Genomic DNA, 70,728 nt, shown 5'->3' on the forward strand with positions numbered 1-70,728 from the left:
GATTACGGGGTATAGTACAACATTAAACAAGATGAAGTTACGGTTTCAGATCTAATATAGTGCAGTGGCTTCGTGGTAGTATAGTGCACCTTCTAATCATTTTTTGTTCCATTAAATAGTGGATCAAATCAAGGCCACCCAACCAGATACCTGAACCGGTTGTACAGACGCCAAACAAAAACTTACTTCGATTAGACAATATTATAAAAAATGTCCCAGTCAAACAAAGCACTAATTAAATAATGTCACTACCAAGAGTAGGAAGTACTCCTGCTTATGATTAAACAAAGCACAGTCCAATTTAGGATGAGAGGCACTGAAATGAAAGCCCACCTGTCCGGCGAGCGCCTCGAGCTCGTAGCCGAACTTCTTGACGGCCTCCGCGTATGCGCCGGTGATGTTGAGGTTGCCGACGGCGTTGGTGAGCGCGCGGCCCTGCAGGTACTCCATGGACAGGTAGTAGGTCTGCTTGGGATCCGTCTTGTGGAAATGCAGGTACGTGTCGTTCCATCTCTGCGCGCGCACAAAAGAAGACGGATCAAGTTCAGGCAAGGCAGGACGGGAGAGGAGCAGGTGATCTTGGGTGTTCCGTTGGGGTCGCGGAAGGCGCACCTGGAGGAGGTGGTCGCGGACGCTCTCGGCGGTGGCGAAGTAGGCCGGCTCGGGGCCGAAGGTGAGCGGCGAGAAGTGGGGGCTGTACTGCGCGTGGAAGGAGATGTTGCCGGCGATGGCGGCGGGGTCCTCCGCCGCGGGGCTGGCCGCCGGCTTGACCTTGTCCGCCGCGCTCATGGCGGTGTGGTGGGGAATTCGCTGTGTGGGGGAGGTGGTGATAAGGCTTCGGAGTTCGCGCACCGAATGAGGACGGTAAGAACTTTGGGAACCGTGGGCGCCTTTTGTAATGGATGGGAGGGGCTCACCGTTCACGGAGATGACGGCGAGGGATCCGAGAAATTGGGCGAGACGAACGATTTTTGGAAAAACTCGGAGAAGCTTTTATTTTAAGTGGTTGAGGACCAAAAGCAGGAGAAAATGAAGGCACGTCCGTTATTTTCTGAGCTCCCCTCTGATAGTTTCTTCTGCTCCTTGTTTTATGAAATTGTTTTTTTGCCGAATGATCTTTTTTTACAACTCATACCTAAAGATACATAAGTTGTCTACAATGATTATGAAATAAAGTCAAGATAAAAAAATTGAGATTAATTTTTTTCTAAAATATAGTTTTACATTTTTCTAACAGAAACCATAGAAAAATGGCAAAGATGCTAACCCAAATACCTATATTTGCTACAGTACAATTTTGCAAAATACGGCTAGTTTCTTTTGTTCCTTGTTTTACGAATTTTCCTTTTCTCTCTTTTTTCAATGAAAGATAAATGCACCAGCCACTTTGACCTAGGTGAACGGATGCAGGGTTACATGTAGCTTCTTTTAAATTTTTTTTGGAAAATGCCATTTCAAAGTTAAAAAAAAATAAAAAAAATCCAAGATGTATTCTACCAACATGCAAAATATCAGATCGAAACTCCTTAGATTTCAGGACGTACAAAAAATTACAAAAGTATGGATCTGAAGTAGCGACGAGTGAAAATTTGGGACATTCAAAATCCTAGAGAATATCATTTTTGTGTGTGCAAGGTGTTTTGGCTTGAGATTTAACACGTCGATAGAATAAAACATTATGAACATCTAGAATATTTGTCAGAATTTTTTGAAACTTTAATTTTTTTTTGATTTTTCCAATAAAAGCTAAGTACATTTGAAGTTTCGACTAGGTGAACAGAAAAAACTGAAGTCCACACTATGCGGCGGTACGTGCATGATGTGGAGCTGGTATACCGGGCCGGAGAACGGAGCCGGGAGAGAGAGGAAGCAGGGCCTGGGGAGTACACGTGTCACGTGGGCCTTGTCTGCCACCGTCACTGGGTGCTACCCTGGTAAATCGGGAAAGATGAATCGGTCCAGCCATTTCCAGATTGGGCAGGAGTGCCACTGGCTCTTTCTTGTCAGCTTTCCTGTTAAAGTATGATATCCTGTGCTATCCTCCACCGTGCCGAACTCAGGCGGCTGTCTCCTGTAGCAATGCCGCCAGATCTGATGAGCAGCGGCCGTTTGGCACATCATGTTCTCGTCGTCTGAATGAGACGATGCACCAAGTAATTCTGTGGACGTGGCTTTGGTAGATCCGAAGCAAAGATCCCGTGAAATATCCCGTGAACTTTTTGGGAGAGAGATCGATCGAGACCGAGAGAGCGCGACGTCACTGGCCTTCGCTCGTTTCGTTAAACTCGTGCGGGAGGAGGTGGGGAAGACGATAAGGACCTGAAATGCGTGCCGTGCGAGGTGTCAGCGTCTCGTTTTGTAGCGAGGTACGTGCTGGTCGTTCACTGAGCTGTCACGGACACGGGAGGCGGTACGAGTTTGGTGACGCACGCACGACAAAAGTGGCTTAGAGCATCTCCAACTGGCCGACCCAAACGGACGCGCTGGGCAGTTCGTTTTAGGCCATTTGCGTGGCCGGCTGGATACGCGGACAGCGCCCCGCGTCCGCGTGTCTGTTTGGGTCGCACTCGGCGCCCAACGCGGTGATCCAAAGAGACGCCACGTGGTTCGTCTTCGTTGCGCGGCGCTGCTCCATGGCAGGCCTCGACGGGACAGCCATGGTGGGCGGTGGAACGCGCGGGAAAGATCCCGCGCGCACCAAGGTTCCCGCGCGCGCGAAAACGCCATTGGCGCGCGCTCGTGCCCAAGTTTCCCGCCAGGCCGCCGGCTATAAAAGACGGCGGCGGTCTCACACAGACCGCATCACCTTCCTCTCCCACTCCACCTTCTCCGGCGGCCACTCCACCTTCTCCGGCGCCATGCCGCGCACCCTGCAGGCCACGTGGGCCAAGCTCTCCCTCGCCGCCCGGGCCAGGTTCCCGCGGACGGAGGAGGAGGAGAGCGTGGACTCGCGGTGGGTCACCGACGACGAGGCGCTCCGCGTCGCTGCCGAGGCGGCGGCAAAGAAGGCAGGCGACGCCGAGATGGTGGAGGCGGCCGCGGACGGGCGGCACGAGACCGCGGACGGGCGGTACGAGGCCGCGGAGGAGGGCGGCCGCCGCGGAGGAGCCCGTCGACGAGGAGGACCTCGCGTTGGCGAATATCAACGCCGCCATCGAGGAGCGTCTCGCCGATCTCACGCGCGTGATGAAGGAGCACGAGGCCACAGCGGGCGGCGGCCGCCGATTAGGCGACCTCCTCGGCCGGAAGAACGAGGCGATCGCTATGCGAGCAGCCCGTCACCTCATCCGGATGCCCTCGCCCGAGCGGCGCGCCCCGGGAGGATGCCGAGCTCGGCGGAGCGCGGCCGGCAAGAGCGCATGCGCCGGCGGCAGGAGAACCACGAGGCCCGTGCCCCCGCCCGCGTCCGCTGGGAGGCGCGCACCGCGTGGAACGCGCCGCCTGCAGAGCTTGAGGTATGCGGAAGCGGATGGTTCCGCCGCAGAGGCGGAGCGCGGCGCGCCCGAGGTGCGCGGACGGAAAGGAGGAGGATGAAGGCCTCCGCCGAAGCCGCCGCCGCCGCCCGCGCCACCCAGTGGTAGGCGGAGTGGAATCCTCACGCGTACAGGCCGCCCGCGTCGAGTGAAATCCACGGCCCCGACGGCGAGCCGGCGAGGAGTCGCCGGCGAGGCCGCCGGCCCCGTACGTAGTAGGATAGAAGTAGTAGTTAAAAAAAATTGTAATGGGTTCTTTTTAATGAAAACAAATGTTCATGTGTATGACACGCGGGCCAGGGGCGGACGCGAGCGACCAGCCTTTCGCGTCCGCGGCCATGCAAACTCGGCCCAGATTTGGGCCGGGTTTGCGTCGTTCCGGACGCCGCGGCCATCCGTTTTAGGGATGGGTTCGCGCGCTGGGCCGGATTTTTGTCCGGCTGGACCCATCCGGACGCGCGGGCGCGGGATGGGTCGCCCGTTGGAGATGCCGTTAGGATCACTAGATGACCCGTTGCGCTATCGCGCAAGTGGCAGAATCAGTACATGAGAAAACTGCAACTCCAAACTCAACTATATCCCCGTCCTTTAGCTCCGTTTTGAGGCAACACATGTTCTCCATTGACCGAAAGAAATTCTTTTGAGGCACAGAAGTTCTCCATTGGTTATAACTATAAGCATTTGTATCGTGCGAGTGATTAAGAGAATCAAATATGATCATCAATGTAGGCCCACAGTTTCTAAATACCCAGTTTAACACACATGAAGTCATGAAACAACCACATAATCAAATATCATTGCATGTCTTTGTGAACATAGCAAAATGGATAAAAGGAGTATGAGCCTATAATGTCACAAAAGTCAAATGCCTAAAATGAAGTTCTTAAAGAATTGAACCATAATACAAACATGTATGTCTGCTGTACATCAAACAATTTTGCTATCATTGGTGCTTCTACTGGAAAAACGATTCGTTCAACTTTGTTAACTACCTTCTAACACTATCTCTCGCTAGTCACTGCTAGTGGTGGTCTGATGGTCGATGCTATGAAGAAATTTCTCTCCTGAAAAAGGAATGACAAATAAACATTAGTAGCTGGACATGAAGTGATTGAGAATTGGACAATAAATTCCAAATATATAAACAGCTGCTCCATTTTTATACTATGTTATTTTCCGTCTTTGTAGCTAGTACTAAAGTATATAATTGAATTTATTCCTACTTATAGTTAGCTAAGTTTAAGAGTTTATTGTAAATGTACCTGCCACACGGCTTTTCTTCGACATTCATGACATATTATTACCGGCAGTCAGCAAGTTCATCGGCCAAGCCTTAGCAATAGAAGACGAGAAGATATTATAAACGCAAAAGGTAGAACATATGCACAAAAAGAGAGGAGCACAACGAAATAACAGCTGTAACAGAAAAATAAGACCAGTATATACATTGAATTTATCAAATTATTTGTGCAAGCAAGCAGAAGGTCTACCATCAGATTACTCATAACACAGTACTTCAGATTACACCACGAAGAAGTGTTGAAATCAGATTACTCATAACACACTACTTCAGGTTTATGCGTAGCTGAAGTGGACACACGAATGCAATGCATAAAATTAACACCTTCACACTTCAGTTTAAAGGACATATCAACAGAGGAAAAATAGAACCAAGCATTATTGGTTGTCAACGTCTTTGTATTGAGAATACAGCGAATATAGAAAATTGGCGTTTTCCTCTATGTTAGTGTAAGTCCAAAACTTGCGTTTCGAGACAAACTCAAATTGCCATTTTGTTATTTAGGTTTATGTAGTTTTCAATTGTACCTGTACTATAACCAACTTCATTCTTTGAGACTTACATTGTGCAATATTAAAACACTCAAATTCAGATATTGTTGGCTCTTGCAATGTCAAATTTCTCATCAGAATGGAGGACACTACCTATTGACTATTGTGAAGTTTAATATCAACGGACCAATACATATTTCAGAATGCAGAAAGAACAATTAGCTAGAGCAAATTCCCTTTAAATCTGCAGGGAAAATCATTCCCTCAACGGAGCCAAATCCAATTGGCTAAAAGAATATATGATGGAAGGGTGAGAAAGAGAAATTAAGACTCGCCTCATAGAGAAAGGGAGCAGCATCGTCAGACATAACCAGGGAGAAGCCATAAAAGCAGCAAAAATCCTTGTAGAGAATACCCATTCACTCTGTTTATTTGTTCAAATTGGGAAATCAATCCTAAAGTTACAGATTTGGTTATTTTTAGAATAGACACATTTCTTCAGTTATATACATAAGAAAAATCACTATACCAATCCCATATAGATAATCTAATCACAATACTTGAAAGCTGACAATAAAACTCCTAGAAGATAATCTGAATTCTGTTTCACAAAATGCAGTATACTTAACCAACACAGAAATAACTTGTGCGCACTCTACAGATGAGAAAAAGTCAAAACAGAATTAATTTATATCACATGTTGCAATGACACAATATTCACTTAAGAGCAATTAGAATGCTTGTCGAGTTCAAGAATTTTTTATGGAACTCACCAATAACAAACTAAGATATACATATGCCTTTACCAAAAGTCATTCACCATGGCTCTCTTCTAGCTTCCTCGTATTAATTTTCTCTCCATCCCCAAATATGGAGACTGTGTTCACAAGTTCTTCTTTTCTTCTTCAGACCTGCACACATAAAAAACATCAATTAGCAATTAAAAGTCAGAATGCTGGATGGTGGGGTTGTCAAGCACACTTCTTAAAAAGACATGATCAAAGAATATAACATCTTACAACACCTTGCAAAATTCATTCACAAACCTACAAACCAGTACGAGCAGTTGAACCGAATTCGACCATGTAGGGAAAAGAAGATACAGACTGAAAATTCGACCATACCAAAGCTTAAAAAAATGGCTGTGAATCATCATCAACATCATCAGTTTTAATGAGCTGATAAAGAACTCTAAATATTTGTCTAGATTTGCATGCACCTACACGCTAAAACGCGTCTAAATATGCATTGCATATTAAATTAACCAAAATTTGTCCACCCACCAGTATGACAAGAAAAAATAGAGAACCATCCAAGTTCTAGATATATTAGCCATCAGTGTTAACGGTCAAGTATTTCAAGAGAAGATTCCAACTTGCTTTCTAGTGGCAAAGAAGAAAGCATGAGCTTAGGAAACAAAAGGAACAATGAGAGACAATTACTTTTTGGCAGGGCAGAATGACCTGCAACAATTAATTGAACCTACAAAATGATTTGGTAAAAGCTCTACTTTTTTTCACGAAGTAAAAGCTCTATATTGAATAACCAAAACCAAGGACACCCATCGTTCAGACATATAGCAGACACCACAGACTATACACCAAATAGTTCTTGTGGAGCTGAAATTGCACCAGTCATGCCAAAAAAAAGCAAGGTTTATTGTTGTACCAAGAGCAACTGCACCTCATACATCCTAGCAGATGTGAATGTGTTGCTTTCAATTGGCCAAAACACCTAGCAGTATACATATAGGGAAGAAGACCACAACCTTTTGTTTTTGTAGCGACATGTTAAGCATAGTTTTAGTAAAGAAAACAGAGAATTGAATCAGCTAAATATGTGAAAATCCTGATAAATCATTTGCAAACTGCACTGTAAAGAGCTTAAGAGCAGACTAAGAAAAGCTGCTCTAGATTTCAGATTGGGGTGGGATTAGGATTCTTGTGTCTTCTTATGGACGGTAATTGGAAAAGGAAGGTGGGAAGTGGAAATCCCGGCATGGGGGCATAGTTCAGAGTGTAGACACGCGAGAAGGCAACTTGGAGCATGGACCGAGCTGACCACAAGTAAATTCACAGAAGTTAGAACAAAAACATAACCGCAACTGAGCTGCACGGCCGCATCTGCCGCTGAACTGATGAGGACGGCGACCGACCTATCTCCCGAAGCCTGATGAGGACGGCGACCGACCTATCTCCCGAAGCCTGCTTCGTCGGCCGCTAGAGCGCCTCTGCTCTATCCGCTCCTTTTGTGTGCTTCTCTCCCTCCATCGCGCCATTTTCGCCTTCACCCCCATGACGCCAAACATACGGAAAGCCATGTAGGAGAACAAGGTGGAGGGGGAGAGAGGAAGATGTTCCCTGCAGTAGGCGCCATCCAGGAAGAAGCACCAATGTAAAATACCGTAGTTTTAGGGTGGTAAATGGCACATAGGGTAGGATGTACCCAAATTGGCATCGACAAAAGGGAAAAATCTACCAATGTAAGAACTTAAAAACTGAATGTCACGTTAGTTATATATATCATTAGATGGACAAAATATTAGTGAAAAACGATACTGTACGCAGAACAATTAGACTTGAATTAAAACCAACAATAGATGAGAGTATAAACTACTAAGTCTATCCACAACATTGCTTTAACATTACTTACCAACTTAACTTACTCTGTTGGCTGATGGGTAACAAATAGAGTAATAAACTACTATGAGGCTAGGGGGAAATTCTCACACCACCGGAACATGTGCGCCACTTCATAGGCAATATGAACAATAGCTTGGATCGCTCGCCTACAGTACTGAAATATGCTGCACGGTTACTATAGGAGCAGCTCCCTCAAAATACCTAAAAGTATCAATAATGGCACATGTCAGCTTGCCTGGTACTGTTTCAGGAGGAAAAGGCATAAGCTAGAAATATATGTACAAAAAAAATTTAAAAATCCCATTTATATACAAAAAGAAGCTAAAACCCCACAATATTGTATTAGTAATATTTCCAATATTTTTGCATCCTGTGGAGCATGACTGTACCACCCCTATAAAATGTTGTACAAACATAAAGATAAATGTAGACATGATAAAAAAAGAAAAGTGGGGGAACTTACATGCACACTGGATAAATGAGAGCACGAGAAGAGGCAGTCCTAGCTTCAGGATAATACTACTCGTGGTAAAAATAAAAAGGCCAACCTCAATTTTACTTTCAAGCACCAAACACTATTACAAAGATAGATAATGAATTAGTAAATTATCCGGAATTAGCACTCATTGTTTACAAATCTGAACCAAATTTGAATTGAAGAAATTAACAAATAAGAGAACAGATTCACCAACACAAGATAGTTAAATTATTCTATTTATGAATATTGCGATTAGTAGAATACAATACAGAGAAATTCTAAGTGACAACCGAACCAAGACAATCTTTCGAACACTCAGTGACAGAGAAACATTCAAATGACCTCTGAATAGTAACCATAGATTTTAATTTATTAGCATTACCATGCGAAAACTAATATAAACTGGGAGTATTTGACATCCTTGAACAACCACACATGCAGCACCTATGAATGGTGGAGCAGATTTAGTGCAATCATGACTCAAGCAGTAGACTGTTTGGCCATAATGCAATTTTTAAGTATAACCAATCTCTACACTAACCATGTAAAGCTATGTGTAAATTAAGGTTCACACAATTAGCAGTGATATATATCCAGTTTTTATTAAGAGGGTTTCATGCCCGTGGATAAAGATTATTTCCCGGCTCTGAATTGAGATGAAAACAGGAGGAATGCAACTGCTGGAGTGGTCTATACTGCATCACGCCGGACATTATTCAACTATCAGCAGCCACTGCACGTGAATTCCAGGTGGCGTACACAAACCGCCCATGGGGAAAAATCGTACAGGAGACTCCAGCGATACTAAAAACTGATTTTGACGCAACCAAGGTCGCATCTGATGGCTGCTCTTTCTTGTTTCCCGTCCTCTCAGACATCGGAGGTCAAGGCTGGCAAGACTCTTATTTTTTCCGGCCTCTTAAAACAACAGTACAAAGGAATCAACAACTTGAAAGTAGAAACACTCACTGAGCCGCATCTACTGATCTACATGAACCACCTTCATCTGCCGAGCTTGAAATACCTCACCCATAATCACCTAATTTTTTCTCAGAACATAATGATGGAGAAAGACAATCACTTTGTGGAGACCTCCTAGTTACTTTCTGATGATATTTTGTGGTTGATACAATTTTTGATTGACAAATACTGCTTCATATATAACCTATCAACAGCAAAAAGGCAAAAACTTAACAAAAAACAGGATCATCAAATATTTAGTATAAGAACATGAACTGTAAAACAAACGTTCATGTACATTTAAGAGCTGGTAAGACATGGTTTACAATTGTAATCATCCAAGTATCTACCAAAAGTCCAAAACAAAACAAGTATTAGTTATTAACGAATATAACTGTGCATGCAATTGAGACCACACAAGTTAAGCTATGTGACAAGATTAATAGACTATGCAACGACATCTTTCATCTCCTTGAATCATCACATATATGAACTAATAAAGCGGCTACTGAAAAAACTGAGGAACATATTCTAAAGTATAGATTGTTACCTAATAGCACATTCATTAGCTGCTACAACTGCAGGTAGTGAAATTTCTAATAAAGAACTCAATGATCTGATAACTCTCACTTTGGGCTGCTTCAGATAACATTTAAGTGATGATATCATTAGGATCTCTGTTCCAATTATCCTAAACATGCTGCTCCTTGAATCTTCCTCTTCTCAACTTGCACCGGGAAGAGAAGCAACAACCATTGGAGGCGTACATTTGACCTGCTTGAAGCCTCCATTAGAGGCATTGTTGTTGTCGTCATCTAACCTACAGACCATATGGAATTATATCCATGACAAACACACATCAGATCCATGTATTAAACTTGAATCCAGATACACACATCTAGCAGTAGCCCACAATGGCAACAACACACAACACACATCTAGCAGAACACAGATCCATGTCCTTCATCTTGCAGAAGCACACACACGTCAGGAAGTAGCCCACAACGGCAACAACACAAGCACACTACCATATACAATCGACAAGAGGCAGAGAGAGGAAGCAGGAGCTCACTTGTGTGACGGAGATGAGAACGCGCTGAGAATGAGGGGCACAGGCGACATGCATGTCCCCATGGCTAGTGGACGAGCTGCACGGGCGCAGCGAGCTCCCGCGGCTTGTCTCCCTTCTTTGCACCGCCAACCACCGCGGGGAGATGAAAGGAAGCCACCAGGGGGAATCCACTGGCGCCGCCGGCGCCCTACTCCGGGAACCGCTCCTGCAGCACCTCCTCTCGACCGCCATGGCGGCTGTCCCGTCCGGCGCCGTTTGCTCGCCACTGAACTGCGCCGGCGAGCTCTCGGGAAAACGACGAGCAACGGTGGCGGCTCCGGCAGGAGGATTGGCGGGGAGGTCGAGCTCGTCGATGCGCGGGCGACCAGCGATCGGGACGGGCGGGAAATGGAGGGGGCGCCGGATCTGAGCGCCCTGTCGGCGCTGACGCTTCAGGTGGACCTCCTGCAGCTGCCGCCGGAGATCCCGGCCCCGGGCGCCCCCGCGCTGCGCGGCATCCTCGATCGCCTCTTCACCCACTGGCTCTCGCTCCCCGACACCGTCGGTGGCGAGGTCAAACAAGGCTTGCAGGCTCCGACCCATCATCGGTTCCTCTTCGCCGCTCTCCACCTCCTCCTCTTCCTCCGATTCGCCCCCCTCGAGCGGATCTCCAAGATCTGAGGGAAGAGGAGGGGGATAACCTCTAGGGTGCGCACTGCCAGCCCCCGCCGCCACTCTGCGCGCCGCCAGCCACCGCCGACGCGTCGCCTCCGCTCGGACGTCTTCCGCGCCTGCCCGCGGTCCTCCAGTTGAGCGGCGGTGTGTTGCTTCCGAGTAGGGGAGAGGAAACGAGAGGAGGCGGCGGATTGGGGGAGAATGAGAGGAGGCGGGGCAGGGGATTGGGGTAGGAGAGGAGGCTCTCGATAGGCTAGGGTTTTCACCGTGGGGCACACTGACAAACGACGGGAGAAAGGCGACCTGAGCGAGTGACTTCGTTGCCTCTGCTCGCTGACCCCATGCCCGCAAGGCCCCATCTGTCATGGAACTACTTAGACAAATAAAGAGTGAAAGAACAATTACCGCATCCGACGGTTGTGGTGAAAAGTGGGTTTGGAAATTTACTATTGCAACGTGATTGGATGAACCAGATTCATTTGCCCCTTTCAGATGGCCTGGTTGAGAGGGTAGTCTTGGAGCTTTTATAGGAGGAATGTGCGTTCCGTTCATTCACCCCGCCATCACCAAAATGAATGGATATGCGTCTCTCATGGAGTGTCTAGTTCTTCTGTTCATCGAGAGAGATGGTACAAAGATTTCTCGTCTAGTTTTTTTTTCTCTCAAAATTACGCATGTATGGTCCAATTACTACGTGCCTCCGTGGCCGTTGCCACTGCTGCCGCCGGCCACGTTGGCGCCCATCTCGCCGACAGTGGAGGGCAGAAGAGGCGTGCAACTGCTGTGCACCGGTGCAGAGATGCACGACAAAGGGTGGGCGCATGGTGGTTTGTGGAGGTGAAGAATGTTAGAAGTAGTATTGGTATCAAACTTATATTATACGTATTGTATTTTGTATCCAACTGTGCACCGCATTGTGCAATATAAATAGAACGGACAAGGGACTCAAGATTCATCCGAGTAGACCCAAGTCGTTTGACATGGTATCAGGAGTCTAGACTTCCCTTACCTCTACTTGATCGCAACACCCAAACCCTAAACCATCCCCGCCGCCACCCAAATATCCGGCCGCTGTTCCTTCATCGCCACCATGTCTTCCTCCTCGACGGCCGGCCCTGGGATCTTTTTCGGCGAGCCTCCGCCTGAAAAACTTACCCGAGACAACTACACCCTCTGGCGCGTGCAGGTTCTTCGTGCCATCCGGGGCGCACAACTCGTCGATCTGCTGGAAGGGATCGACGATGGCCCGCCCAAAACCATCACCGTCGAACCGACGGACAAAGAAAAAGAGGTGAAGGAGATTCCCAACCCCGACTACGGGCCATGGCTTGCACGGGACCAGATCCTGCTCAGCTACCTCCTCAAGTCTCTCTCCCGTGAGGTCCTCACTCACGTTCATCGGATCGAGCACTCCGCCGGCATATGGCGTGCGGTGGAGGAGATGTTCGCCGCCCAGCATCAATCCAAGATCATGAATCTTTAGGTTGCTCTTAACAACACCAAGAAGCTCAGTATGACAACTCCGGCGTTCCTTGCGAAGATGCAGTCAATTGCTGACGACCTTCTGCTGCTGGCCGTCCCGTCTCTGATGACGAGATGGTTTCATACATCCTGGCCGGCCTTGGCTCTGGCTATAACTCCCTGGTGGCTGCGATCGGCTTGATCTGCAGCAAGCTGACGCTCATCGAGCTGTTCTCCCACCTGCTCGCATATGATGAGCGTAATGCCATGCTAGAAAACCAACCCAATGACACGTTTGAGACTTCTGCCAATGTTGGGTCGCGTCTATATCGCCCCCGCTCCTACGGTGGCTCTCGCGGTGGCCGGCGCGATGACATATGAGATGAGCGCCGAGATGATAGGCGTGATGAACGGTGAGACGATCGCCGAGATGAGCATCCTCGCCAAGGACGTGGAGGTGGCCGTGCTCCAAACTCCGGAGGAGGGCGCGGTCGTGGTCGCGGGCATCGCCGAACCACACCCTGGGTTGACACAACATGTCAAATCTGTAACAAAGAGGATCATGCCGCTAAGAACTGCTGGTGGCGGTTCACTGATGATGGTGATGATGACTCCTATGGCGACAAAGAGGTGAACGCTGCATACGGAGTTGACACAAATTGGTACTCCGACACTGGAGCCACTCATCACATTATCGGCGAGCTCCACAATCTGACCATGCGTGACACATATCGAGGCAATGACAGGGTCAACACAACCAGTGGACAAGGTATGAGTATTTCCCATGTTGGTAATTCAATAATTCGTAGTCCCGCTCAGAATTTCCATCTTCGAAATATACTTCATGTTCCACATGCATCCAAAAACCCGTTCTCTGTTCATCGCTTCACCCTAGATAATCGTGTCTTTATTGAATTTCACCCGTTCTATTTTTTCATTAAGGATCAGGTCACGCAGAAAATACTCCATAGGGTACGATGCGTTGGTGGTCTCTATCCCCTTATTTCCTCAATGATGTCATTTACACACCAGTCGAAGCATGCTTTTCTCGCCGCCAAGCCTTCACAAGCAAAGTGGCACAGTCGTCTTGGTCATCCGTCTTTAGCTATTGTTAGTCAAATACTTAGAAAGAATAAACTTCCTTTTGTTAGAGATATGAGCATAGAGTCAGTGTGTGATTCATGTCAACAAGCTAAGAGACATCAGCTTCCATATCCTTCTTCCACTAGTGTTTCCACAGCTCCCCTGCAGTTAGTATTTTCTAATGTATGGGGTCCTGCGTCTGCCTCTGTTGGTCGACATGAGTACTATGTAAGCTTTATTGATGATTATAGTAAATTTACATGGATATACTTGCTTAAAAAGAAATCTGATGTTTTCTCAGCCTTTGTCAATTTCCAAAAACTTGTTGAACGCAAGCTTGATCGAAAAATCCTTACCGTTCAGTCAGATTGGAGAGGAAAGTATGTCAAATTAAACTCCTTCTTCCAAACACAAGGCATTGCTCATCATGTTTCATGTCCCCATGCTCACCAACAAAATGGTTCGGCAGAATGAAAATATCGCCACATTGTTGAAGTAGGACTTGCTCTACTAGCTCATGGGTTCCCGCCATTGTTTTCGTGATTGAATAGCCGCTTTTCTTATTACTTATTCCTTGAGAGTGTTGTTGAATTGCCAGGTGCCAATTAAGCATGGACGGGGGCTAAGTCAAGGAGCCCCCTTTCCACTTCCGTTTGTCCTTGCTATAGATCCCTTAAAGCAAATCCTCGAATTGGCAACTAAACACGAGCTACTCCACAAGATTAGAGGGTGCGGAACGGTGATGAGAACATCCCTTTATGAGGACAATGCGACTATTTTTGTTCACCCAACTGAAGAAGACGTTCAAAACCTATCCTCAATTCTTACTATGTTTGGTGAAGTTACCGGCTTGCAACAAATTTTCAAAAGAGCATGGTGGTTCCCATTACATGTCATGACATTGATATTAACAAGGTTTTCAATGGTTTGCCGGTGATACATGGAACCTTCCCCATCAAATATTTAGGCCTTCTGCTTTCGGTGTGGAAACTAAAAAGGGTGGACTTTCAACCGCTTGAAGATAAATTTGTTGGGAAGCTTGTCACTTGGGATGGAAAAAACATTTGCGTGGCCGGGGCTTGTGTAGTCCGTCCTGAAAAGCAATCTTTTATCTCACTCCCATCACCATCCCCCCGGGTTGGTTTGCAAGCATGAAGAAAATCGAGTGTGCTTTCTTGTGGGAGGGCACACGAGGAATCACTGGCAAAAAATGCAAGATCAATTGGGAGGTGGTATATGGGCCTAAACAAAGGCTTATGGATCCTTCATCTTTAAAATTTGCTTGTGCTCTCAGTCTTTGGTGGCCATGGTTTGAATGACGCGGCGCCGAGAAGCTTTGGGTGGGGATGGGTAACCCTTGTGATGCGGTGGACATGGAGATCTTGATACATCCTGCCCTACGGACAATGCTCCATCAAGACCACCAAGTCCCCCAACTAGACCATTGACACGAGCCCGTGCCAAGGCCATACAACTCGAGATGAATTCACTCCTATTCACATATGCTCTTAACACACCTTTGGATGGAATGCTACTCAAAGCGTGGGTATGATTGTGTGGGAAAAATCATGACCCCCCGAGAGGTTTACCTGACTCTAGAAATTTCTCGAGGTCCACATAAGTATAAAAGACAAATATCACCTGAATTTGAAATTCAAATATTTTGGTTTGTTGGGATGTTATGTTCTATTTGGAATCTAAATTTCAAAATCAAGGATTTCAAATGTTGTTGAATTGTGTACTGTGACATCCTGGCCTAGGGCCTAATAGGATTGACAGAATACTCATACCAATAAGTTGCAACTTCTTTTCCGGAAGCTCATCTCCAAAGAACTCCGAGGTTAAGCGTGCTTGGCCCGGAGCGATTTGAGGATGGGTGATCAACCGGGAAGTACTTCCCGGGTGCGCACGAGTGAGGACAAACTGCGCAGGAAAGACATGTATTGGTATGTGGGGCTAGTCTAGAGATCCTAAAGAGCTGTCAGGGGTGACATGCCTGGTCGGGTGGTGGCCGGGGTATTACATTTGGTATCAAGGCCGATCTTCACGGTTACACGGGCGTGTGCGGGTCAGGGGTCGGGCATGTGGCGCATGGCTGGTGTGGCCCGTCGTGGCATATGGCATGGCACATGTGCCGGCACTGGACGCATAGACGTGTGCCAAGAGGGGACGTTCCTGGCTTGGGGCTAATCGGTGAGGGCGTCGATCTTCTAAGGGGGATGAGTGTGACATCTTGGCCTAGGGCCTAATAGAATTGATAGAATGCTCATACCAACAAGTTGCAACTTCTTTTCAGGAAGCTCATCTCCAAAGAACTCCGAGGTTGAGCATGTTTGGCTCGGAGCGATTTGATGATGGGTGACCGAACGGGAAGTACTTCTCGGGTGCGCACGAGTGAAGACAAACTGCGCAGGAAAGACATGTGTTGGTCTGTGAGGCTAGTTTAGAGATCCTAAAGAGCTGCCAGGGGTGACATGCCTGGTCGGGTAGTGGCCGGGGTGTTACATGTACATATTGAGTTCTCACATGCACAACAAAGAAGATAATGGAAGAGAATGAAATACACGTGGTAAAAGCAATGCATCATAGCAACACGTAAAAGATTCAAAATTTGTTTTCTTGGAAATTTGCAAGAATTGCTCTCATCCCTTTTTTTTCTGTTTTAAATCCTCCAAATCAAAGACACCCTAACTTGGACAATACTTCCATGATCAGTACCATCACGGTTGTCAAAATCACTTAATCACACGTCGAGCGGTAATGCGGAGTACTCCGTACAAGTAATGCAAGCATCCTGCATCTGGACCTCTCCAACTACTTCAAACTCCCGACTGACCGAACTGCTGACGACCCGTACGTGGCGGCACCGGTGGAGCCATGGCGCCGCAACTTTCCCGCGCCAGCGGCTCGCTGCTGCTCGTGCTGGAAGTCGCGCCTGACAGACCAGAGCACCTCGGCGCATCGCCGCATGGCCGGCCGCGCCGCACGGTCCGGAGCCGTGCACTCGGCCGCCAGCGCCATCACCCTCTCCACGGCCGCCAGCGCCATCACCCTCTCCACGGCCGCGACCGCCGCGCTGGTCCTGCGCATCCGGGAGTCCATCGCCACCACCACCTCGCCCTCCCTGCTCTTCCGCAGCGCCTGCGCCCACACGGTAATTCCGTCGAACACCTTACTTGCAATACATACTTTTCAACGCCGAAACTGCTGGTTATGGGTGGAGATTTACCCATTCGGTCGTGAGGCGCTGTTGGCGTCCGCGGTTGCGCTCTATCGGGCGTCGGCCGGTGATGAGTTCGACGAGGAGGACGCCGAAGGAGTAGACGTCGCTGCGGTCGGTGAGGTGGTTCGTGTGCAGGTACGCAGGGTCCACGTATCCTGCCGTGCCCTTCACCATTGTCGAGACGTGGGTGGCTTCAGCGTCGTCCGGGGCTAGGCGCGAAAAGCCGAAGTCGGACACCTTTGCTCTCAGCTGGCCAGTTAGCAGAATGTTGGATGATTTGATGTCACGGTGGATGATTGGGTGGTCTGCATGCCCATCATAGATAAACGTTTGTCAGACTCTTTAGGTGTTCAATATTTTAAAATATTTACGTCATGTTGAAAACTTTCTGATAAAAGGTGATTTCTATAGACATTCGGTTTTTCCCATGTATGTGTTTGATACCTCACACAAGTATTAATCAAAATATATGCATGCTATGTGCGAAGTAAATCTATAAGTTTGTTCCTAATAAAGCATATATTCCCCTTTGAAGATCCAACAGACATTTTAAAATAGCAAAACACGCTTTTGAAAAGGAGATGGAATTTGAAAATAGTACGCTCTGCGGGATAGCAAATGCAAAGATTCAGATTGAGTGGTTTCGGTCTTATCGTAGAGAAATAGAGCACAGTACCTGTGTATCCATGTAAGTAGGCAACAGCATGAACTATGTCGATGGCAATGTTGAGACGTTGAGAAAATTCCAATGGTTCCCCTCGTGATCCTGGACAGTGACAAAGGTTTTGATCTAATTTTTTTTATATATCTAACAGAAAGTATTGACAGATAAATAGCATTACATCCTACAAGACACATGTTGAGCCCAAAGAAGACCGAGTAGAGCAAGTATAATTACGAAAAAACAGTACTAACCTGTACTTAGCGAGTTGTATACCGAAAATATTTACTAAAATATGTTTGATTTCATCGAGTTCCACAGCCTGAGTGGGTTTTCTATTTGTACATATTTTAACAATATTGATTTCAAGCAAATTTGACCTACCATCCAAGTGTTCACGGAGTGTTCCATTGCTGACATACTCAAGTAGGATTAAGCGTTCTTCCTCGTGCTCCAGGTGCCCGAGAAACTTCACCAAGGTTAAATGTTCGACCTTCGATAGTGTCTGGATTTCACTTCTGAATTCTGCAGATAGGTGCCTGTCATACATATTCTACCAATTCCAGATGTTACGTGAAAGGATTTCATTCATTTGGTTGCTAGAAGTAACTCTTAATAAGATCCATGCTCTTCAGTGTGTTAAGAAATTCACCCACAAACCTTCTTAGCTCGCTTTATAGCTATGATGGATCCATCCCTGAGCTTCCCCTTGTACACAGTGCCAAAATTTCCTTGCCCAATTTTGTTTTGTTCACTGAAGTTTGAAGTAGCCAGGCAGATTTCCTGAAATGAGAACTGGTCTGGCCATGACTTGTGCTGGCTAGTGCTTGTGCTGCTTACTGATGAAATTCTTGAGACTGCTAGAAACCATTGGAAACCTTGATTAAGCACACTTGGCTTTGCTTGATCAATGGAACAGCTAATCATAGAAATACATGGATGCGTACTGATGAATTAGAAGTTGTATGTCTTGAATACCAGAATAATTATTAACAAAACTATGTGGATGGAAATATTAATTGAACTGCAATGCTATCTTGACGCACTCAGAATTAACATATGCTTATGTCTTCCCAGGATTGATGGAAACAGGACAGAGAAGGTGGCAATTTGGAATTATCTAAAAGCTGTTAACATGCTGGTTTCGTGAAAGATGAAACACCATGCCATATTACTCCTTGTTGTTCCGGAGTATATGGTACTTAACCCAGAAGTTATGGCCTTGATCAGGATTGACTTCTTATTGTTGTTTTATGCTACAGTTTTGCATTTTTACATGGATCAAATTTTGATGGCCTTCCGCATCTTATTTGGCCAAGTGTCAAGTTAAACATACATGCCTTCTTTTCTGATGCAATTACAATTTGATGTTGTAGGATCACATGTACATGATAGATAAACAGAGGAAGAAAACTGAACTTACTGGAACTAGTGGACACATCATGAGCATCCTCTGAAGGTTTAACATGACCCTCCCTAATTTTTGATCGGTGAGGAGCAAAGCAGTTTGCGCATGCCCCTGCAATTATCGTAGCAGCTGCTTCCCAGAATGAACTTGTTCCTCTGGCCTTCTTGTCAGCCATATTGGAACGAGCTGTATAGGTGGGTGTCCTGGAGATGCCAGGTTTTATCTGAAACTCAAGATTGGACGCAGAGAGATCTCCATGGCGTGCTCCCTGCATAGCACAGTCAAATGGAGTTAGAAGATGGCGTTGAAAACTTGCTCCCACATAACAAGGTAGCACGTCCGTCTGGTTCTTTTTCATTATAACTTTTGTGGACCTAACGCAATAGACTGATTCAAGCTTGACCCGGCCTGTACCTCTCAATAACTATGAAAGGAATGCTTATTTGGGTTTTATAAGGTCAAGCCAGTGAAGTCAGGAGTATACGCATGCACGAAAACTACAGCTCACAGACCAGTAATTTAATGTGGGTGAAGGATTCAGTGTGTTGGTAACTGAACCATATGGGAAGCGCCTTGAGAACCTGAAACACGAAGCTGCTCCTCTTTTGTAGTTTGAGTCATCAGTGCTATCTGTATTCATCCATAAGGCTTCCTTTTTCTAACAGATTCCTGAACCGTTTGTGTACAATGTTTTTCATATTGCAGTGGAACCGTTGGTGGCCCCTTTTCTCTAATAAACTGAACCAGGTTCGTCCTGTGTCACTGAAGCACCAAGCGTTCTATTCTCTTCTGCTATAGCGTTTTTAGTTGATCATCTGAACATTTCAGACGCTGGATAGTTGTTGCTTTTATATTCAGGAAACTTTGACAACCTAAGGCAGTGTTTGGTATTAACGGGCTGAAGGCGGGCGTTGTACAACACAAGTGAAGTTAACATCCGGATTTTATAAGCATCAATCTGAAATCTATATATTTGTCTGACCTCTCCATTTGCAGAGACCAAATGGGCACACAATATATTAGGAGTATCTGAGGGAACTGGATCCAAATGAGAACTTAAAAACTGCTCGCAGTATAGTAATATCGGTGATCGAGAACTTTAAAACTGCAGCTACTTGTCCTGGCTACGCGTTGTCAAACGCTCCGTCTCGTAAACTCTCAACGGCTCCCTGGTCTCGACGTATGCGAACGTCCGGTGGATGTAGCCCTCGACGTTGCATACCGCCGGTTCCTTGCTCTGCAACACATTGAACGACCTCCTCTCGCCTAGCTCATGCCCGTACAAGACTGACTCCTTGCGCCACGGCTTCCACTTCTCCCTGGTAACCGCCGTCAGGACGTACTTGCCGTGGGCGAACTGCGGGCTCACGAGCCGCTGCGATCCGCCCAGCCGAAGGATGTACCGGCGTCTCCATCTCCCTTCCTGGAGAACCCATACCACCGTCCTGCCATCCCTGTCGAGGGCGACGCCGAGCCTCCCGCGCACCACCGTCAGCGTCACGCCCGGTTTCGCCTTCACCGGAAGCGGCGTCGCGTAGAGGCGCTCGTCCCCGAGGTCGAACGACACGGCGGCCTTCCCGTCGATCCCGCCCATCCCGAGCCAGTAGGTCGTGCCGTCCACGCTCACGACGCTGCCGCTCCCCAGGCAGCCGATCGCGCGGACGGCGGCCGGCAACGGCACGCTCCGCCACGACGCCTCCCCCAGCGTGAACACCTGCACCTCGTCGATCGAGTCCGAGGTTGCTGCAGGTTCCAGGTAGCCCGGGACGTGCACGATCTTGTACCGCCCCGTCAACGGGTGGTACCCGAAGCTGTACGCCTCGTGCCAGCTTTCCCGTCTGGACGAGCGGTGGCGCGGCAGCGGCGGGACGACCAGCCCCTCGCCGGTCACTGGGTTGACCAGAGTGACGGCGCCGCCGGGCTTCGCGTCGTCGCACAGGCAGATGAGGCCGTTGCATGTGCCGACCACGTGCACGCCGCCGCTACCAGCCCACCTATTTTTCAGGCGCCATCCCGACAGTTCGTCCACGACGTACCCGGACGCCGTCAGCCTGGTCTTCACAGAGATGAGAGTCCTCACGGCGCGGCTCCGCATCTCCGACGTGCGCTCGTCGACGGCGCCGCGCCAGTGTCGGCAGACAAGCCGTGCCCGCCGCCGACAGCTCGGTGGGAGCCGCAGCAGGATATCCACCAGGACGTCCGTGGCGAAGTCATGCGTCTTTTCACCTGACATTGTAGCCGTCAGCTCTGCACCTCCTTGCTTTTGTTTCGGTTTTGATCGCAACATGTTTGGATTTGGATCGTCTGTTTCGTTGTTTCTTTTTCTTTTAGGGATGGTTACTACTACTACTACTCGGTAGTTCGCGTCTGGTAGCGATCTGTTTCCTACTAACGTGGGATTCAGCATTAACTATCGATTTGTTTTCTGGTATAACTAACACAAATTAAGTGATTCGGTTTTAGCTACTTCGATTTGATTTTTCTATGATATTTCCGGATGTTAATCTTGGATTTTATTATGAAGCAGATCTTGTTTCTTGTTATTTGGGTTTCCTTTAATATACACTAATGCAATGCAACGACATTATGCTTCCATAGTTCCATGGTGGGTGCATTCTATGATTTGGTAGAAATATTTGTTTTGTGAAAAAAAAAAGTTTCTGAACGACCATAGGATCGCTTCCGTCGACCATAAGACTTTCCTTTTCTACCAGAGTTCTCAAACCTGTTGTGAACAATGTTGTTTCATTTTCTTTGACAACTTAAACTCACTTTATACATTTGAAATAGAGGTTACATCATCCATCAAAAGTGGAATGAAAAAAATTGGGAGTTACTGAGCCAAAGTTGCTACATCCACCCCCTAGCTAACCTAGCTAACACGTAAGCTACACAGCTCGCGTTCATTGTAAAAAATGTTTAAAAATAAGTTTTGGAAATTCAATAGCTAGATAGTAGTAATCTTTTAATCGCTGCCACAATGCTAAGAGAGTTGCCTCTCTCCCTCACGATATTAGTCGCTTCAAGGTTGTCCGACTCGAGTATGATCTGATTGCATCCAATGGATTGTGCAAGGATCATCTTTGCTTCATCCCGTGCGCCTTCGCTGACATTGCGTCATGGACATGCTCAAGTTTAGAATTCCCGTTGCTACAAAATTATTATAATTGTCACGGATTACCCGCTCGTGTTGTGGCTCGTAGAAGATCACCATCATATGAAGTATCCACAATGATTTTAACATAGTCCTTCAACGGCTTCACCCATACGCCCATCTTCACTTTAGCTTTTGGAGAATGGTAGCCATTGAATCAAAGCACATGGCATCGATTGATCTTGTTGCCGAGCAACATTACCATTCACTCAGCTCGCCACAACAACAAGCTCGGGTACCTGAACACATCCCCACTCCAGTGTGATTTGTTGTGCCTAAATAATTTATTCCAGACCCAAAAGATTGCAGACCATCCTTGCTATAGGACATACAAATAACATATGATTCACATCTTCAGTCTCCAATTGACATAAAGAGCACTATGCACTAACCTTCACATGTCGGTTTGCTAGTACCACCCTCCAAGTCTCTTGAATAATTCTCCATATGTAGATCATAACTTTACTTCAAAATCTGAGTTTCCAAATCCTTCCCCACACGGGGTAATCATTCTTCCTTCGTTGATCTCCATGATTGACCTTATTCCCAAATTTATTTCCCCATTCCACAAAATAAGCAGACCTACTGAAAAGTACTTGTCTTTGTTAATTTCCAGGAAGCAAAATCATCCATACCATGATTGGGCAATGGCATTTTCATAACTCTTCTTGCATCTATTGTCCAAAAAGTTTGATAGACCAATTGCCCATCCCAAGAATTCTTTTGGGGGTTAATAAGCTCACTAACTCTTGTCAACACGTTATGTCCCTTGGTGTTAATACTCATATGCATGGCTACTTGGGATCCACTCACCTTCCCCAAAATACTGATAGATGTACTTTGTCTCACTCTCCATATTGGCCCTTCTTAAGAGTCTACATGATTTTCCATATACTTTGCCACGTAAATTAGCTGCCACTTTTAATCTTCGAATTTAGAAGATCTCTTGATGGAAAGTACTTAGCTCGAAGAACTGTACCACATAATGAATTCGGCTCTGCTATCAATCTCAAGCCTCTTTTGCTAGCAAGGCTAAGTTGAAACAATGGATATCCTGAAAATTCATTTCTCCTTGCTTTTTTTGCCACACAAGTTTTCCACCAAACTAATCAATGCATCATTTTCTGATTAGCACCATCTCCGCAACAATACTTTGACATCGTTGATATGGTTCCTCTACAAATTTTATGAGAAATCTTAAATACCAACATCACATATGATGTTATAGTGTGTGCTATTGCTTTGAGGCCATGTACTATGTGTGTTCGGTTCATAGAAAATTGCTTTGAGTAACACCTCATTACCTCCCAAATTGCTCCACCTATGTATTTGGACCGAAGAAGAGAAGATCCTCGATTTAGCAACATTCACCAATTGTCCGGACACAAGACATTACTCATCTAGAATATGCATCACAACCAGCGTTTGCCCCATCAGCTTGCATGAGTATGAGTGTGTCGTTCGCAAATGATAAGTTAGAGATTTTCGGGGCGTCACAACAAACTTTGACGGTGACAAGCTCCTCTTGCGTCTCCGCTTTAGCTAACAATCCAGATACCCTAGTACACACAAAATAAAGAGATATGGTGATAAAGGATCCCTTGACAGAGTCTCCTAGATGGTGTAATGATCTTGGTTTCTTCCAAATTAATTGATTCGATCTTACTCGGTACCGAACCATACACATGCCACTATTAGTTTTGACCCACTACTGGTCAAATCCCATCTTTAGCATGATCTTCTCCACAAAAAAAACCCCACTCCATGCGGCTTTGTGCATGTCGAGTTTAATTGAACAGAAAGTTTCATTAATGCAATGGATTAGGACACCAACGACGAAGGGTTCTACTCTCTTCTGTTGTCGAGTTTGATCATCTGAACAGTTCAAACCCTAGACTCTGCTTTTATATTCAGGAAAGCTTGACATACTAAGCACTCATTGGTATTAACGGGCTGAAAGCGGCACTTTACAACACCAGTGAAGTTAACATCCGAATTTTATATATTTCACAGGAGTACATCAATCTGAAATCACAATACATGTCTAACCTTTCAGTTTGCAGAGAACAAAGATGCACACAATTTGAGCAATATATCTGAGGCATCTAAATTGTGCTTACCCAAAACAAAATGACAGTTTCAATCACCCAACATCTTTCACACCACTACCAACGAACGAGAACTTAAAAAACTGGAGCTAGTCTTTTCAGAATAATAATAAAAATTCAGCTACTCGTCTTGGGATATGCATTGTGAAATGCTATTCACAGCCGGCTCGCGTAAACGCTTAACGGCTCCATGGTCGGCACATAGGCGAACGCCCGGTCGATGGATCCCTGGACGCCGCGTACCGCCGGTTCCCTGCTCCGCGACACATTGCACAGCAGCAACGACCTCTTCTCGGTCAGCCTATGCCCGTAGATGTCTGAGCCCTGGCGCCACCGCTCCGTCACCTCCTTCTCCGTCAGGACGTACTTGCCGTGGGCGAAGCGCGGGCTCGTGAGCCGTTGCCGTCCGTCCAGCTGAACCTCGTACCGCCGGCTCCATCGCCTTCCCTCGAGCACCCACACGTCCGTCTTGCCGTTCCTGTCGAGGGCGACGCCGAGCCTCCCGTGCACCACCGTCAGCGCGACGCCAGGTTTCGTGGTCACCGGAAGGGGCGAGGCGTGGAGGCACTCGTCCCCGAGGTCCAGCGACACCACCTTCCCGGCGTCCCCGTCATTCGCCAGCCAGTAGGTCGTGCCGTCTACGCTGACGACGCCGCCGCTCCCCAGGCTGCCGATTGCGCGGCCGGCAGCGGCAAGTTCCGCCACGACGCCTCCCCCAGCGTGAACACCTGCACCGCGATCGGCTCCGACGCCAGATCCACGTGCACGATCTTGTACCGCCCCGTGATCGGGTGGTAACCAAAGCTGTACGCCTCATGCCAGCGGCGCACCGACGGCGCGGGCTGCCCCTGTCCGGATCCGGACGAGTAGTGATAGCGCGCCGGCAGCGGCGGGACGACCAGCTGCTCTTCGGTGATCGGGTTGAGCAGGGAGACGCGGCCGCCGAGCTTCCCGTCGTTGCAGAAGCAGATGAGGCCGTTGCATGTGCCCACCACGTGCACATCCTCGTCACTCGTCCACAGCTTTATGCCGCGCCATCCCGAGCTGTCATCGTCGACGACGTACCCGGACGCCGTGGTCTTCCCCGTCCCCGTGTTCTCCACGGCCGAGACGAGCGTCGCGACGTGGCGGAGCTGCATCTCCGTAGTGCGGCTGTCCACGGCGCCACGCCAGTGCCGGCAGACCAGCCGGGCCCGCCGACGGGAGCTCGGCGGGAGCCGCATGAGGATATCCACCAGGACGTCCGTGCCGAAGTCATAGCTCTTGTTACCAGCCATCGGCGCCGTCATCGCCTCATCTGCTGCCCCTTTATATCGCCGGACGTACGTGTCTATTTGGATTTGGATCGTCTGTTGGTTTGTTTCCATTTTATTAGCCCTTGTACATGGAATTATTTTCCAGTAGTTAAACACCGAAGATCACGGAATGGCACAACAATCTGCCCCGAAATATCTGCCTAGACCTAGAAAAATCAGTTGGGTTTGAGGAATTGGGGTTAGGCGTTAGTGTTTCGGTAACAGAACCAACATGCGATCAGCACATGCACGCGCGTCCGTGATTCACCCTGGCATGTACAACGGCAGCGCCATCACCGTGGGGCCGTACCAGCCCTATCACCGTTTGCGTCCGCCGGTCAGAAAAATATGTCTGGTACCACCTCCAGCGGGGCGACGTAAAGTAACCGGGTCGTCCGCAGCAACGCAAACCTGGTTTAAATATGTGCCTCGGATGCGTCTCTGCGGGCGCAAAGTGTCCGCTCGCGTCCGTTGGCGGACGTTTCGTTCGGCCCGCCTGGCAGCGACCCTGCGTCGATGCGTTTTCTCAGGCGCGCCAACGGCTGGCGTCGAGGCGTCTCTTCGGCAGTTTGCGCCACGTTAATGACGATGCCTCGCCTGCCGAGCGGCCGCCGCCCACCTACGCCAACGCAGTAATTGCCACGCGTCCCGCGGGCGTCGCCCGCCTACGGCATATATAAAGAGGGCGCGCTCATCTTCCTCATCCACTCCTCCACACAAACCCTAGCTGCCACAAACTCCACCGTAGCGCCGCCTAGCTCTTCCTGCGACGCAGCCAGACCCGCGAGGAAGTCCATGGCGGGTCCTGGTGGCCGGCGAGGCGGTCGAGGCCGCGGGCCTGGGCGCTCCTGCCTCGGCCCTGGGGGCGCACGGTCGCCATCGTCTGCGCTCTCCTTGTCTTCGCAGGAGGACCGCTGCTTCGAGTTCCTCCTCCGTATCGACGACGACCCACTCGGCATCAAGTGGCTCCCGGACAAGTTCGTCGAGTTCGTCGATGGCGTCGAGCCGGCGCACTTGCAGCTACTGGAGGCCAGTTGTAACTTCTGCTGGTGGACTATCGAGGTCTTGTTCGACGGGCAGGGCAAGATGTACCTGCACACGGGGTGGGACAAGTTCGCCCGCGACCTCGCGCTCGAGCCCGGCTGCCAGCTCACCTTCCTCTACGAGGGGGGCGACGAGATGATCGTCAAGGTGTTCGACGACACAGCCTGCCGCAGGCACTACCACACCGGCGAATCTAGCTCGAACACCGATAGTTAAAACTTAGAGTGTTGTTTCTTTGCAGCGAATATGGCTACGGGCCAGTTGAAGCCAGTAGTGAAGGTTTATGGTTGTTCTTCATCGAAAGAACCAACAGGGGTACCGTCACCAGCTGGATTTTTCAGTTTGGGTGATTGGGAGTGCCTAAGAGTGTTTTTCTTGGCAGCAAACATACGGAATCAACACTACTGGCTTCTTTTTTACAATGTTTTTATTTGTGTCAACCATGATTCAAACTATGTATTAGTTTGTGTAAACCATATTCCCAATTATGTATTAGTTTATGTAAAACAATGTTCCAATATGTAATGTTTAGACATATGTTTAAATGGAGAAGAGGAAAAAAAACAAGTAGAAAAAAATGCGTCGCCCCGCTCGAACCACCCAGCAAACTATGACTTCCCCACAGACGTCGGTGGAGATCCTTCAGCCTCTTCCCACGAGCTCCCGTCGACGTGTCCGGCTCGTCTGTCAGTTGTGGCACGGCGCGATCGACAACCGCATGCCTGAGATGCAGCCCCGCGCCGTCAAGACGCTCGTCGCTGTCAAGAACAGGATCATGGAGACGACCACGGCGTTCGCGTACGTCATCGACGGCCTACCTGCATGATGGCGCGTCAGAGAGGTGTGGACTGGTAACGGTGACATGCGCGTGATCGCCTCATGCAACGGGCTCATCTGCGTGTGCGACAACAGGAAGCCCGGCGGCGCCATCACTCTGACCAACCCGGTCACCGGCGAGACGCTGGCTGTCCCGCCGCTGCCTCGCTACTCCTCGTCCAGGCAGGGGCATCCCGCGCCATTGGTGAGCTGGCACGAGGCGTACAGCTTCGGCTACCACCCGGTGACGGGGCGGTACAAGATCGTGTACGTCCCGTGCTACCTGGACCCAGTCTCGGATCCAGTCGCTGGGCGGCTCGACGTGGTGCACGTGTTCACGGTGGGGGAGGCTTCGTGGCGGAACGTGCCGCTGACAGGCGCCGTCCGCAAGATTGGCAGCCTGGGGAGCGGTGGCCTCGTCAGCGTCGACGGCACGACCTACTGGCTCGCCCAGTGGGCGGTCGTACGTGTCGTTTGACCTCGGATACGAGCGCCTCTACGCCTGGCCGCTTCCGGTGACCGCGAAACTGGGCGTCACGCTGATGGTGGTGCGCGGGAAGCTTGGCGTCGCCATCGGCAGGAACGGGAACACGCACGTATGGGTTCTCGAGAGAAGAAGATGACCGGTACGACGTGCAGCTGCACGGGCGGGAGCGGCTGGCACTAGCCGGCTTCGGTGACGATTCTGCTGTGGCGGACGATTCTGCCTGCAGGACTTGGAATCGGCGTTTCACAATGATATCCAAGACCAGGAGTAGCCGCAGTTTCAAGTTCTCAGTCACTGATATTAGTGGTGTGAAACATGTTATTGGATGATTGAAACAGTCGTTTCTTATTGCAAGACCAATCCAGTTCCCTCAAATATTGCTTCAATTATGTGCCTCTTTGGTCTCTTCAAACTGAAAAAGTTTGTGAACCCCGCCACAACTTGCCAAATCCAAGTGTGACTGGAAGTATAGGTGTCAAGAAGTGTGATAAAACTTAGCAAAAAATTACTCCATGTCAGTCGGTCATGTAGATAATCAAGTGTGGCAGTACTGAAGTATAACCAAAAAAAAATGAAACACATATTCCGTCCGTTCATAAAAGGATGTCAGAGATTTTTCTAAATTTGGAATTTTGGATATATCTATACACTAAGGACTCCTTTGATAATCCTATATTTTTCCTATTCCTATGATTTTTATATCACGTGAATCAAAGGAGAGTGTCTAAACTCTAGATACATCTAAATTTAGACAAGTTTGTAACATCCTTTTATACATAGAGATAGTACTAAATTGCCAAACTTTGGTTTGGCAAAGTGTGGCTGGAATTAAACATTTGTGTTCCTAAATGCCATATGCATTGTGCCTAGATGTACCATTACTGAGGCAACTCTCGTCAATAGAAAGTTCCCTACGGTGACTTCGTCAATGTTAAGATCTAATCCACCGGTCAATCTTCCGTTGATGCAATGTATGTGAACGCCTGCGCTACTCTGTTTCAAAATAAAACCTAAGGTACAATCCACAGTTCTGTTGTAGAGCATTTCTCCAACATACACTATTTGCGTAGACCAATGAGGCAGCAATATTCAAGGGAACTGGATGTGCTTAAAATATATGAAACTGAACTTTTCGATCACTCAGCATCTCTCGCATCTCAATTAACAGTGATAGTGTAAAAGCTGCAACGACTATACTTCCCCTTGCATCGGTGGACAGACATTATGAAACGCCCGATTCCAGCAAAAGCTAACAAACATCGTGAAACCAAGAGAGTATGATTCTAGAAAGCCATTCATACCGAATTTATTCTGGTCTTTACACCCTCAGCACGTTCCATATGTCTGCAAGTTCCTGTTCTCACTTTTCCACTAATCATAACAGTAAACGGAATTACATCAACTACTCGTAGCAATTTTAAACAATGGCAACTCTTGCCTTTACAAGATATGCCAGATCAAGCCTTCAACTATACCGGGAATCATTATAGGTTCTCTACCACTACCATTGCCAGTTCGCCACCCCTAGTACGGCTCCTACACAGATACTTATTCTCTGATACTGCTTCAGGTATCCTTGACTCGTGACATTCATATCTCGGACTTGCCCAGCAGAAAACTTCAAATGATCTCAGTAGCTAAATTCATTATCCATATCAGATACTCTTCTTCCACAATAAACCAACTCACCACATACTTCCAATATGTTGAAGCACACAATATTGCAGTGACGAGCCATAACTGCACTGTTCATCTATAGGATCATGGAACTTTCCAGTACTGTCCAAGATGATGATGGCATGGTAATCTGCAGTGAATCATCAAATCATGATGTTATCTTCTAGGATATGTAATGTATATTTCCTCTTTGGCACTAGCCAGTGCCATCAAAATCAACACGCTCGCCAGTAGCAAAGATATCCCAAAACAGTGCACTGCTGAAGTATAAAAGTGATGTTAATATTATAAAGCCACGAAAAGAGCCCATCCGATCAACAAAGAATCCTGCTCCAATAGTTCCTAAAATGGCAGCAAATGTTCCAGCCGTATTTGACATTCCTGTTAGCACACAATCATAGATTAGATAAAGTAATTCCTATGAATAAATTCTATAACAAAACCACAGGAAACATATCTAGTACCATGTAGCACTCCAGCATATTGTGGTGCGATCTCCTGGTAAGAGTTTAACAATGAATTCTGTTAGAGAAGAAAGAGAACACCAAATTGGGGGAAAAGTGGCTACATTGCACATTGAACTTTTGTATAGAAGTTTAAACACCTGAAGATTTACTAGGAATCCTGAGTGACCAAAGGACTTCAAACCGACAGCGACTGTTAGCCAAGCTGAAGCAATGGCTGGACTCTTTGCTGCATTTAAGCCAAGAAGGGCAATACCAGGACCCACAAAGCCAATTGTCTGCAAGAAGCAATACCAAAGAGTCAAAGTTTGGATTCTAGTCCCAGCAGCACATATCTACACTTCAGATGATAATTTTGATTTAGAAGAGTTAACAATGATTAAATAAATGACAGATGGTGACACAAAACTTGGCATATTTTCATGGAATTGTACCATGGCTTTCCGAGAATTATGTTATGGATATTCAAAAAGGTATGGCTTTATTTTAATCAAGCCGAATAACAAAATGGTAGGTTAGTGAAGTTACTGTTCATGACAGGTAAACTATGTTAATAGTTGAGTTGAAAAGATCCATGCCTTACATTCGAAACATGCAATGGTTACCAGATTTTAAAGTCTGTTGATTTATCTTGTGAAACCAATTGCCGGTAACTAAAGCACGGTATATCACAAATTATGTTAAATTTGGTAAGAATGTGGAGGTGCACTCAAAATAGAAAAACTAAAAATACACTGATTACTTTCTACTTATATTATTAAACCTGAAAATTTTCAGCAACGCACCTGCATAATCTTCCGAGTTAAAGTAATGCTTGTGCCATTTCGGATAAGTCTGTCTGATACAACACCAGCCACATAGCCTAAAACTGCCATCATAACCCAGGGAATCGCACTAAACCACGCAGCTTCTCTCAGATTGACATGAAATATCTGATCACCGTAAGGCAATATTACATAACACACATGGAGAGTTAATTCTTTATTCAAGAACATGAAGCAGAATCAAGACTTACTGTTTTGAAATACACTGGCATCCATGAAAGGATGACGAAATAGCCCTGAAAAAACAGCACAGCCCTCAAGGATTATTCCTAAACAGTATTCTTCACATGGCACAACAACCATGAATTAGCAAGAGTTATGTTTATAGGAATTACCCAGCTATGCATAGCGTTTGCAGAAATCAAAGCCCAGGTCGGCCATTTAGAAAGTAGTTTGCTGAAGGGAGGGACCTTTCTTAGTTTTTCACCTTGAACTTTAGGTTTCACCAATTTCTGACCCTTGGTTATATACTCTAGTTCATACGCTGATATTTGAGGATGTTCAGCAGGAGTTCCTGATATAGCAGATATCCAGACCAGCACCCACAGAAATCCAAACAAGCCAAAAATGACAAATGGTCCAAATATTCCAGCTCGTGACATGATAATAGGAGAAAGAAGTAAGCCAATGGTATTTCCAAGCTGAAAACCAGCCATGGCAATCCCGACCGCACTAGATCGTTCAGTGCGAGGAAACCACCTATAAGAAAAGGCCCAATGTGAACATTTGCATAAATCTTGACGGGCATGGCAGCACAAAAAAATACTAATACAAGTATGTTCTAGTAAAAGCGCGGAGACTAATCAGGTGAAGAAAAGGAACAGAAATCCAAAGAAATACCTTAACACCATATTGTTCATACATGGCAGTGCCACTCCTTCTGCAACACCGAGCAGAACTCTGGTTGAGATGAACAACCAAAGTGAGCGACCAGCTGCCCAAGGGGAAAGGAACGTAGCAAAGGACCATAAGGCCACACCATACGCCATGACTCGCCTCCCGCCGTAGTAGTCAACAAGCGCTCCACCAATTATAGGTGATATCAGATATCCCCATAGGAAGGATGACTGTGTGGAGTGTAAAAAACACAGCAGCGTCACCATATCATTCAAGGAAGATGCACAGAGTCAGTAGAAAGCTAGAACAGTATAGGCAGTGGGGACTCCATATTTTGGTTAAGGTGAACAGACATCCGGACATCTGTGCTCAGTCAGATGTAATCCGAGTAGTTGGTATATATTACTTTGTCGACTGAGAATTAGCAAAACTGATTGCTTATACTACAGCTCCCAAATGAGGAAACTATGCATGACGTACAGTATGGATGAAGAAAAAACACCTGAATCAACGATTTAGTGGGAAATGTACTGCTAATTCTTATACCAGCGTTTCATCACCAGCAATGCCACCACATTTCCATTCAAGTATTAAACAGTACTGGCAATTGAGCACTGGACCACCACATTGCTAATCGTCGCAGTTGAGCATTGTATCACCAAACACAATTGCAAGTCGAGGAGCAGTAGTGTAGTGCAGTGCAGCCAAGCGACAGTAAGCATAAGCAAGAAGAGCTGGGCACCTGCACGACGCCGGCAAAGGACGGGGTCCAGCCGTAGGCCTGGGAGAGCGGGACGATGGCGACGGACATGACGACGCGGTCGGCGTTGCAGAGCGCGAGGGCCAGCCCCAGCATCGCTGCCACCTTCACCCTCTCAGAGGTCATGAACTCGGCCGCCACGGCCTGGGCCTCGCCGCCACCGGCCGCGGAGGCTGCAGGAGACGCAGAAGCGGGGCGGGTCCTGGCCAGAGGCCGGAGCGGCTGGAGAGGAGCAGAGCACAGGAGGCGGCGCGGCTGCCATGGAGGCGGAGGCGGTGGTTGGGCGCGGGTGGGGCGACGGCGGGCGGAGAGGAAGGGAGGCAGAAGCGAGCGGGTCAAGGGGAGCAGTTGGCCGGGAGGGGCCATGGTTTTGTGTTCTCCTCCGTCTGAGTGTGAGTGCGGTGAAGGGACGCCGGCCGGAGCCGGAGTGGATGAATTAGGTAGAGTGGATTGGTGCAGTGACGTGTAAGATCTGCAGGCCCTCTTTGCTCACGTTTTTTTAGTGGGCCCTATGTGTTCACGTGGTCAGGCATTCACATCGGTCTGGCCCAACATGACAATACGAGTCCACATTTGTCCGGGCCGGAACGAGTGACACGAAAATGGACTAATCTGACCGTTTTCTTCAACTTCATGAAAACAAAAAATAACCCGTTTTGAAAGAAAAAAAATCACAAGCTGGCCCTTTTAGCATAAAGCTCTCATGAGGCCATGGTTCTTGGATAGGGCGCTATGGTGCTGCATGGAATTCTGGGGGAGGACGTCGTGGTTTGAATGAATCCTGATCTAATATCATGGCATCCTACAATGTAACCATGGAACCACGCAAAACAGTTAGATTTTGTGTTACAGTTTCAGAAAAGGGTTTACGACCCTATGTACTAATGCTTTGCCACCCCCCCCCCCCCCCCCCCCAACTCTTCCATGTGCTAAAGGTTTTTGCGCCCCTAGGGCCTAGGGGTAATGTAAGTATATCCTCTTAAAGAACTTCATTGTTTGAATAAAAGGGAATAATGCTATAAAATATGAAGTTTTTACGGGAATATGTAACACTCAGTTGGTCATAGTAGATGAAAGGCTAAGTCTAATCCACACTATATGGTTGTATGATGAATTAAAGTTCATTAATCTTAATGAATGAATGTGCATGATGGATGTTGCGTTAAAATTAATTAAATTCGTAGATAAGGCGAAATCAACGGGCTGAAAAACTAATGATGTGTATAGTACTATAGTTTGCATAAAGATATGCCATTCATGTTGCCACATAAACTTGTTTACAAATATCTTGAACACTTACATATAGAATAACACTATGATCTTAGCCGGTTACAAAGGTGCATCCATTAGAATCTTCCTCAAGATTTCGGTGTGTCTTGTAGTCAAAGATGATGATGTGTGTGTGCTTGCACCGTCCGATTCATTGGACAGGGTCGCCACTCACGAAGTGGATGACCTTTCGCCTCAACGGGTAGATCGAAGACCCGTGATATCGTTACATTGTAACATAGGTCTAGTTTTCGTGATTCCCTACAGATTAAGCTTAAAGTGAACACATGTCATAATCAACTTGAGAGCTAAAACATTCCAAAAATATAAATACAAATATTATTGATGATAGCATCAGTTTCCTTCGACAGATTTACTTGCATACATGCGCACTAGAACTCCCTTCGATTTTATTTACTTCATGTTCTAGGTTTAGTGAAAGTCAAACCAATAATATAGGAACTAATATCAACACTCATAATGCCAAAAGCATATAATATGAAAACATATTTTATGCCTATTAGAATACATATGCTTTATATTGTTGATATTAATATTTTCTTAAATATTTGGTCAAATTTTAGATAAATTTTACCTTTTCTAACCTAGAATGTGAAGCAAATAAAATCAGAGTGAGTGCCCTACCTCCTCCAGTTTTACTCCATCCATTTTTATTTATCCATCGTTTTGGCTTTAGTCAAAGTCAAAGTTTCTAAAATTTGATCAAAGATATAGAAAAAAATATCAACATCTATATTTCATATTTACATAATACAAAAAAATACATTTCAAGATGATTCTAATGGCACTAATTTGTATTTTAGATAATATTTTTCTATATTTATAGTCAAACTTTGTAAAGTTTGATTTTGACTAAACCTAAGACGCAGGGTAATTATGAACGGAGGGAGTAATAGCATTTTTTTTACGTAGATGTTACTATTTATTATATTTATATCTGGTCAAACTTTGTGGAGTTTGATTTTGATTAGTAAACCAGACCATGGTAGTAACTAAACCGGAGAGTACTTATGTTACCTGGAGAGTAGTACTTCCTCTGTTCGGATTAAATCGGCGTGGATGTTGTATATGGAGCAACTTATATACATAGTTAATCGTGTCGATTAAAAGCGTACGGAAAGAGTAGTAATGATTATACTACGGAGTAGTACTATTGATTATTTGTTTAGGTAGCAATAGTACTAGTGTGTTCAAGTTCTAGTACTCCAGTATCGAATTATCGATAAACATATCTTGCAAAAAAAAAAAGGATAAACGCAATGACGTCTACCAACAACGGAATTGGTGTGGTTCCGTGCAAAGAAACAGAAGTCGACTCGTGCTCGGTCACATCCCAGTCCCAGCCTATAAAAGCTGGGCAAACGGGTAGGAGCGCCGAAACGATCGCAAAAGCACCGCAAAACTCAAAACACAAGCGCAGATCCAATCCAATCGTCGAAAGTCGAGCGGAGGACGATGTCGTCGTCGCCGCCGCCGGAATCAGGGCTCGAGGAGGAGGCGGGGGCCTCGCCGGGATCTGGACACGGGAATGCGGCGGAGGAGGCCATCCTTAAGCCGGTGAAGCCCGAGGCGGGGGCAGAGGACGGCGTGCACATCCACATCAAGGTCACGAGCCAGACCGCCCCAGAAGTCTTCTTCCGCGCCAAGCGCGACATGAAGATGCAGCGCATCATCGACATGTACTGCGGCAAGTACTCACTCAACCCGAAAGCCGTCGTGTTCATGAACGAGGAAAGATTCATCAGGGGCGCTCAGACGGTGGAGGAGGCCGGGCTGGAGGATGGCTCCACGATCGACGTCAACATGGCACAGCTGGGCGGCTCCGGCCGTGCTTCGGTTTAGCTGTGGGGGTATCCGTGCATCGCATGAGCAAAGTTTAGTTTTCTGTGTTACGGATGAGGATTATCTTTCTTGCAAAAATATTTTACTTGTGGGGAGTTTGACATCCCATTGACTGTATCTGATTTTCTTCTAGACAATGATTATCATCTATCGAACTACTGTAGTACTTTGTGGGACGCCTGGCATTGGTAATTGCACTAGTATGTAGATCACTTGGTCTTAGGAATAGGTATGCTTCGGTAATCAGTAATCGTTTGGTAGATGATTCTTCGAACAATTGTAGTCTGTCCATGTAACAGTGGGAATTTCAATCATTTGGCAGATCTTTGATCAATCCATTAATTTTTCGAACACCGATATGTCTATTGTGTGTGGTATGAATGGTAATTTTTATCCATCTATCCTTTTCTACGGTTTTTATCCATCTATCCTTGACTTAATAACAGGAAACTCCTTACATGGGCCTTCCGTCTCGATTGGATCCGGCTGTTCTGGGTCTATTGGCCCAATAAGTTTAGGAATTAACTTCGGAATCCATCAATTTCCATTAAAGAACTGGCCACGCTCATAATAAGAAAGCAAAATCAATTTCCAGATCCAACAGGGGCTGCTGTACGTGCTGCTTCGTCTCATCAAGATTCAATGATGCGTTGCTAGCTCTGCGATAATCGGTGTCGGTACACTACAAGTTGGGAGTATTATTGGTTGCCAGCCTGCCTGCTCTCTTAATTAAGCAGCACCCAGGGTTTTCCCCTAGTGTAATATCTAGGGTTTCTTTTCCTCCGACGGTGACCCCGTCGAGAGTCTGCAATTCTCTGCCATCACGCATGGCATCGTCGAAGGATCCCGCCGGGGAGACGGGTGGTTCTAGGACTGCAGATCCACACGCTGCTCCCGGGAAGGAAACTCCGTCTGAGGCCCCGTCGGGTTCTCGAAGCTCTGTGGAGGATCTGCTAGGGCGGCTCAATCTGGAGGAAGAAGAAGACGCAGGGTTCGTCTGGGAGGATGAAGTGAACGAGCCGGATGAAAAGGCGAAGTGGCTGGCCATTGCGAAGGTTCACACGAACCGTGGCTTCAGCCCTAGCGCGTTGTTTGCAGATATGCGATCGGCGTGGAATTCTGCTTAGGATGTGACGTGGAGGAAGATTGAAGACAATTTGTTTACGATCCAATTTACGTGTCTTGGTGATTGGAATAAAGCGATGAATCAAGGCCCTTGGGTATTCCGAAACCAGGCGGTGATGATAGAAGAATACGACGGATTCTCAAACCCTAGATCGATGATCTTGAACAAAATTACGGTTTGGGCCAGGTATTAAAACTGCCAGATATGTTGCTGAAGGAACCTATTATCCGTGGTATATGTAAAAACATGGGAGAGATCAAGGAAATCCAAATTAAATTGCCAGTTGGATATGTGGGTGAATTTGTAAGGATTCAGGTGAGAATTGATGTGAACAAGAAGCTTACTAGATTTGTATCGATGACCAAAGATAAGCATAAGGAGTGGTATCAAGTTAAGTATGAAAAATTGCCGACCTTTTGCCACAACTGCGGCCACCTTGGACATTGGCATGAGGAGTATGGTAATGGAGTCCACGATGAATCGAAGTTTGCATGGGGTGACTTTATACTAGCTGTGGGAGGCGGAGGCCTGGGTAGAGGAAGAGGAGGTGGTCGTAGCTTTCCAGGGCGTGCTCCGTCCATGGGGAATGGAAGAGGAAGGATGGGAGAACAGAATGAAGCGTGGGAGAAGCAAGATGATTCTGGAAAATCTACCTTGGTAGAGACCAATTTGGGAGAGGGTTTAAACCCCAGGAAACGACTGAATTTTGATGTATATGTCACTAATGAAGGGACATTGATGTTAGCTGGTCCGGGGAACAAGGTGTCAGACATAATTGGGAAATTTGATAATGGACCTACTATGGATGTGCAAAATGTGGAAAATACCCCAGGCAAGGTATAGCCGCCAAAGAGGACAGGGAAGGGAGATGGTTCAAGTGAAAGTGGAGATCTATTAAACCCATTATCGGCGGCCTCCGGAATGGAGGTTGTCCGGGAGCAATGAAATTGTTAAGTTGGAATTGTCGTGGCCTCAAAAAGGCTGCGGCAATTAGGGACCTGCTCGACGTTATTAGTAGACGGAGCCCCGACATTGTATTTCTGTTGGAAACTCACCTTGAATTGTTTCCAACAGAGATGCTTAGGAGACAACTGCGTATGGATTTCAAAGAAGTGGTTGTTAGCGATGGGAGAAGTGGGGGTCTGATTATTTATTGGAAGAAAGAGGTTGTGTTGTCTGTGAGGGACAAAACTGAGAACTTCATAGACGTGATGATTGGGGTTGGACAAGATAATATATGGCGGTTTACTGGCATGTATGGCGAGCCGAGGTGGGAAAATAAACACTTAACGTGGCAGCGGTTAAGAGATTTAAGTCTGATTTCCGATATGCCATGGTTAGTGATGGGAGACCTGAATGATATTCTATATCAGTTTGAAAAAGAAGGAGGGAGAGCTAGACCTGCTAACTATATGCAAGCATTCAGAGATGTGATTGATGACTGTAATCTGATGGACATGGGATATACTGGAGATAAATTCACTTGGCAGCGTGGCAACATTAGAGAGAGGCTAGACCGGGATCTGGCAAATGAGGCATGGAGTGATAAATTCCCTGACGCATGCCTTCATCATCTATACTACTACAGATCGGATCATAGACCGATTCTGATGTGCTTTGAAGAACCAATGGTGGAGGAAACTCGGGGGGCCTCCTGTTTTGCATTTTGAAGCGCGGTGGTTAAAGGAGAAGAACTTTATGGATATTGTGCAAGGTGCTTGGAATTTAAGTGATCCGCTGGATATGAACCTCCCATTGGCGGGAAAGCTGGCGAAAGTTCATGATCATCTTCATAGGTGGGACAGGTCTGTTCTGAAAAGAAATAAAAATACTCTGAGGAAAACACAACGCGGGCTCGAAAATGTAGTGAGCCAATCGATGTCCCCAGAGAACCTAGCTCGCTAGAAGGAGTTAGCGGATGAAATTGAAAAACTCCTTGAAATGGAGGAGATGCACTGGACTCAGAGGAGTAGAGTTGATTGGTTGAAATATGGTGATCGTAATACAAATTATTTTCATAATGCTGCTTCTGCTAGGAGGAAGAAAAATCAGATTAACAAGCTCATTGATGATAATGGGAATCATATAGAGGGAACAACATACCTAAACCCTCTTGTCTCTGATTATTTTGCAGGTTTGTTTACTACTGAGGTAGATGAGTCGGACCCTGTTTTATTATCTAGAATGATTCCTAAAGTTACTGAACAGATAAACAATGGTCTGGTAGCTGATTAAACACCAGAGGATGTAAAGAAGGCCCTCTTCTCCATTGGAGATACAAAAGCACCTGGGGCGGATGGCTTGCATGCACTTTTCTTTAAGAAATGCTGGGGTATTCTTGGGGATTCAATTGTAAAGGAAGTCCTGGAGGCTATAAACAACAAGGTGATACCATAGGGCTGGAATGATACAGTAATAGTCCTAATTCCTAAAGTGGACTCCCCGGAGAAAATATCCCAATTCAGACCAATAAGCCTATGCAATGTTCTATACAAGGTAATATCAAAAATGATTGCCCTGAGGCTAAAGGTTATTTTGGATGAAGTTATATCTAATGTTCAAAGTGCTTTTGTCCCTGGTCGGTTAATTACTGATAATATCTTAATAGCTTATGAAAGTATGCATTGTATCAAAAACAAAAAGACAGGGAAGAAGGGTTTATTGTGCAGTTAAGTTGGATATGCATAAAGCATCTGATTGAGTCGAGTGGATTTTCCATGAGAGGATGATGATAAGGCTGGGGTTTCATCATGACTTTGTCGGTCTCATCATGGCTTGTATAAGGTCGGTCAAGTATAAGGTGAGGTATAATGATCAAGAGACAGATGGTTTTATTCCTAGCAGGGGCCTCCGTCAGGGGGATCCGTTGTCTCCTTATTTATTCATGTTATGTGCAGAAGGTCTTTCTAGTTTACTGGCTCATAAAGAGGAGGTTCGTGGCATCGAAGGCGTTAGGGTGTGCAGGAATGCACCGTCAGTATCTCATTTACTTTTTGCTGATGATTCCCTAATTCTTATGCGGGCAGACATGACTAATGCAACCTCATTGAGACAAGTACTAGAAGAGTATTGTGCAAGTTTAGGACAGATGGTAAGTGAGTCAAAATGCAGTATATACTTTAGTCCCAATGTTGATGTGGGTACAAGGGCAGATATATGTACAGAACTGAATATTATGACAGAGGCAATAGCTGAAAAGTATTTTGGTCTACCAACTATGATTGGCCTGGACAAAAGTGAAAGCTTTTTGTATCTCCTTGAAAGAATTATTGAGAGGCTAAAAGGTTGGAAGGAAAAAAATTCTGTCACTCGGCGGTAAGGAAATATTACTTAAAGCAATTATTCAATCAATTCCAGTCTATGCTATGGGAGTCTTTAAAATCCCAAAAAGCTTATGCAAAGAGATGAATGATGCAATGTCTGCCTTTTGGTGGGGTGATACGGAAGAACAGAAGAAACTCGATCCATTGGTTTGCTTGGTGGTGAATGTGTACTGGGTAATCTGCAAATTAAAGAAACTATCGCTGTTACTTGTTGGTAACTATGGTGGCAAAGAAGAGAAATAGTGAACGGGGAGAGAGTTGCAGGAGTCAGACAATCGGCGTTTGCAATTCAAGCACTAACATCTAATTTTATCCCTGCAGCTTCAGCATCTTGTATGGTTCGGGACATCTCATGGAGTAAGCCTCATCGCGGAACATATAAGTTGAATGTTGATGATAATTTCCACTATAATGGTAGAGGTTCTGTCGGGGTGGTGCCTGAGAAATGACCGAGGGGATGCTATCGCCGGGCTTGCATGCCCATTATCGCATGTACACGATGCTACGACAGCTGAAGCCCTAGCTCTATTCAAAGGGCTAGTTTTTCTCCTAGATATAGGTGTCACAAGGGTAACAATTGAATCTGATTCCCTGGAGGTAATTCAAGCGTGCAATGCTGAGGTGGAAGTTTGGAGTCCTTATTCGGCCATCCTTTATGACTGCTTCTCAAAGGCTCAAGAGTTTGATTATATTGCTTTTACCCATTGTATTAGAGAGGCTAATCAGGTGGCACATGAGTTAGCTAGATATGCTTTTACTAGTAATTCTGTAGTTAGATGGGATGAGTTCCCTCCTAGCTTCATTCTTCCATTTGTACTTAAGGATGTAACTATAACTGATTAAGAGCAGCAGGTACCAGACGCACTCTTTTCCTTCCAGGGTACCTAAGGGGGCTGGAAGGTTTTTAATGAGGCGGCCTGCTGGCTCAGTTTAATATATATAATGTTCAAAAAAAAAAAGGTTCAGGTGTGTTTGGTAGGAATGTTTGTTTGAAGTATTTTGATATACTATTTTTCTTAAAATACTCCTTCCGTTCCATAAAACTTCTCTGATGTTTATTAAAATTTGGATGTATCTAGATCTTATTTGGTATATATCTAGGTACATCCAGACACATCAAAGTACCATAGTTTTAAATACTTTGATGTGTTTGACTATGACTAAATATTATGGTATTTATACTTTAATATCCGTCAAAGCATGATATTTTTAGGTATTCGAAAAACAACCTCTTTTTTAGAAACTGAAGGAATCACTTAGTGAAAAAGGAAGTGACCGAGCGATGACAACGGGCTTGGAAGCAGGCATCATTTGAAGAAAGGGTAATAGCTCAATAACACTCCCAACCAGATCTCTCCTTTTTGATTTTTGACTCTAGCTCACAGGATTCCATAAGATCGTGCAGCTCTGTATGCCTAAACCTATCAATTCTCTCCTAAATTCATAATTTCCTTTTGTCGTTAGGCAAGGAGCTCAAATAATCCATTCAACACTTTCCGATTGGGCCCAAGAAGTAGGATTTAGTTCAGTCCCACATATTCATATACCCAAGTAGAAATTAGTGGAAGATACACAAGGTTGCACGAAAATTTGACAACTTGCAACGGAAAGGTGTGTTGGCTGTTTACACTAGTACTTGATATCTTATGGGCAATAAGTTATTTTCTCTTCTGTGTACAGTATAAAACTGCTTAGACTTTTAGTAGAAACACACATGCAAGATAGTTAGTTCTTACAAATTATAATAAGGTACAATAAGGTGATTGGGCAACCACACTGGTAGAAACAAAATAACACTTTTATCTTACTCACTATGACATGTAATTACGAGGGCATCTTAAATTCATTTTGTAGATTCCATTATCTATTTATTCTAATATTTTGTACTTTACTGCTGAAGTAGTTAATTAGAAATATGATTGTTATTGTTGCATTGCGAATTTGCCCAATTGGCTAAACACAACCCAAAATTTCATATTCAAATATGCCACTATAACATTGCTACGGGCATATATTTGCCACTTCCTGGAGTTCACATGTTGACTATGTAGCATATACAAAACCAGATCAAAATCATATTCAAGTCCCCAAGTTAAACTTTTCTCCTCGTATAGATTTTTTCTAGACTTTGACTATCCTACCCCTAAGGTCCACCCGATCATAAAACAAGAGAATGAAAAAACTCTATTTGGAAGCTTCTTCGCGCTTGATCATCCCACCTCTCATCCTATGCAGCCATCGATGGTGGCCACTTCCTTCAACTCCAGCACAGTGGGCTCTCTCCCCCAAATTAATTGAGGGATAATTTGGCATTCATATATTTCAAAGACAAAGTCAACATGTTCAAGATGGACATTAGAAGCCCAAAGAGGGGAGTTACGAGACCCATGGCGCGCCCCTATATGCTTGACGCGCCAAGGAGGACTGCTTACCTCGGTCGTATGATTTCGTCAATTCTATTCCACCACCTTCATTTGGACCTAAAACCGTCTATATGTACGCTTGAGCAGTTTTTTCGTTATGGACAGAGAGATTTTTACGAAACAAATCAGCGGGCACAAGGCCGACGGATGAGAGTTCAGGGTGGGAAACCGTTGTCGACCAGATCGAGTCATCAGGCTAGCGGCACATATCTTATGCGTGAGCCACCCTAATAGCTTCTCCTAATCCCCACTATCTCACTTCTCACCTCCTTATTCGATCAAAATGCATCAGTCTCGCTCGCCATGCTGGCTCTATACTTCAGGAAAATGTACAAAACCATATGCGAACCTCTTTAAGAAGTTTGAGGACTGAAGTAGAACAGTTCCTGAGTTTGACGGCCAAATCGCATCCGTGTACCTCTACAACAAATTTGATGGTTGTAAATGTATATATTTCACTCTATTTGAAACGATAATTTTTTGAGTGGCATTTAGGCCTCTAGGTAATTATCAATAGTATATATGGATTTTCCTCGATTTGGATGGCACGACAATCAAAGCGAAAAAATTTAGCTGACTAATTTGATACTGTCAACAAATGTCATTTTTCAGGGGTAAAAGCTAGACGTTCTTCCATTTGATTACAAGAGAAGAAAAATATAAAATATTTGCAAGAACAAAACTCAACATCTAAGTATGTGCAGTTATGTACTAACTTTTCGTGGATGGAGGCTCGGGTGTTTAGTTTTTTCCCGAGGATGTGAATTTATAGGTGAAAGGGCGAGGTCGGTGGACGCCCGAGGGGCCCACACCATACCTAGGCGTGGCCAGAGGTGGGCCGTGCCTAGGGGTGGTGTGGCCACCTCCCGGATCTTCTCCATATCCCCTTTGGACTTCGTCTTCATGACAGTAAAATAGGAACTTTGGCTTTTGTTTCATCCAATTCCGAGAATATTTCTTGTACAACTTTTCTGAAATACAAAAATAGCAGAAAACAGGAACTGGCACTGTGGCATCTTGTTAATAGGTTAGTTCCAGAAAATGCATGAAAATTACACGAAGTGTAAACAATACATATAGAAATTGGTGTAAAACAAGCATGGAGCATCAAAAATTATAGATACGTTTGCAACGTATCACACCCTCATCCTCTTTCACCCGTATCATTCCCATGTTGTTTATCTCGACTCTGGGTGTGATAAGCGGAAAGACTACACCGATGTTAGGTCTACTCTTGATAAAGCCCTCAACATCTTCATATACGAGGTTGGCATCGACAAACTCAAGCATCAGAAGAAAGTTAAAGGTTCTATGTGTCCAACCACATAACCAACTAGATGATACCCCGCGCGTTGCTGCGGGACTACCTGTTTCAAATAATAAAAATAATTACGCACGCGCGCTAAGTATCACAAAATAGATTGTTGGCAAATTCACTGGAATGTTAAAGGAATGTGACCTCTTGGTTTGCCTTTAGTCATATCCACTAATCACTGATTCAAAAATAATTCTTTATTGACGTATTATTTTCCCCTTCCTAATCTGCATGAGTGCAAAATCTAGCTACGCTAGTCTTTAAGAATTAAAGTTGATGAAGTGAACAAAAATATTAGTTGTACGATGAATTAATCGATTTGTCTATCCTAGAATTGTTGTTGAAATATGTGAATGGTTCAGTTTGGATCAACACATGTTCATTGCGAGGACCCACACAGAACAAAAAAAGGCATTCCTCATATCTATATAGGGTATGATGACCTTGGAGGAAAAGAAACAGATCAAGCTTGAAACGTAGATGCCGGGGGGAACCTAGATGGAACAACAGTGTTGAAGACTCCTATTAGGTTCGATGCATTTGTGAAGCAGATGTTTTTAGTGCCACGCGATGCATCGGTGAAGAATATCCTTTTGATTGCACTGAAGAGAACCGCCGCTTGCAATCTACCGTTGGTGGTCTTACATAAACCAATGCCTCTACTGATCTGTACCGTTTCCATGGCAAACTGGAAAGCAAGGCAAGATGCAGAGAATATATCTTTGAGTTGACACAAACACACCTTCTATCCCAAAGTTTATACTCCCTTTTATCTAAGTTAGTTGTCACAAGTTCAATGTTTAGATCTGCGATAATTAATTTGGATCGAAAGGAGTAGTGAATTTTAATCAGTAAGTAAGATTGAGTATTTCAACTCAAAAGATGATCATATTATAATTGTCTCTCTGAGGAAGACCTGCTTAATTGGAAGATACTTTTGGTACTTAAAAGTAGATTTGCCTCAATTCCTAAACCAAGGCGAATTACTCGGCTATTTTCTGCAACATAATAGCTGCCAACACAGACGAAGATGAGTAGTTTGTAATGCTCAAGTCTAGGGTGGTGACAAAAAATTTACAAAACATAGACACGACAGATGAATTAAGACCATGTGCACATGTGCACATGAGTACATGTACCTTATGCTCAATGATTTGGCAGAAAATGAAGGATCACATTGACATAGAATATTTTTTACCACAGAGATTTTTACCATGGAACATCAGATCACGCTTCCCATAGAGATAGAAGAACCGCCAAGCAGGACAAACATAGGAAAAAAAGGAAAATTGATGTGGGTGCACACAGGACATGACATTAGTCACATGCTTCAGGACTCGGTAGCATTGGTTGTGTGAAAATCGCATCAGGTGGTTCGTCGCATGCTTCAGGACTCAGCAGCATTGCTGTGCGAAGCTCTCCTCAGGCGGCAGCTAGATGCAGAACACATATGTGGATGGCATGGCAAGCACGGTTAGCTCAGCTCCAATGTGAGCGCCTCATGTACAGATATAGCGAGAGCTCCAGCGAGCTTATGGGTGAGGCTCGATCGTATTTGTTTTGCAAGGGTGTTTCAAATGAGACATACATACATATATACATACATACATGTATGTGTGGTAACCGTGGTGACCACATCTCTCACCACACATTTGCGTACCGAATCAGTGTGGCGGGTACCGAATCAGTTTAGGCGCACCAAACTATATATATATACACTTTAGGTTTTGTCTATATATATATAGACAAAACTATATGGGTACCGAATCAGTGTGGCAGGTACCGAATAAGTTTCTAGTACCGAATGAGTGAACTGTGGTACTTAATGTTTATGTGGTCTTCCCAGCGACCGGTCATACCAAATCCCCGTCCTATATATATATATATATATATATATATATATATATATATATATACATATATATATATATACATATATATATATATATATAGGTCTGCTATTCTCGAACCGGTTCGAGAATAACTATTCTCGAACCCTTTCTGAACTTCCGCGTGTTTTCCTAGTGAACTTCTCGACGGAATACCAGAATTAGATGTTCGTGCGGACAGTGTTTCCATGATGATTTTCAAACCGCTTATTGGATTGATGCGTATAATATACCGTTGGATTCGCACGGAAATTTCGCAACTTTTTCGTGTTCATTGTTTTCCCAAATTCTTTATTGATTTAAACTAATTTGAAATATACAAAACGACGTTTTCTCGTATTTCTCTATTTTTGTACAGTTTTGGGGTTCCAGTTTTCAAACCGTTTATCAAAATGATGCGTATGATATGCCGTTGGAAAGGTGCTGACTAGGCGCACCTTTTTCATGAAGAACACTTTTCTAAATTCTTTACAGTTTAAGAGCAGATTTGAAAATACGTGATTACGTTTTTCGAACTTCTCGGTTTTTCGAACTGTTTTTTGGGGCTAATTTCCGAACCACTTATCGGAATTTTCCAAATGATATTGCGTTGAAAAGATATTGATTAGGCGAATCTTTTTCATGTTGAATGTTTTTCCAAATTCTAAATGGTTTTAGTTTAATTTCAGAAATACATAAAAGTGAAGATAACGCCGACACAAGAACATTTCAAAATTGGCTCATCTAGATTGAGTAGGTGTGGCATTGCGATATGTTGGAGTATTAGTAGAGTTATATTAGTGCTAATTGTACGTTGAGTTGATCGATTTGCGCAATCGGTGGTTGTACGGACGATTTCTATGCGTATGATTTCCGTCGTAAAAACAGAGTGTATGAGGTGCTCGAATATAGAAGTGAACTTCCTTTATATCTCATTAGTGAACTTCCGATCGCGGTATAAAAGTTTCAGGCATGTAATAAAATTATAGCGAACTTCTGTGGATGTGAACTTCTTCTCCCCTGAATCTGAACTTCCCGACGGACTTCAATATTGTACAGAGCGAACTTCCAAAACTTTGGTCTGGTTTGAAGTGAACTTCAGAAAATATAGCGAACTACCGTCGCATCTGCACTATTTGAACTTCCTTATCCGCATCCGAACTTCAGACGGACCTCAACATTGTTATGAGTGAACTTCCATTTTCAAATATGAACTTCTATACGGGGAGTGAATTTCCGTATGGAGGTAAATGAACTTCCCGGTGGTGGCAAGTGAACTTCTGAAAATATTGCGAACTTCCCATTTTTTGAACTCTAGAAAAAATTTCTAAACTTCTGAATTTTGTGAGTGTGAACTTCCAAGTCTTGCAGATGTGAACTTCCTGATTTTTTGAAATCTGGAGAATTTGCTAAGATTACAAATTTCGTCTATGTGAACATCCAAGTTCTGCAGATGTGAACTACCGAGTCTTGTAGACGTGAACTTCCTGGTTTTTGTAGATGCTATTTTTTAAGTTGACAAAGAAGTGAACTCCACATGTTAGGCAAACCAAACAAGATCACCGCCGACCGGCATCGAACTCGCGGTAGGGGATGACAACCTTCACCGGCCAGGCATGGTGGGTTGGTGCGGCGACGCATGTAGATGAGGAGCACACTCCGATAGTGATCTAGTAGACGTGCGGCGTCGGGGATCCAGGAGGCTCGCGGCGGCGGATTCGAGGAGCGCGCGGCGGCGGATCCGAGGAGCGCGCGGCGGCGGGATCCAGGAGGCACGCAGCAGGGGACCCGATAGTCACGACGGCGGCGGGGACCCGTGAGGAGCGCGCGGCGGGGACCCGGGGAGGTGCGCGGCGGCTTCATTTTTCTGTGAGGATGGGCGCGCCGTGGAGCCGGCCGCCGGTGGCGTGGAGGAGGCAGGTGGCGCCGGGATGGTGGGAGGCGACACGGGGTGACGAGGAAGAACGTGGGGCAGTTCGGGGATGGGAGGTGGGCCGGTTCGGGGAGAGGTGCGGCGGGGTGGTCGGGTTTGGTGCGGGAAGAAACTAAGCGGGATTAAGGGGTTCTAGAATTTCTAGAACCACTCTTAAGGGGTTCGAGAATAGTTGGGCTCTATATATATATATATATATATATATATATATATATATATATATATATATATATATATATATATATATATATATATATATATAGTCTGCTATTCTCGAACCGGTTCGAGAACCCTTTCTGAACTTCCAAACTCATCGCATGTGAACTTCCCGTGAGTCTTCAGATTTCGCGTCCCACGTCCCGCTCCCGCCTGCGTGTGAACTTCCTACGAGTCAACGAACCGTTTCGTGTCCCACCTCCCGCTCGCTACCCACCTCCTCCGTGCTCGCTCCCCACCCCTCCCTGCTCGCTCCCGAGCTCCTCCCTGGCGATTTCCTCCCTTGCTTGCTGCCGATCTCCTCCCTTTGCTCGATGCGTCTCTTAGAACTTCAGCGGCGGTGGCCCCTCATCTCCGTGCTCGTGTCCGACGCTCCATCGACGAATTTGTTCTCCACCGGTGCATCGCAGAGCGTCGATGTCTACGGCACAGTTTCTTCTATGCTAGCCGGACACTGCTCTTATCTTTTTTATCTTGATCTGCAGATTTGTTTTCTGATGGCCGTCGCACAGCTTCGGCGTTCTTCTACGTGAAATCCTCGAGGTTGATGGCTCCGCCTTTATATTCTCGCGCATTGTTTGTCTTCGGTAATGGTATTGGGTCTCTCTCCCCTGTAGGATTTTGTTTTGATAGGTTTGCTTGATCCTTATCCACGAATTTTGTTTTCACAGATCTATGTTCTTGCTTAGTTCGCTATTTGCCTATGCTTGTGTAGTTATGTTTTCCTCAGTTGATGCAGTGATGACGTGGTGGTGTTCATGCTTACACTTTGATGTAGTAACAATTTCCAGATAATGCTTGGTATCTGTGGGTTTTTTCGTAGCTTACAAGTCTCTGTTCTGTTTTTTATTACCAGCAGTGAATGTTTTTTGTTGTTATAACAAATGAACTTCTTTAACTTTATGATGTGAACTACCGGAATGCATGAACTTTGTCAATTGCATGTTTGATTTTCATCATCCAGATAAGTTGGGGCCTCTATTTCACATGTAAATCCACATCGAGCATGTATGTATTTCTCTGTTTGTAAGTTGTGAACTTCCCATTAATGTACAATCCAATTTGTTGTATTTTTGTTTTTCCATTCATACGCATGTTTTTATCTTTTTTTATCTGAAAATGAACTGCTGTTACTTTATTACGTGAACTACTGTCAGTTTACTTCTGGTATTCTATTTCTTTAACTCCATGTATAAATTAACCAGTGTTAATTTTTTTTTATGCTTGTACATACATTTTAAGTATAATGTTTTATAGGAGGGGGGGTTGGGGGGGACCCCCCCATAATAGGAAATGAATAGAAGGTTTTTTAATAAATGTTTAAAATAGAGTAAAATACCTTTTTTAAGATGAGTGAACTCCTTGCGTTTACAGAAGTGCACTTTGTAATTGTGGTGGGGAACTCCTACCCGCCATATTAGGAAATCAATTAATGTTTTTAAAACATACTCAAATACCTTTTTTCAAGTTGAGTGAACCCCTGACGTGTTTTCAAGTGCACTTCGTAATGGTTGTGGGGTCAGTGCGGGTGTGACCCTCCCATCCTATAATTTTTCCTTTTTTTTAGACAAAGTGAATCGCAGTCGCAGTTTCATGTGAACTTCCTGTCGTTTCTATCTGACTGACAAAGGTAACGTTTCAGTATTTTTTTATTGTTGCCTCTTTTTTTAATATAAATTTGCTGCAGTTATTTCCCAACTCCTCTTTTTACTCCACTTGTCTGCGCCTTCGCCTTCTCTCTCCCCACTTCCCACTCGCAGGCGGACATTCCGAAACTGCTACATCCTCTCTGCAATGGTGGTGGCGCTCTAGGTAACTGCTGCCCCCCGCATCATTTGCTCTCCCCCGTCCCCTGTTCTTATTCCTTCGTTCTATTCGAAATCCACCATTTCCCCTTTGGTCTAAACCCTAGGTCCGCTGCAGTTTGCTCGTCCTCGCCGTCTTCGGTGTTTGCCGGCGATATTTCCCCGTTCGGCCGGCGGTTGGAACTCCGGCGCTCCTCTGATTCTTCTCGCGGTGGTTCTACTTCGTCCCAGACGGGCTGGTCGTCTTCAATTTTTGGTTTGGGAGTCCGTTCCTCTTTCTATTTCTCTGTGTGATGGATAAGGATGCTTCGACTGGTGGTGGAGGTTTGTTTTTCGGTTTTGTATTTTTACTACCCATAAATTCATGCTTTTCTTGCGTTGTCAAAAATGAAATATCCATGTTTTTGTTCTGTCCTATGACTGGCCCATTTATTTTGTTCTAGGGTTTGCTTTTCTGTAGGCTTTTTTTCTGTGTTATAATTCCCCGTGGTCACCATTTAGTGTTCTATCTATTTATGTGTTTTCTGTATAGCACATGTTATGAACTACTTGTCATTAATTGAACTCACTATATTAATTATGTTCATTCTTCCTATTTATAATTTTTATTTTCATGTAGAGGCTGTTTTTTTAAGTGAATCATGAAATTAACATTTTGCTGCACATAGGGAAGTATAAGTCTGAACATGAATTTTTTTCCTATCTTTTTGACATTGAATTTTTTTGTTTTTTGTATTTTTTAGGGAAGGTATTTGATCATGTTGATGATTGTGGTGATGCTGTGTTTTCTGGTTTGGGGAATCTATCTTCTAATATGACAGATGATGCTGATGAATCAGGTTAGCAACATACATATGTGAACCTCACTAACATTTTCTAGTGAACTTCCTTTTCCTGCAATCCATACAAGCTTTTTTGTTTACATGTCCTCTTTTTTGTGTTTTTTGTTTGTGTTATGCAGCTGACCAGACTATAAGAGAATCTCTGGACTTGCTAAACCAGGATTTTGCTGCATATTCTGCTGGCAGATTACCGCGTTTCTTAGATCCCCCTATATTTGACAGGACTCCTGCTGTTGAGAAGGGTAACATGGGCAGCCCTGTCTTTGATTATACTCCTCTGCGGCAAGTTCTTGAATCTGAAACAGTTGAAGCTACACCTGTGATGGAAGAAACTCAATCTCAGTCTGTGGCTGGTACTCAAATAGTTACTCAGGATTATATGGTGGAAGAACAGCTTGCGAAGGAAAAGGAGAGACAAGCTGCTAAATTAGCTCAGCACCAGGAGAAACTTACTACATATTACCGGAAATATCCTGCGAAAGCAAAGTCTGCTAAGGGTACTGCCGTTGTCCATGATGTTGCATGTGATGGCTCGGCTGCTAAAACCACAGGTGATGAATGTGGTGCTGAAACTGTTCCTCCTCAAGTTAGGAAAGAAAGGGTTGTTTGCAGGAAGGTAAAAGAGAATTCACCTTTGGGGAAAGTTGCTGCTGCTGCTGCCCAGGCCAGAGATCCTGTGCAGCAGACATACGCCCCAGGTACCACTCAAGAAGATGTTGCTGCTGACAAGGTTATTTCTTTTATGTTCTTATTTGTTTATTCTGCTAAATTCCTTTTTTGTTCACTTTTACATAGGTGTACCATTGTGAACTTCTCTATTTTTTTTAAAAAAAATCTGCTGCTACTGTCCAGGCTACAAATCCTGTGCGTCGCAGCCCTCGTGTTGCTGCTACTGTCCAGACCACTGTTTCTTCGAAACGAGTTTCATCTCCTGGGAAATCACGTCTGGGAAGCCGTAAACGTAAGATTGATGTCGATGAGACATATGTCCCGGATGCCACTGAAGATGGTGTTGCTGCTGGCAAGGTTATTTTTGTCTGTCCATTTTTACATAATTGTACCACTGTGAACTTCTTTTTTTTTGTTTATTGAATCTGAACTCTTCCCTTTTTATGTATCTCATTTTATGTAGTGCAATGCTAAGAAGAGTCATACAGAAGTGGTTAGTGATGAATCAGATTATGAAGCTCCTGCCAAGGTTAGTGTGAACTTCTGTGTTCATATTGGTGTGAACTTCCTCTTCTCATCAATTATTTTGTGGTTTTTAATTGTTTGGTTTTTTATGCTTTTTTCATTACCAGGGGAAGAAAGTTGGTAGGAAGCCAGGTCCTTCTAAACCTGTTGTTTTGCAAGGTGATTCGAAAAAAGTTTTGAAAAGGCCGACAAAGAAAACTATGGCTCGGAAGAGGAAGGCAGTTGAAGATCTTGATGGTGAGAAGACGCGTTTTCAGCAAACTATTCGTTGTTCTCTCGGCGAAGTGCGTTCTGCTGCTGCATTGTTAAAAGAGCATCACAGATTGAAGGTTCAGGAAGCTGGTTTTGGCTGTGTTTTTCATTGGGTCCTCGAGGGTAACATATCACGTGTTCTCATGTGTTATTTGATGAAGAATATTGACACTTCTACCATGAAGTTAGCTTGTGGATCTGGCAGAGTTCTAGAGGTTAATAGAGACACTGTTCATCAGATGTTTGGTTTTCCTATAGGAGGTGATACTCCCATACTCCCTGCAGAATCTGGACATGATGAGTCATTGGCTCTTTTGAAACAAGAGTTTGGGTTCGAAAGCAATGCTAGTATTGAGCCTAAAGATCTGCGACAATTGTTAACTGATCTTGTTGAAGACCCCGAGAAGGTAGATTTGGCTGTGAAGGTCTTTTTTGCCATTCTTTTTAGCAAGCTCATATGTCCTGGTTCAGCTACCCGTGTCGGTAGGGAAGCTGCAATGCCTGTGAACATGGATTATTCTAAGATGGCAAAGATGGATTATTGCCAGCTTGTTGTTGATGAGTTGAAACGAGCTGCTACTAAATATCAAGACCCTGATATCCCTCAGGCTGGGTTAGAAGGGTGTGCTATTGTCCCCACTGTTATGTATCTTGACAACATTTTTCTACCACCACATTCTGTCATGCATACTCGAACTCCTCGCGCAAACTTTCTGCATGAGAAACCGCTGAAGGCTATTTACAAAATGGACATTGAAAGGAATGGTGGACCAGACTTGATGAAGTACAAATTTGGCAGAATTGTGGTTAGTTTTTTCAAACTGTAACCCTTTTTTATGTGGCATCTGATCTTCATACTACGTCGCAAGTGAACTTCCTAAGTCTTTTTTTTAATGTTTTATGTGGCATCTCAGTTTTACTTTTTATATCCAAGTGAAATACCTAGTTTTGTATATATATTTTTACTTTTATGTATCATCTGAACTTCATATTATCTGCTAAGTGAACTCCTGTATTAAAATGCAGTGGAAAGGCCGCAACCAAATTGCTTATTCATATCGGTATCGTGTTGAAGATTTAATTGTTCATCTTAATGAGGGCACCTATTGTAGTGAGCCTGATGCTGGTAATGCCAATGAACATCCTACTGGAGGTCATTGCGAGATTCCAATTTCGCAACTTGCTAATGTCAACACGAAAGACAAGCACCAGTCTGCTTCAACTAGTGCTGGGATGCCTTCTGCTGGTGTTATTGATGAGATTGGATCACTGTTGCAGAAAGTTGAGTATCTCTCTCATACGATTCCGACTACAGCTGATCGTCTGAAACAATTTCAAGGTCGGCTTGCTGATGGTACTTTCCCCAGTGTTGAAGCACTGGATGAGCATTCAAAGCGTGAAACATCGCTCCTTGATAGCTTGAGGGGGGCTTTGTCTTTAATGCGCACAGGTTTTCTTGATTTTGGTATGAATCAGGACTCTTTGTGCAAGCAGTATGAGAGCCGTGCAAATGTATCAGGCAATAATAGTGTTGAAAGTAATGTTCAGAAGAATATTTCTTCTTGTGTTGAAGATGTTGATGCAGGACTTGGTCAGTCAGCTGCTGAAGCTGAGGTATAATTATTCCTTCTTGAACTTATGTCCATCCCTTTTTATGTGAACTTCTTTTTTTATCTCTTGTTTTGTGCTATTACATATATGTGAACTTCTGTGTTTTTTCATGTGAACTTCCTTACCTTTTCTTTTTTGTTATCCTCTTATTTTTGCAGGAAGATGCTAGGATTGCTGAGGAAAATGCACCTCAGAATTCAGGAGATGGTGATGATGCACCTGTGAATGATGGTTTTGTTCGTCTGCCAACCCCTCAATGTCCTCCACCTTTTTCTGATGATCATGTTGAAGATGTAGTTTTTGATAAATCACCTCCTGTAGCTGAGGTATTTTTTTGTGTTTTGCAATTTACTTTTTTATTTTTTTTATAGTTGGGCTTTTTTTTGTTTATTTGTGTATATGAACTACTCCATCTTCTCCATCTGAACTTCTGTTTTTTTTGTTGGTAGGTAAATGAAAAATGTGTTGAGAAGGGTGGTCTTCCAGATGACAGTGATGACAATTCATCTGTTGATCGTTATTATGTCAAGCATAATTTTGTCCATCCGGCAACCCCTGTAACTCCTCCTTTAGATGACAGTGATGGTAATTCTGGTGGTGCCTGTGACAAAGTTGCTGATCATTATTCTGAGGAAGACGTTGTTGGAAAGGGGATTTTATTTCCTGAGATAGTTGTACATTCTGATGGAGACAAAGATGCTGAACACCATGCTGAAGAAGGTGCAGTTGCTGGAAAAGGTTTATCAATTCCTGAAGATCTTGTAACATGTCAGGATGGAAAGGATGCGAAGGATGTTGCCCAACTACCTGGCATTGGTGCAGTTGTTTCCGAAACATGTGCTGAGGTTGCTGATGATGTTGGTGTATTACCAGCTGCTATGGATTGTAAGTCCGTTGTTGCGCATGGTCGTCAGGAAGTAGGTGTTGCCGCTGCACGGGGAGAACTGCTGGGTACTGAAGCCAATATAGAGCGCAACACTGGTGCTGATGATGAAGACAATAATGAGTTTCAGGCTGGAGATAGCTATGGACACGATGCCTCTGATTCGATTGAGCAGTCGAGCTCAATCTTTGAAGAATCAACAGATGACTTGAGCGCTTCTATTGAAGAATCTCCGCAAGACTTAGGCAAGGATATCTGAATGGGGAACATACAGTTCTCCTACCCCACACACACACCCTCCCCTAATGCTAGCCCGCCTTTTTATTCTCTATGTTTACTCCTCATATATCTCTATCTAAAACCTTTTTCCCCTTTTTTTGGTTCTTTTATGGGGGGAGGGTGTGGTGGGGTGTTTTTGTATATGTATTTTGTTTTTCGCTGGTTGGCATCATGTTCCATGTAAGACACTTTCTAATGCTATGTAATGCGGCATGAGTTCATGTCGTAGTTTTCATTTTCTGCATGTATATGACTGACCGGGGGGAGCGATATCGTGTGTGTGTATTTTTTGATGGTAGCCTTCATTGATCAACTGTGGGTCTTCTGGACATCCCAGTTTCTGCACCACATTTTTGAATATGTGAACTTCTGGAATATCATCATCTGAACTTCCTTTTTGTTCTTACATTTTGTCTGTATTTTCTTATTTTTTGCAGACTCGAGTTTATGTTCGACGCCTCCACTGTCTCTTCAACCTATGATGATTAAAATCAAAGAAGTATATGAAAGCGTTTGCAAGTTGAGGAAAGATCCCATAAGAAGGTTCTATCTGTTTTTTAGGATTTTTTATTTTTATTTTTGTTTTTTATTTTTATTAAATTTTTGTTTTGTCCTCTATTTTGTGTTTTTTTCTGCAGTAAGAAGACCCTTTTCAGGAATGATCAATGTGATTGCACGGTCGGACAAATTGCTGAAGCTTTTAAACCCAACGGTTTTCTTTGTTCTCTAACTGTTTCTGTTGGAACATACTTGCTTGGTCAGAAGTACAAGAATTCTGATAAGATGGTGGTGCCATACAATTGTTCTGTAAGTTATTTTTCCGTTCTTTTTATCATTTTTTAGTTTTTTTTGTTAATGTAGGTGCTTATTTTTTTCTCCTTTATGTTTTCACCTTTTTTGTGTTTCATTGTTATGTTTGCAGAGGCAGATATTTGAAAGAAATCTGGGTTCTCGGCTTGTTCGTAATATTTTCAGCGTCGATGCTCCGGAACGTTTGGACCACAAGAAAGTGGTACTGACTGTTGTCTTTTTTCTTCTTTCTATACATCTGAACTTCACTAAGTATGGCATGTGGACTTCCTACCTTTTTTCCTCCCCTGTTGTACATGTTACTAAAATAACTCAGTAGTAAAGTTACATATGATTTTTTTTTTCAGGAAATAGTGTACCTTTCATACTTCTAACCTGTCCTTTTTTATTTTTATCATTTTAATGGCAGATTCTTTTTGGTACCTTCGATCCTCCTGATCCATGTGCACCACAAGCTCCTGGTCACTTCTGTGTTGTTGCTTTGAACCTTGAGAAAGAGTGTTTTGAATTGCTTGATTCGTTACGCGATATAAATGATCCAGATGGTAAGAAGTTGTTACATACAATGGCATCTGGTATCAAGAAGTTATGGTCGTTAGCAGGGAATTCAAAGGGTGATCATTTTCATCCAAAATCCATCGACCACTTCAAGCTTCACTATGTTAATTCTCCAAGATAGGCAACTGCGTAAGCGTTTTTTCCCCTTTCTGTTTTTGCTCTTTATTCTGTATACATTGACTTCAGGTTTTTTCTTTGACTAATACATTTGTTTTCTTTTATTCTTTTTCTTTTTTGTTTTTTTTGCAGCCATGAGTGTGGGTTCTTCATGCTTCAGATCCTCCAGTCTTATGATGGCAAAAGCATGTGCTTGTTCAGTCAAAAAGATATTCTAAACATCAGGATGACCATGTTATATAGCTGGCTGACAGGTGGAGATTTCAATATCGACCTGAAAGATGTTTTAGGTGTTGATCCTGGTATGATTTTTACCTTTTCGCAAAATATATCGCTGGCTATGCTCTATAACACATGTTTTTTGTACTGCACTGTTTTTGTTACTTTTTGTTTTTGATACACAAGTGAACTTCCTGGTTTTGTATACTTTTCATGCAGGTCCATCTCTTGGTATCGAGGAAGATAATTTCTCACTTTTTGAGACTCGGTCATTCACACCAGAAGTTCAGATTATTCCTGAAGAGAATTTTGATAGTCTTGTAAGCAAGTCAAAGAAGATTATCCAGAGGCTGCATTCCAATACCAGAAAATCTTCTAGGAATAAGGTTCCTGACACTGCACAGAAGCGGAAGGCTGATGTAGTTTTGCTTGACGACGATGATGATTCTGATGACTTTGTCACTCAGCTTGGTAAGAAGCTTACTGCGAAGCCCATTACAAAGGATGTTCGGCGCTGTTCTCCGACTAGCAGTAATGATTTTGAAACTCAGAAGCCCATGCAGTCTAGTGCTAAAAATCTTGTTCTTTCGAATAAAAGGCCTACTAAATTGTTCAATAAGTTCAGGGAAGAAGTTTCAAACTTTGTACCATATGTGTTTCCTCATTTATCCAAGGCCAAGCAAATGATGGAGTTAATTCTAAGCAAGGAGTACATCAAAGCTCATGGAAGGTATGTTTTTCATACTTGTTTACTACTTAGTTTTTTTTATTTTTTTGTGGCATATGAACTTCATACACTGTGCTAAGTGAACTTCCCTAGTTCTTTATTTTTTGTGTTTAGGAAAGTTTCATTTTTTTATATGCTAAGTGAACTTCCCTAGTTTTATATTTTTTTTTCTTTTTAATGTGTGTGCAGTGTCCCCCTGGTGAAGTTCTGCAATGTTTTTGATGATCCTGTTTTAATTGATGCCAAGTACATGTATAAATTGTTTGGCCGCTGTGAAATGTTGGAATCCGACATGATGGATCGTATCATCAATTACTGGAAGGATGATCCAGGGATGAAATATATTTTTGAACTAGATGATACCCCGCGCGTTGCTGCGGTACTTTGTAACTTCTATATGTTAAAAGTAAATAAGTCGATCAAAGATTCATCAGAAAATGGAGCACCTTCAAGGATGTAAATCAAAAAGAAAATAAATACAGTATGAGAATTAAGTATCGACATAATGCTGACATTTACATTTGTATCATTACAAATAACTGGCACCAATGTGACATTCATGTCCAAAATATTCATGTTGGCTTGTAACTTGTAAGAACGCTGAAACATTTATTTAGTCACTGAGAAAGATGTGAGCAGCCAGCTGATATAAACATCCTAAACATATGATACCTAAAAAGACATCAGAAGGTCGCATGAATAACATTATGTTTAGACCTTATAATGTTGCCAAGGAAGCAATTTTATACACAGATAGACGTAAATATAACTGAAGTATATATCATGGCATGAGAACTACTGCTCCTTCTAAAAGGGAGAGTGCACAGTACCTTGTTTTCTGTTGACTATAAAACTTCTATCTTAATTATTCCAAATAAAGCAACAATTCAAAATTGAATAAGCAAGTGGTACAATGAGATGTATTTTACAATATTTGGATGGTCCATGTGCTAATGTATCATGCTCAATTTCCATGATAACATGAAGCTAGCATTTTCGGGTTATAGGAATTGAAACAGAACCAAAAAAAACTACCAACCTAGCCATGAATAGTAATAATAATTTGGGAAAATAAAATAAGAACAAAACTTCAGGAAAATTTAACAGTTGGAGAGTGGTCTCTTAGTTGTTATGCTGAATAACCACTCCATAAAATATCCGATGAGTGGGCGGGAGGCTGCAAGATTTCCTGGAGAAGCCAAGGCTATGTCCCTGTGAAAACTAATATGGGAAATCATATAGTAGCACAAATCTGAGACAATTCAGTAACCTATAAACATGCACCGTCAGGTGGCAAATATTACGAACACTCACTCATCTATGGAGTAGATACAAAACACACGAAAGGCAATCAACAATTCTGTAGGATAATCTCACTGTAAACTGTAAAGTAGTAAGATAGAGAGGGTCAGGAATAGAAACATGCAGCAATGGAGGAATCAGGAATATGTGCTGTGTCAAGACGTCATGTAATGCCCTCAGGGACAGGGAATCAACAGTGTATATAGGCAGAAAAGGAGTACATGGGATGCAAAATTAACGACACATTAAGGTTTAAAAGAAGATTTAATCAGAAATTAACCTGCTCAGTATGCAAGTCCTGCATGTGCCCCGTGGAAGTAGAGACACGAAGTTCTTTGTTGTGGAGACGCCCGAGACCATGAGAAGACGCCAACATCGGTGAGATCTGGAAGCACGACTACGGCAGGGAGGCATCAGTGTATAGACTCCGAATATATCCATGAAGATCTGGAATCACCACATCATCAAGAGTTACACCGGTGCTCAGGGAGGTTCATACCGGCTCGGCGACTCCTACTCCAAATTCGCCCTCGCCAACGCGGTGGTGGTAAATCCATGGGGCAATACCAGCAAAAAGGGGCTACTATGGTGGCTCTAAAGCACGGACATGGATACCCAATCTTTGGTAGATGACGGGTATAGATCAAGCAGATCCACTGCTTAAAAAGAAGAGAGTTGCTCCATCGGTTACATCTGGATTTACTCGCTGGGGAAGAAAGAAGGGAGAAGAGGAATCGCTTGGTCGTGCATAAAAAGAAGATCAATAGACTTGCTAAGAAATCAATCGGAGGGAGGAGGCGAGCCTCCGCCAGCCCGCGAAATAATGTCCAGCCCACGTAAGAAGAAGTGCCTTCTTGAGCCCATCGAAAAAATGCAGGACTGGTTGCGAGGAGAAATCGCGATCGCGCGATCAGTGTGCGGGTAAAAAGCGATGACCAGGAAGGAGAGGTTAGACTGGCGACGTGGCTCGCTGTGGGATCAGCAAAATGGGACCATCTATTAAGAAAGAGAAGATCTGGCTCCCGTGTTTTGATGTCACCTCATACTATCCCTGTAGGTTTTTTCAAACATTGAAAATTTATTTTTCAGATATACCTTTGTATGCATATACTTACTTTGTATAGTTTTCTTTTTTGGTTGTGTTTTTCCTTTGTGTTTTTGTGCAGTACTTGCTTGATTTTACACCATTCAAGCTAAGGGACAGCAATGGTAATCCATTACCGAGACAACCTTTTGATGTGAAGTCTGCTGCTAAAATGTTCAAGCGTTATGTTCGGCCTAATGAAAATTTGCTGAAAGCAAAGTTGGTATGCTTTTTAATCTGAACCTCTTTCATATTTGCTTTAGTGAACTTGCTCTTTTTTTTGTTTTTCACGTGCGTACTTCCTTTTTGTTAATTTGGGTTGTTGCTGAACAGATCATCATCCCTCATTTCATGCATGATCATCACTCTGTTTATGTTATGAACAAGTACACTGGTACGTTGGACATCCTTGACACTAGGAGGTATACTGGTCTGGCACATACTTCAAGGAGTCGGCACCACGAGGATCGTGTTGAAATCGTATGTGATTTTCTTTTCATCATTTCTTTATTTACTTTTTCACTGCTATCATTTTTACTTTTTTTATGTGAACTCATTTGTTAATATAATGTGAACTTCCCAGCTTTTTCTTTATGTGTACTACTGCAACCATTCAAACTTTTTTGTCTGTACTGATATGTTTTTACAATATGAACTTCCTAGCTATTTTTATATTTTTTAATTAAAACTGCTGAAACCATCTGACTTGTTAATTTGATATGTCAGTACAATGTGAACTTCCCAGGTTTTTATATGTTTTTAAACTGCTGAAACTATCCATAGTAGTGTGTGAACTGATATGTCAGTACTATGTGAACTTCCCAGTTTTTTATTCCTTTTTGTTTTTTAAACTGCTGAAACCAGTCACTATTTTTTGTTTTTGCAGATTAATAGGATGGTGGCCTTGATAAAAAAGGTGTATGGTGTTGCAGAATTTAACAAATATAATGGTAATATACAGTGGGATGTTGTTGCTGACAGGTGTTCATATCCAAAGACTCCGGCACAAGGGGCTAATGAGTGTGGCTTCTATGCTCTAAGAATTTGTGCTACATACGGTGGTGATAAGATTGCTGATAATATAAAAAACCAGGATGTAAGTGTAGTGCTGTGTTTTTTTCGCGGTATAGCTCTTTGTCTTTTTTTTCCTGTTTTTCTTATGTTTTTTTTTTGCATTCCTGATTGTCTACCAGCGGCGCGTTGAGGATTGGAAAGCTGAGTACATGTATCAGCTCCTATTTCATCCCAAGAATGAAATTCTGGTGGAGGAGTGGCCTAGTATGTTGAAAGATCTGATGCTGCTTATTGGTCTAGGTTCGCAGACAACCCAGCAATCATTGGGATCTGCATGATGATGATCTGATTCAATTTTTTCGCAATTAGTAGTTGATAGGAAATTCAACATTTTTATTTGTTGTGTTAGTGAACTGAACTTCTCATTATGTGATTGAATTCAGGATACAGATTTAATTAGTGAGGATATGTTGTTTCTTTTTCAAAACAGCAAACTGTACAAAATCTGTGCTATATTTTGTTATTAGTGAACTTCTCTGTCATCACAGTGTGAACTTCTATTTTTTGCCAGTTATGTGTGTAAAAGTATTCCCATATCCATTCGTTTTTCTCAATGCAAACTGTACTATTTTTATTCCTGTATAGTTAGAAATGATTTTTCATGTAGGAACTTCTGTGAATATAAACTTCCTAATCTTTTTTCATTCATAAGCGAACTTCGTACTCAATCTATGTGAACTTCTTCATAAGTAAGCATTCTTATTACATCAACAATATTGAAATAACCATAATTGTTCTCCGTGTGCTGATACAAAACATAAGGTTCAATAAAGTAAACTGGTACATAATTTTATTTTCATAGTAAGTTTTTCAGACTCAGTTGCTAAGACGTGTCACGAAGCAGCCGAGTTCTCTTGTTCCGTCGTAGAAGCAGAACATGCAGATATCTCCATCTTTTATTTCTGCACCCATGTGAAGGAGATATGCCCTAGAGGCAATAATAAAGTGGTTATTATTTATATCTTTATGTTTATGATAAATGTTTATATATCATGCTATAATTGTATTAACCGAAACATTAGTACATGTGTGATATGTAGACAACAAGAAGTCCCTAGTATGCCTCTTAAACTAGCTTGTTGATTAATGGATGATTAGTTTCATAATCATGAACATTGGATGTTATTAATAACAAAGTTATGTCATTGTATGAATGATGTAATGGACACACCCAATTAAGCGTAGCATAAGATCTCGTCATTAAGTTATTTGCTATAAGCTTTCGATACATAATTACCTAGTCCTTATGACCATGAGATCATGTAAATCACTTATACCGGAAAGGTACTTTGATTACACCAAACACCACTGCGTAAATGGGTGGCTATAAAGGTGGGATTAAGTATCCGGAAAGTATGAGTTGAGGCATATGGATCAACAGTGGGATTTGTCCATCCCAATGACGGATAGATATACTCTGGGCCCTCTCGGTGGAATGTCGTCTAATGTCTTGCAAGCATATGAATGAGTTCATAAGAGACCACATACCACGGTACGAGTAAAGAGTACTTGTCAGGAGACGAGGTTGAACAAGGTATAGACTGATACCGAAGATCAAACCTCGGACAAGTAAAATATCACGTGACAAAGGGAATTGGTATTGTATGTGAATGGTTCATTCGATCACTAAAGTCATCGTTGAATATGTGGGAGCCATTATGGATCTCCAGATCCCGCTATTGGTTATTGGTCGGAGTGAGTACTCAACCATGTCCACATAGTTCACGAACCGTAGGGTGACACACTTAAAGTTGGATGTTGAAATGGTAGAACTTGAATATGGAATGGAGTTCGAATATTTGTTCGGAGTCCCAGATGAGATCCCGGACATCACGAGGAGTTCCGGAATGGTCCGGAGAATAAGATTCATATATAGGATGTCATTTTATGTGAATTAAAATGTCGCGGAAGGTTCTATGGAAGGTTCTAGAAGGTTCTAGAAAAGTCCGGAAGAAACCACCAAGGAAGGTGGAGTCCACATGGGACTCCACCTCCATGGCCGGCCAACCCTAGTGGGGGAGGAGTCCCAAGTGGACTCCCCCTTAGGGGGCCGGCCACCCCCCCATATGGGAGGTGGAACTCCCACCTCTAGTGGGAGTCCTAGCTTGGCTAGGTTTCCCCTCCATATGGAAGGTTTTTGGTTCGGGTCTTATTCGAAGACTTGGAGACCAACTCTTGGGGATCCACCTATATAATGAGGGGCCAAGGGAGGGGCCGACCACCCCAAGACCACAAGTCGGCAGCCCCCTTGAAGTGGCCGGCCACCCCCTCCCAAACCCTAGCCGCCCCTCTCCCTCCATATCTCCCGCGTAGCTTTAGCGAAGCTCCGCCGGAGTTCTCCACCGCCACCGACACCACGCCGTCGTGCTGTCGGATTCAAGAGGATCTACTACTTCCGCTGCCCGCTGGAACGGGAGGTGGACGTCGTCTTCATCAACAACCGAACGTGTGACCGAGTACGGAGGTGCTGCCCGTTCGTGGCACCGGAACCGATCGTGATCAAGATCTTCTACGCGCTTTTACAAGCGGCAAGTGAACGTCTACCGCAGCAACAAGAGCCTCCTCTTGTAGGCTTTGGAATCTCTTCAAGGGTGAGACTCGATAAACCCCTCGTTGCTACCGTCTTCTAGATTGCATCTTGGCTTGGATTGCGTGTTCGCGGTAGGAAATTTTTTGTTTTCTATGCAACGTTATCCTACGGTGGTATCAGAGCCGTGTCTATGCATAGATGGTTGCACGAGTAGAACACAATGGTTTTGTGGGCGTTGATGCTCTTGTTATCTTTAGTTTGAGTACTTTGCATCTTCGTGGCATAGTGGGATGAAGCGGCTCGGACTAACTTTACATGACCGCGTTCATGAGACTTGTTCCTCGTTCGACATGCAACTTGTATTGCATAAGAGGCTTTGCGGGTGTCTGTCTCTCCTACTATAGTGAAGATTCAATTTACTCTTCTATTGAAAACATTAGTATCAACGTTGTGGTTCATGTTCGTAGGTAGATTAGATCTCTCTCGAAAACCCTAAACCACGTAAAATATGCAAACCAAATTAGAGACGTCTAACTTGTTTTTGCAGGGTTTGGTGATGTGATATGGCCATAATGTGATGATGAATATGTATGAGATGATCATTATTGTATTGTGGCAACCGACAGGAGCCTTATGGTTGTCTTTAAATTTCATGTTGAGTAGTATTTCAAAGTAGTTGTAATAGTTGCTACATGGAGGACAATCATGAAGACGGCGCCATTGACCTTGACGCTACGCCGACGATGATGGAGATCATGCCCGAAGATGATGGAAATCATGTCCGTGCTTTGGAGATGAAGATCAAAGGCGCAAAGACAAAAGGGCCATATCATATCACATATGAACTGCATGTGATGTTAATCCTTTTATGCATCTTATTTTGCTTAGATCGCGACGGTAGCATTATAAGATGATCCCTCACTAAAATCTCAAGATAATAAAGTGTTCATCCTTAGTAGCACCATTGCTAAGACTTGTCATTTCGAAGCATCTCGTGATGATCGGGTGTGATAGAATCAACAAGTGCATACAACGGGTGCAAGACAGTTTTGCACATGCGGATACTAAGGTGGCCTTGATGAGCCTAGCATGTACAGACATGGTCTCGGAACACGTGATACCGAAAGGTAGAGCATGAATCATATGGTTGATATGATGAACACTTTGAGTGTTCGCCATTGAAATCACACCTTGTCTCGTGATGATCGGACATAGGTGCGGTGGATTTGGTTCGTGTGATCACTAAGACAATGCGAGGGATATTGTTTTGAGTGGGAGTTCACCTAGATTTTTAATTATGTTGAATTAAAATTTGAACTCAATTTGTCATGAACTTAGTCTAAACTTTTGCAAATATATGTTGTAGAGATGGCGTCCCCAATCAATTTTAATCAGTTCCTAGAGAAAGAGAAACTTAAGAGCAACGGTAGCAACTTCACCGACTGGTTCCGTCATGTGAGGATCTTCCTCTCTGGCGGAAATCTGCAATATGTGCTTGATGCACCGCTAGGTGACCCTCCTGCAGAAACTGAAACCGATGAAGTAAAAGCTGTTTACGAGACTCGGAAAATTCGGTACTCTCAAGTTCAGTGTGCCATCCTGTGCAGTCTGGAATCCGATCTTCAAAAACGTTTTGAGCACCACGATCCTCATGAGTTGATGAAAGAGCTGAAAGCTATTTTTGAGACTCATGCAGCCGTGGAATGCTATGAAGCATCGAAACAATTCTTCAGCTGCATGATGGAAGAAGGCAGCTCCGTTAGTGAGCACATGCTCGCCATGACCGGGCATGCGAAGAAACTCAGTGACTTGGGAATAGTGATTCCTAACAGATCGGGGATTAATCGTGTCCTTCAATCACCGCCACCAAGTTACAAGAACTTTGTGATGAACTACAATATGCGAGAACATGAACAAGGAGTTACCGAACTCTTTGGCATGCTAAAAGCTGCTGAGATTGAGATCAAGAAAGAGCACCAAGTGTTGATGGTCAACAAGACCACCAGTTTCAAGAAACAGGGCAAGTCTAAGGGAAAATTCAAGAAGGGTGGCAAGAAAGCTGCCACGCCTCCTATGAAACCTAAGAACGGCCCTAAGCCTGATGCTGAGTGCTATTACTGCAAGGAGAAGGGACAACTGGAAGCGTAATTGCTCCAAGTACACTGGCTGATCCGAAGAGCGGCCTTGTCAAGAAGAAGAAAGAAGGTATATCCGATATACATGTTATAGATGTTTATCTCAACGGTTCTCGTTCTAGTACACTGGTATTTGATACCGGTTCGGTTGCTCATATACGTAACTCGAAACAGGAACTAAAGAATAAACGAAGACTACTGAAAGATGAAGTGACGATGCGCGTTGGAAATGGATCCAAAGTCGATGTGATCGCTGTCGGCACACTTCCTCTACATCTACCTTCGGGATTAGTTTTAAGCCTAAATAATTGTTATTTTGTAACCGCGTTGAGCATGAACATTATATCTGGATCTTGTTTAATGCAAGACGGTTATTCATTCAAGTCTGAGAATAATGGTTGTTCTATTTTTATGAATAATATCTTTTATGGTCGAGCACCACAAAAGAATGGCTTATTTCTGTTAGATCTCGATAGTAGTGATACGCATATACATAACATTGATGCTAAGCGAATTAAATTGAATGATAATTCTACTTATATGTGGCACTGTCATCTTGGTCATATTGGAGTGAAACGCATGAAGAAACTCCATACTGATGGATTACTTGAATCACTTGACTTTGAGTCACTTGATAGATGTGAAGCATGTCTAATGGGAAAAATGACAAAGACTCCATTTTCTGGTATGATGGAGCGAGCTACTGACTTATTGGAAATCATACATACCGATGTATGTGGACCAATGAGCGTAGCATCGCGCGGTGGTTATCGTTATGTTCTAACCTTCACAGATGATCTGAGTAGATATGGGTATATCTATTTCATGAAACATAAATCTGAAACTTTCGAGAAGTTTAAGGAATTCCAAAGTGAAGTAGAAAATCAACGTAACAAGAAGATCAAATTTCTACGATCTGATCGTGGAGGTGAATATCTGAGTTATGAGTTTGGCATGCATTTAAAGAAATGCGGAATACTTTCACAATTGACACCGCCGGGAACACCTCAACGTAACGGTGTGTCCGAACGTCGTAATTGATCTCTCTTAGATATGGTTCGTTCTATGATGTCTCTTACTGATTTGCCGTTATCATTTTGGAGTTATGCATTAGAGACAGCCGCATTCACTTTAAATAGAGCAGCATCAAAATCCGTAGAAACGACACCGTATGAATTATGGTTTAATAAGAAACCTAAGCTGTCGTTCCTGAAAGTTTGGGGTTGCGAAGCCTATGTAAAGAAGTTACAACCGGACAAGCTAGAACCCAAAGCGGAGAAATGCGTCTTCATAGGATACCCTAAGGAAACTATAGGGTATACTTTCTATCACAAATCCGAAGGCAAAATCTTTGTTGCTAAGAACGGAACCTTTCTTGAGAAAGAATTTCTCACTAAAGAAGTGACTGGAAGAAAAGTAGAACTCGATGAGATTGATGAATCTATACTCGTTGATCAGAGTAGCGCAAGATCGGGAAGTTGTACTGTACCGCCTACACCGGCAACAGAGGAAGCTAATGATAATGATCATGAAACTTCGAACGAGGAAACTACTGAACCTCGCAGATCGACAAGGGAACGTACCACTCCTGATTGGTATGATCCTTGTCTAAATGTCATGATTGTGGATAACAATGATGAGGACCCTGCGACGTATGAAGAAGCGAAGATGAGCCCAGATTCCAACAAATGGCAAGAAGCCATGAAATCCGAAATGGGATCCATGTATGATAACAAAGTATGGACTTTGGTAGATTTACCTGATAGCCGAAAGGCTGTCGAGAATAAATGGATCTTCAAGAGAAAAACAGATGCAGATGGTAATATTACTGTCTATAAAGCTCGACTTGTCGCAAAGGGTTTCCGACAAATTCAAGGAGTTGACTACGATGAGACTTTCTCACCTGTAGCGAAGCTAAAATCTGTGAGGATTTTGTTAGCAATAGCTGCATTTTTCGATTATGAGATTTGGCAGATGGATGTCAAAACGGCGTTCCTCAATGGAGACATTGAGGAAGAATTGTATATGGTACAACCCAAAGGTTTTGTCGATCCTAAAAATGCTGACAAAGTATGCAAACTTCAGCGTTCAATTTATGGACTAAAGCAAGCATCAAGAAGTTGGAACCGACGCTTTGATAAGGTGATCAAAGACTTCGGGTTTATACAGTGTCATGGAGAGGCCTGTATTTACAAGAAAGTGAGTGGGAGCTCTGTAGCATTCCTGATATTATATGTAGATGACATATTGTTGATCGGGAATGATATAGAACTATTAAGCAGTGTTAAAGGTTATTTGAATAATAGTTTTTCAATGAAAGACCTTGGTGAAGCATCGTATATATTAGGCATCAAGATTTATAAAGATAGATCAAGACGCCTAATAGGGCTATCACAGAGTACATATCTGGACAAGATTCTAAAGAAGTTTAGAATGGACGAAAGTAAGAAAGGGTTCTTACCTATGTTACCAGGCAAAGTCTTGAGTAAGACTCAAGGACCGGCTATGGCAGAAGAAAGAGAAAGGATGAGTAAAATCCCCTATGCCTCGGCAGTAGGATCTATCATGTATGCCATGCTATGTACTAGACCGGATATAGCACATGTTGTTAGTTTGACTAGCAGATATCAAAGTGATCCAGGAATGGAACACCGGACACGGTCAAGAATATCCTGAAGTACTTGAAAAGAACTAAGGATATGTTTCTTTGTTATGGAGGTGACCAAGAGCTCGTTGTAAGTGGTTACACCGATGCAAGTTGGAACACCGATCCCGATGACTCTAAGTCACAACTGGGTACGTGTTTATATTGAATGGTGCTGCAGTAAGCTGGGCAAGCTCAAGCAAGGTGCACGGTGGCGAAGTCTTCAACAGAATCCGAGTACATAGCGGCTTCAGAGGCTTCATCAGAAGCGGTATGGATGAAGAGGTTCATTGTAGAGCTCGGTGTGGTTCCTAGTGCATTGGACCCATTAATCATTTACTGTGATAACATGGGTGCCATCGCCAATGCACAAGAGCCAAGGTCACACAAGAGGCTGAAGCATATCAAACTGCGTTACCACTCGATTCGCGAGTACATCGAAGATGGAGAAGTAAAGATTTGCAAAGTACACACTGATCTGAATGTAGCAGATCCATTGACTAAAGCTCTCCCTAGGGCAAAGCATGACCAACACCAGAATGCCATGGGTGTTAGGTATATTACAATGTAATCTAGATTATTGACTCTAGTGCAAGTGGGAGACTGAAGGAGATATGCCCTAGAGGCAATAATAAAGTGGTTATTATTTATATCTTTATGTTTATGATAAATGTTTATATATCATGCTATAATTGTATTAACCGAAACATTAGTACATGTGTGATATGTAGACAACAAGAAGTCCCTAGTATGCCTCTTAAACTAGCTTGTTGATTAATGGATGATTAGTTTCATAATCATGAACATTGGATGTTATTAATAACAAAGTTATGTCATTGTATGAATGATGTAATGGACACACCCAATTAAGCGTAGCATAAGATCTCGTCATTAAGTTATTTGCTATAAGCTTTCGATACATAATTACCTAGTCCTTATGACCATGAGATCATGTAAATCACTTATACCGGAAAGGTACTTTGATTACACCAAACACCACTGCGTAAATGGGTGGCTATAAAGGTGGGATTAAGTATCCTAAAGTATGAGTTGAGGCATATGGATCAACAAAGTGGGATTTGTCCATCCCGATGACGGATAGATATACTCTGGGCCCTCTCGGTGGAATGTCGTCTAATGTCTTGCAAGCATATGAATGAGTTCATAAGAGACCACATACCACGGTACGAGTAAAGAGTACTTGTCAGGAGACGAGGTTGAACAAGGTATAGAGTGATACCGAAGATCAAACCTCGGACAAGTAAAATATCATGTGACAAAGGGAATTGGTATTGTATGTGAATGGTTCATTCGATCACTAAAGTCATCGTTGAATATGTGGGAGCCATTATGGATCTCCAGATCCCGCTATTGGTTATTGGTCGGAGTGAGTACTCAACCATGTCCACATAGTTCACGAACCGTAGGGTGACACACTTAAAGTTGGATGTTGAAATGGTAGAACTTGAATATGGAATGGAGTTCGAATATTTGTTCGGAGTCCCGGATGAGATCCCGGACATCACGAGGAGTTCCGGAATGGTCCGGAGAATAAGATTCATATATAGGATATCATTTTATGTGAATTAAAATGTCGCGGAAGGTTCTATGGAAGGTTCTAGAAGGTTCTAGAAAAGTCCGGAAGAAACCACCAAGGAAGGTGGAGTCCACATGGGACTCCACCTCCATGGCCGGCCAACCCTAGTGGGGGAGGAGTCCCAAGTGGACTCCCCCTTAGGGGGCCGGCCACCCCCCCATATGGGAGGTGGAACTCCCACCTCTAGTGGGAGTCCTAGCTTGGCTAGGTTTCCCCTCCATATGGAAGGTTTTTGGTTCGGGTCTTATTCGAAGACTTGGAGACCAACTCTTGGGGATCCACCTATATAATGAGGGGCCAAGGGAGGGGGCCGACCACCCCAAGACCACAAGCTGGCAGCCCCCCTTGAAGTGGCCGGCCACCCCCTCCCAAACCCTAGCCGCCCCCTCTCCTCCATATCTCCCGCGTAGCTTTAGCGAAGCTCTGCCGAAGTTCTCCACCGCCACCGACACCACGCCATCGTGCTGTCGGATTCAAGAGGAGCTACTACTTCCGCTGCCCGCTGGAACGGGAGGTGGACGTCGTCTTCATCAACAACCGAACGTGTGACCGAGTACGGAGGTGCTGCCCGTTCGTGGCGCCGGAACCGATCGTGATCAAGATCTTCTACGCGCTTTTGCAAGCGGCAAGTGAACGTCTACCGCAGCAACAAGAGCCTCCTCTTGTAGGCTTTGGAATCTCTTCAAGGGTGAGACTCGATAAACCCCTCGTTGCTACCGTCTTCTAGATTGCATCTTGGCTTGGATTGCGTGTTCGCGGTAGGAAAATTTTTGTTTTCTATGCAACGTTATCCTACACCATGACTACATCTGGCCAATTTGTTGTCATCACTGCATTTCCAGTTGCAACCTTGTTTATCCTTACCCGTGTACCAACCCAGGCATTTGTGTTGGAGCCTTGGAGGTTATTTGAATTGTTGTTGGCACCGTTAGATAATTCTTTAGGTGTTCTTCAGTGTATTCCTTATCGAAAGTCTACATGAAAACACATGAAAGTGAATATCATAGCCATGCAACAACTGATCTCAGTATGCTAGTTAACAGTTATCAAAGTCAACATGAACATTTTCTGTTTTTGCTGTAAGTGAACTTCACTGATTCTTTTATCTGGACTTCAGGAAACATTTAAATATCGGAAGACTGTAATAAAGTTAGTAATACATGTTGGTTCAGCCAAAACATCATATGTAATACAGGTAGTGTACGAAAATAAGTTTTGTAAGTTGGCGTTTTGGTATTACCATTTTGCCCCTCGTGAGGTTGTTCGTTGTCTTCCCCATCTTGCATACATAATATGGGATTGTTGGCTTGTAGTCAAGTACTTGCTTTTTGAGAAGATCTATATTTTCCTTGGTCAT

At 44.1% G+C, this 70,728-nt stretch overlaps 7 protein-coding genes and 2 long non-coding RNA genes across 10 annotated transcripts in view; 3 read left to right on the forward strand and 6 right to left on the reverse strand.

Moving 5' to 3' along the window:
- Positions 1–872, reverse strand: part of LOC127344431 (alpha-glucan phosphorylase, H isozyme) — a 6,140-nt gene extending 5,268 nt beyond the window's left edge. Inside the window, exons 1-2 of the mRNA XM_051370700.2 lie at positions 613–872; positions 334–513 (exon numbers count right to left, since the gene is read on the reverse strand). Of these exons, the coding sequence (XP_051226660.1) occupies positions 334–513; positions 613–789 (357 nt within the window). The 5' untranslated portion in view covers positions 790–872. The remainder of the gene's footprint in view (positions 1–333; positions 514–612) is intronic.
- A 3,353-nt stretch (positions 873–4,225) lies between these two features.
- LOC139837671 (uncharacterized) lies at positions 4,226–5,186 on the reverse strand. The gene is made up of 2 exons (XR_011754274.1): positions 4,736–5,186; positions 4,226–4,537 (listed from the first exon to the last, which is right to left on the reverse strand). It is a non-coding gene; the product is annotated as an uncharacterized lncRNA (long non-coding RNA).
- Positions 5,187–12,160: 6,974 nt separating this feature from the next.
- LOC139838184 (uncharacterized) lies at positions 12,161–12,553 on the forward strand. The gene has a single exon (XM_071827558.1). The coding sequence runs from the start codon at positions 12,161–12,163 to the stop codon at positions 12,551–12,553; it is 393 nt and encodes a 130-aa protein (XP_071683659.1).
- Positions 12,554–16,213: 3,660 nt separating this feature from the next.
- LOC127344429 (calmodulin-binding receptor-like cytoplasmic kinase 2) lies at positions 16,214–19,180 on the reverse strand. Of its 2 annotated transcripts, none has more exons than XM_051370698.1 (6): positions 18,922–19,180; positions 18,159–18,355; positions 17,883–18,051; positions 17,514–17,603; positions 16,844–17,142; positions 16,214–16,755 (listed from the first exon to the last, which is right to left on the reverse strand). In XM_051370698.1, exons 1-6 carry the CDS (start codon positions 19,178–19,180, stop codon positions 16,429–16,431), a joined length of 1,341 nt encoding a protein of 446 aa, XP_051226658.1. In that variant the 3' UTR covers positions 16,214–16,428. The 2 variants fall into 2 exon arrangements, with proteins under 2 accessions (XP_051226658.1, XP_051226657.1); XM_051370697.1 differs by having other exon boundaries at positions 18,159–18,358.
- On the forward strand, positions 16,647–19,516 carry LOC127344430 (uncharacterized). Its single transcript, XR_007878030.1, has 2 exons — positions 16,647–16,768; positions 18,576–19,516. It is a non-coding gene; the product is annotated as an uncharacterized lncRNA (long non-coding RNA).
- Positions 19,517–19,943: 427 nt separating this feature from the next.
- Positions 19,944–21,139, reverse strand: LOC127340024 (F-box protein At3g07870-like). The gene has a single exon (XM_051365809.2). It carries the CDS (start codon positions 21,137–21,139, stop codon positions 20,018–20,020), a length of 1,122 nt encoding a protein of 373 aa, XP_051221769.1. The 3' UTR covers positions 19,944–20,017.
- A 3,185-nt stretch (positions 21,140–24,324) lies between these two features.
- Positions 24,325–25,457, reverse strand: LOC127340023 (uncharacterized). The gene is made up of 2 exons (XM_051365808.1): positions 24,968–25,457; positions 24,325–24,896 (listed from the first exon to the last, which is right to left on the reverse strand). The coding sequence occupies exons 1-2, from the start codon at positions 25,455–25,457 to the stop codon at positions 24,325–24,327; spliced, it is 1,062 nt and encodes a 353-aa protein (XP_051221768.1).
- A 3,631-nt stretch (positions 25,458–29,088) lies between these two features.
- On the reverse strand, positions 29,089–32,825 carry LOC127344427 (probable anion transporter 3, chloroplastic). Its single transcript, XM_051370696.1, has 8 exons — positions 32,355–32,825; positions 31,616–31,842; positions 31,111–31,474; positions 30,967–31,011; positions 30,737–30,883; positions 30,092–30,229; positions 29,952–29,985; positions 29,089–29,868 (listed from the first exon to the last, which is right to left on the reverse strand). The coding sequence occupies exons 1-8, from the start codon at positions 32,736–32,738 to the stop codon at positions 29,684–29,686; spliced, it is 1,524 nt and encodes a 507-aa protein (XP_051226656.1). The 5' UTR covers positions 32,739–32,825; the 3' UTR covers positions 29,089–29,683.
- Positions 32,826–35,094: 2,269 nt separating this feature from the next.
- On the forward strand, positions 35,095–35,506 carry LOC127340022 (small ubiquitin-related modifier 1-like). Its single transcript, XM_051365807.2, has one exon. The coding sequence runs from the start codon at positions 35,118–35,120 to the stop codon at positions 35,502–35,504; it is 387 nt and encodes a 128-aa protein (XP_051221767.1). The 5' UTR covers positions 35,095–35,117; the 3' UTR covers positions 35,505–35,506.
- Positions 35,507–70,728: the final 35,222 nt, after the last annotated feature.

The sequence above is a fragment of the Lolium perenne genome, chromosome 3 (genome assembly GCF_019359855.2).
Source record: "Lolium perenne isolate Kyuss_39 chromosome 3, Kyuss_2.0, whole genome shotgun sequence".
In the NCBI taxonomy this organism is placed as follows: Eukaryota; Viridiplantae; Streptophyta; class Magnoliopsida; order Poales; family Poaceae; genus Lolium; species Lolium perenne.

Bases quoted from the DNA above. Each gene is read 5' to 3' on its own strand.
- LOC127344427 (XM_051370696.1), bottom strand. From the start codon at position 32,738: ATGGCCCCTCCCGGCCAACTGCTCCCCTTGACCCGCTCGCTTCTGCCT. The intron at 31,012-31,110 runs GTAATTCCTATA...CTGTTTTTTCAG, and splicing joins CAAACGCTATGCATAGCTGG to GGCTATTTCGTCATCCTTTC. The intron at 30,230-30,736 runs GTGCGTTGCTGA...TGCTTCTTGCAG, and splicing joins TAACTCGGAAGATTATGCAG to ACAATTGGCTTTGTGGGTCC.
- LOC127340024 (XM_051365809.2), bottom strand. From the start codon at position 21,139: ATGTCAGGTGAAAAGACGCATGACTTCGCCACGGACGTCCTGGTGGAT.
- LOC139838184 (XM_071827558.1), top strand. From the start codon at position 12,161: ATGTCTTCCTCCTCGACGGCCGGCCCTGGGATCTTTTTCGGCGAGCCT.
- LOC127340023 (XM_051365808.1), bottom strand. From the start codon at position 25,457: ATGACGGCGCCGATGGCTGGTAACAAGAGCTATGACTTCGGCACGGAC. The intron at 24,897-24,967 runs GTTACCACCCGA...ATCGCGGTGCAG, and splicing joins GCATGAGGCGTACAGCTTTG to GTGTTCACGCTGGGGGAGGC.
- LOC127340022 (XM_051365807.2), top strand. From the start codon at position 35,118: ATGTCGTCGTCGCCGCCGCCGGAATCAGGGCTCGAGGAGGAGGCGGGG.
- LOC127344429 (XM_051370697.1), bottom strand. From the start codon at position 19,180: ATGCAGGGAGCACGCCATGGAGATCTCTCTGCGTCCAATCTTGAGTTT. The intron at 18,359-18,921 runs GTAAGTTCAGTT...AATGGTTTCTAG, and splicing joins TGATGTGTCCACTAGTTCCA to CAGTCTCAAGAATTTCATCA. The intron at 18,052-18,158 runs GTTTGTGGGTGA...TGGAATTGGTAG, and splicing joins CTATAAAGCGAGCTAAGAAG to AATATGTATGACAGGCACCT.